The sequence below is a fragment of the Aegilops tauschii genome, chromosome 1, assembly GCF_002575655.3.
Source record: "Aegilops tauschii subsp. strangulata cultivar AL8/78 chromosome 1, Aet v6.0, whole genome shotgun sequence".
NCBI lineage: Eukaryota > Viridiplantae > Streptophyta > Magnoliopsida > Poales > Poaceae > Aegilops > Aegilops tauschii.
Window position 1 is genome coordinate 121,469,275 of NC_053035.3, and position 72,089 is coordinate 121,541,363.

Consider the following 72,089-nt stretch of genomic DNA (forward strand, 5'->3'; position numbering starts at 1 on the left):
CCCCCTCTCCGGAGCCCCAAACGGACTCTAGATCTGGCCTCCCGATGAAGAACAGGAGGTGACAGTGGCTCCGTCTTGTGGATCACAAGAAATCTTTCTCCCTGATTTTTTTCTGGAAAAATAGGATTTTATAGCATCGGTTTCAGGGTCTGCGGGGCCACCAGGTGGGGACAACCCACCTGGGCACGCCTGATGGGGGGGGGGGAGGCGCGCCCCGGTGGGTTGTGCCCACCCAGGTGCCCCTCTCAGGTGGCTCTTGGCTCCAGAAATTCTCTTGATTGATATAAAAAATCCTCGCAAAGTTTCATTCCATTCCGAGAACCTTTATTTCTGCACAAAAACAACACCATGGTAGTTCTGCTGAAAACAGCGTCAGTCCGGGGTTAGTTTCATTCAAATCATGCAAATTAGAGTCCAAAACAAGAGGAAAAGCGTTAGGAAAAGTAGATACGTTGGAGACGTATCAAATCCCCCAAGCTTAAACCTTTTCTTATCCTCAAGCAATTCAGTTGATAAACTGAAAGTGAAAAAGAAAAACTTTTACGAACTCTTTTGCTCTTGTTTGCATAAATAAGCTTAAACAGCACCCAGGTTTTCAGCCAACATTATGACTAAACATGTCCACAATAACTCTTAAAAATTATATTAACTCATATCAATGACATAATCAGCTAGCGAGCAATAATAAGATATCTCAAACAGCAACACGTTATCAAAACAACCATGATATTACATGACAATAGTGGTATCTCGCTAGCCCTTTCTGAGACCGCAAAACATAAATGCAGAGCACCTCCAAAGTTCAAGCAGCGACTAAACATTGTAATTGATGGTAGAAAAGATCCAGTCATGATGCACCCAACATTAGCTACACACAATGCATCAGCATGAGAGCAGTGCTCTCAGGTACTGGCGCTTATTTAGAGGGTGATGACACAACATAAAAGTAAATAGAGAGTCCCTTCGCAGAGGGAAGCAGTGATTTGCAAAGGTGCCAGAGCTCAAGTTTTTAAAACAGAGGTAAATGATGTTTTGAGACGTGCACCCTTGTTTACTTCACGACCATCAGTTATCAATATCTTCCATGCTAAGCACGCTAGTGGCGGTTCCCAAGCGGAAAAGTAAAGGTTTTGACACCATTGGGAGTTTTTGTTTGATTATTTGAGAGATCAATTCTTTTTGCAGTTTGGGACTGGGCATCCCCATTACCGCCCTTTTCTCGTGCGATAGCGAGTGAATAAACACTCGACCTGAGAATAACCCGCTTAGCATGGAAGATACCGACCACCTCCTGTCGTTCCATGAACGATCCAAGCACACAAAAAGGATATTTATTTGAAGTTTTTAGAGGTGGCACATGCAAATTTACTTAGGACGGCAGGGTAATACCGCATATAGGTAGGTATGGTGGACTCATTTGGAATAACTTGGGTTCAAGGTTTTTGATGTACAAGCAGAATTCCCACTTAGTAAAGGCGAACGCTAGCAAATAGGTTGAGAAGTGGCCAGCTAGAGAGCAACAACGGTCATATGCATCATGCACAAGTAACATTGGACACTAGCATGAGTAGGATATGAACACCATGAACATAAATATCATAGAGGCTATATGTTGGTTTTGATTCAACTACATGCATGAACATGTGCCAAGTCAAGCCACTCGAACATTCAGAGGAGGATACCATATCACCATACTACATCAAAATCATTTTAACGCAATGTTGATATCCAAGATAAATCATTATCCACTCCTAGCTACTTATGCATGGCATGAGAAACTATAATCTCTAATTGTCATTGTAAACATGTTTAATCATAATGGGCCGAATCAGGGATACTAGGTTAAACATATTTACAAAAACAGAACAAGTCGAGTTCATACCCGTTTCTCTCTGCCACGACCAGTTCATCGAATATTGTCATTATTGCCTTTCACTTGCACGACCGAACGATGTGAAAATAATAATAGTGCAAGAGTGCCATGGACTAAGCTGGAATCTGCAAACATTTTATTCAATAGGAGAAGACAAGCTAGTATGGGCTCTTTGTTAGATTAACAATTATGCATATGAGAGCCACTCAACATTTTCATCGTGGTCTTCTCCTCGGTATGACTGATGCGGCTTGAAGCTACGTCAGTATTTCCCCAAAGAGGAAGGGATGATGTAGCACAGCGGCGGTAGGTATTTCCCTCAGTTATGAGACAAAGGTTATTGAACCAGTAGGAGAACCAAGCAACAATACGTAAACAACACCTACACACAAATAACAAATACTTGCAACCCGACGTGTAAAAGGGGTTGTCAATCCCTTTCGGGTAGCGGCGCCAGAAATTGGCAAACGGACGTGAATAAATTGTAGTAGATTGATAGATCGAACGCCAAATAAAATAAAATAGGAATAAATTGCAGCAACGTATTTATGTATTTTTAGTTTAATAGATCTGAAAATAAAAGCAAAGGAAAATAGATCGCAAAGGCAAATAATATGAGAAAGAGACCCCGGGGACTAGTGTCTTCTCTCGAGAAAAATAGCAAACTGTGGGTAAACAAATTACTGTTGGGCAATTGATAGAACTTCAAATAATCATGATGATATCCAGGCAATGATCATTATATAGGCATCACGTCCAAGATTAGTAGACCGACTCCTACCTGCATCTACTACTATTACTCCACACATCGACCGCTATCCAGCATGCATCTAGTGTATTAGGTTCATGGAGAAATGGAGTAATGCAATAAGAACGATGACATGATGTAGACAAGATCTATTTATGTAGAAATAGACCCCATCGTTTTATCCTTAGTAGCAACGACACATACGTGTCGTTTCCCCTTCTGTCACTGGGATCAAGCACCGTAAGATCGAACCCACTACAAAGCACCTCTTCCCATTGCAAGATAAGTAGATCAAGTTGGCCAAACAAAACCCAAATATCGGAGAAGAAATACGAGACTATAAGCAATCATGCATATAAGAGATCAAAGAAACTCAAATAACTTTCATGGATAAAAAGATAGATCTGATCATAAACTCAAAGTTCATCCGATCCCAACAAACACACCGCAAAAAGAGTTACATCATATGGATCTCCAAGAGACCATTGTATTGAGAATCAAATGAGATAGAGGATCCATCTAGCTACTAACTACGGACCCGAAGGTCTACAAAGAACTACTCACGCATCATCGGAGAGGCACCAATGGAAGTGGTGAACCCCTCCGTGATGGTGTCTAGATTGGATTTGGTGGTTCTGGACTCTGCGGCGGCTAGAATTGATTTTCGTCGACTCCCCTAGGGTTTCTGGAATATTGGGGTATTTATAGAGCAAAGAGACGATTCAGGGGGCACCCGAGGTGGGCACAACCCACCAGGGCGTGCCTGGGCCTCCTGGCGCGCCCTGGTGGGTTTTGCTCCCCTCATAGCACCCCCATGTGCTTCTTCTGCCCATTGGTTGTCTTCTGGTCCAAAAAAATCTCCAAAAAGTTTTGCTGCGTTTGGACTCCGTTTGGTATTGATTTCCTGCGATGTAAAAAACATGCAGAAAACGGCAACTGGCACTTGGCACTATGTCAATAGGTTAGTACCAAAAAATGATATAAAATGACTATAAAATGATTATAAAACATCCAAGATTGATAATATAACAACATGGAACAATCAAAAATTATAGATGCATTGGAGACATATCAGCATCCCCAAGCTTAATTCCTGCTTGTCCTCGAGTAGGTAAATGATAAAAAATAGAATTTTTGATGTGGAATGTCGCCTAACATGTCATCTCATATTCTTTTCTTTATAGCATGGACATTTGGCTTCTATATTGTTCAAAGCAATAGTCTAGTTTTGACATGATACCTCAAATACTCAAGCATATCAACAAGCAACCAAGTCTTTCAAAATATCAATGCTAAAATAAGTTATCCCTAGCTCATCATGCTCAATCATTGATCCATTCATGAAACACACTCGCATATTAGCTACACCCAACGCTCAAGTAAGATCATAGTGCCCCCTAGTTGGTGCTTTATAAGAGAAGATGGAGACTCAAATTCAAAAATAAAAATTGCATAAAGTAAAAGAAAGGCCCTTCGCGGAGGGAAGTAGGGATTTGTAGAGGTGCTAGAGCTCAAAGCGAAAATTGAGAGATAAAAACATTTTGGGAGGTGTGCCTTTCCCACCAACGGAAATGACTTAGAGTTCCCAACACTTTCCATGCTAGATATATCATAGGCGGTTCCCAAACAGAAATTAAAGTTTATTCCTTTTTCCACCATACTTTCACTTTCTTATCTAACCGTATCCACGGGTGCCTTCCATACCAACACTTTCCAAGGAATTTATTATTTGACAACATAAATTAAATTCATTTTTCATTTCGGGACTGGGCATCCCTAGTACCCTTGCCTTACTCTCGTGCAATGACAAGTGAATAAACACTCATCGTGAGAATAACACATCTAGCATGGAAAATATTAGCCACCCCTCACCGCCTCGCGAGCGGTACGAGCACACAAAAAAGAAGTTTATTTTGAAAATTAGAGATGGCACATATAAATTTGCTTAGAACGGCAAAAGAATACCGCATATAGGTAGATATAGTGGACTCATGTGGCAAAACTGGTTTAAAGGTTTTTGGATGCACAAGTAGTGATCATACTTCGTGCAAAATGAAGGCTAGCAAAAGATTGAGAAGCGACCAACCAAGAACCGAATAATCTCATAAGCGAGCATTGAGCATAATTAACACCGAATAATGTACCACAAGCAGGATATAATTTCATTGCATAACTATTGACTTTCGTGCTTGCATAGGGAATCACAAACCTTAACACCAATATTCTTACTAAAGCTTAATTACTCATCAAGATGACTCACATATCACATCATCATATCTCAAAACTATTACTAAGAATCAAGTTTATTTTGTCCAATGATCTTCATGAAAGTTTTTATTATATCCTTCTTGGATATCTATCACTTTGGAACTAATTTTCATGTGTTGCTTTTGATAAGCTCATACAAATATAAGTGAAGATCATGAGCATAATATTTCTTTCTCTCAAATTAATTTAAGTGAAGCAAGAGAGGATTTCTTGAAAATTTTACTAACTCTCAAATAAATCTAAGTGAAGCAAGAGTGCATTTCTTCAAAAATACTAAAGCAGACCGTGCTAAAAAGATATAAGTGAAGCACTAGAGCAAATCCATAGCTCATAAAAATTGAAGTGTAGCATAGAGAGCAATTCTAACAAGTCATGGCATAATTTTGGCTCTCTAAAATAGGTGTGTCCAGCAAGGAATCAAGATTTAAAAAGCAAAACAAAACAGGCAGAGACTCATATCATACAAGACGCTCCAAGCAAAACACATAGTATGTGACGAATAAAAATATAGCTTCGAGTAAAGTACCGATGGTCGTTAGAAGAAAGAGGGGATGCCACTCGGGGCATCCCCAAGCTTAGTTGCTTGCTCTCTTTGGATAATAGCTTGGGATTCCAGGGCATCCCCAAGCTTAGGCTCTTCTTACTCCTCATTCCCTCATCCATCATAAGATAACCCAAAACTTGAAAACTTCAATCACACAAAACTCCAACAAAACCTTTGTAAGATCCGTTAGTATAAGAAAGCAAATCACTACTATAAGTACTGTATCAAACCAATTCATATTTTATTATTGCATTATATCTACTATATTCCAACTTTTCTATGGCAAAAACTCATCAAAGAAAACCATAGAATCATCAAAACAAGCACACAACGCAAAGAAAACAGAATCTGTCAAAAACAGAACAGTCTGTAGTAATCTGAATATTTCGAATACTTATGTAACTCCAAAAATTATGAAAAACTTAGGACCACGTGATAAATTTGTGTGTAAATCTTTTTCAAAAAGAATTGGTATTTTATCACGCTCTGGTTAAAAATAAGAATTGTTTTTGTGACAGCAAAATTTTCTGTTTTTCAGCAAGATCAAACAACTATCACCCAAGAAGATCCTAAAGGCTTTACTTGGCACAAACACTAATTAAAACACAAAAAACACAATCATAACAGTAGCATAATTGTGCAAACACTCAAGAACAGAAAGCAAAAAGCAAAAATAAATTTTATTCATTGGGTTGCCTCCCAACAAGCGCTATTGTTTCACGCCCTTAGCTAGGCATAAAGCAAGGATCTAAGTTTTGTCATCTTTGTTTCGAGATCATAAGATGCCCTCATGATTGATTCACATGGTGGCCTAATTATTGTTCTAGGGAAGTGTTCCATACTCTTCCTTAACGAAAATTGGAACTTAATATTGCCTTCTTTCATATCAATCACGACACCGATAGTGCGTAAAAATGGTCTACCAAGAATAATTGGGCAAGACGGATTGCAATCAATATCTAGAACAATAAAATCTATGGGCACATAATTCCTATATGCAAGAATAAGAACATCATTAATTCTTCCCATAGGCTTTTTAATAGTAGAGTCCGCCAAGTGCAAATTTAAAGAACAATTTTCAAGATCGGTAAGACCAAGCACATCACTAAAGATTTCAGAATTGTAAAAACACTAGCACCCAAGTCACACAAAGAAAAACACTCATAATTTTTAATCTTGACTTTGATATTAGGTTGCCATTCATGATGTAATTTTCTGGGAATTGAAACCTCTAATTCCAATTTTTCTTCCAAAGCTTTCATCATAGCATCAACAATATGTTTAATAAAAGCTTTATTTTGTTCATAAGCATGGGGTGAATTTATCATGCATTGCAACAAATAAATACAATCAATCAAAGAGAAACTATCATAGTTAAAGTCTTTATTATCCAAAAGAGTGGGCACATCACTAGTTAAAGTCTTGACCTCTTCAAACCCACTTTTTATCAATTTTCTCAACAAGATTTTCTCCCTCCGAATTATCGGGACGCCTTCTAGCTAAAGTTGACTCTTCTCCAGTCCCTTTTTCATCAATCTTAACTTTAATAAACAAGGAATAAATAGAATAAACACCAATCATTTTAAGATCTTCACCACTTTTATGAAAGCAATCACTAGAAACGCTTTTTCTAAAAATTCTCTTCTAGCTCTAAGCATAGCGGTTCTTTTCTTACTTTCATCCATAGAAACATAAAGAGCTTTAATTGATTCCTCAACCTTAGGCACAAAAAATTTCATCTTGAGATTTTCCACATCATGAGAAATTCTATCAACACTTCTAGACAAATCGTCAATCTTATTCAACTTTTATTTATGGTAGTGTTGAAAACTTTTTGTGTCTTGATTAATTCTTCAATATTATTCTCAAGATGAGAGGTGTTACTATTATTATTATAAGATTGATTTCCATAGGAATTACCATAATTATTAGAGGAATTACTAGGAAAAGGCCTAGGATTAAAATTACCTCTATAAGCATTGTTATTGAAATTATTTCAAGAGATAAAATTCACATCTACGGCATCACTATTTTGCTCAATCAAAGTAGACAAAGGCATATCATTGAAATAAATAGGAGCACTTTTACTAGCAACCATTTTCATAAGAGCATCAACTTTTTCACTCAAAGAAGAAATTTCTTCAATCAAATTAACTTTTTTACTAGTAGGGGCTCTTTCGGTATGCCATTGTGAATAATTTGCCATGATATTATCAAGCAATTTGGTGGCTTCACCCAAAGTAATTTCCATAAAAGTACCACCCGCGGAGGAATCTAAAAGATTACGAGAAACAAAAATCAATCCCGCATAAAAAAATTGTATGATCATCCAAAGATTTAACCCATGAGTTGGGCAATTCCTTAGCATCATTTTCATCCTTCCCCAAGATTGTGAAACATGCTCATGTTCAAGTTGCTTGAAATTCATGATCTGGGTTCTAAGGGAAATAATTTTTGCGGGCAGAAAATACTTTGTGATAAAAGCATCTTTGCACTTATTCCAAGAATCGATACTATTGCGAGGCAAAGAAGAGAACCATTTTTTTTGCAGAATCACGCAAAGAAAACGGAAATAATTTCATCTTCACAACATCATTGTCCACATCTCTTTTCTTTTGCATATCGCATAATTCCACGAAGGTATTAAGATGGGACGCGGCATCCTCATTAGGAGTACCGGAAAATTGATCTTTCATAATAAGATTCAGCAAAGCAGTATTAATATCACAAGACTCCGCACTAGTGGCGGGAGGAGCAATAGGAGTGCCAATAAAATCATTGTTCTTGGTATTTGAGAAATCACACAACTTGGTGTTTTCTTGAGTCATTGTGACTACGCAACAAGATTGCACTCAAAACAGATCCGGCAAGAAAACGGCGAACGGAAAAGAGGGCGAATAAAACGACAAATGTTTGTGAAGTGGGTGAGAGGAAGACGAGAGGCAAATGGCAAATAATGTAAATTGCGAGGAGATGAGATTTGTGATTAGGAACCTAGTAGATGTTGAAGATCCTCCCCGGCAACGGCGACAGAAATTCCTTTTGATGCGGCTTGAAGCTACGTCGGTATTTCCCCAAAGAGGAAGGGATGATGCAACACAACGACGGTAGGTATTTCCCTCAGTTATGAGACCAAGGTTATCGAACCAGTAGGAGAACCAAGCAACAATACCTAAACAACACAAGCACACAAATAACAAATACTGGCAGCCCGACGTGTAAAAGGGGTTGTCAATCCCTTTCGAGTAGCGGCGCCAGAAATTGGCAAACGGGCGGGAATAAATTGTAGTAGATTGATAGATTGAACGCAAAATAAAATAAAATAGGAATAAATTGCAGCAAGGCATTTTTGTATTTTTGGTTTAATAGATCTGAAAATAAAAGCAAAGGAAAATAGATTGCAAAGGCAAATAATATGAGAAAGAGACCCGGGGGCCATAGGTTTCACTAGTGGCTTCTCTCGAGAAAAATAGCAAATGGTGGGTAAACAAATTACTGTTGGGCAATTGATAGAACTTCAAATAATCATGATGATATCCAGGCAATGATCATTATATAGGCATCACGTCCAAGATTAGTAGACCGACTCCTGCCTTCATCTACTACTATTACTCCACACATCGACCGCTATCCAGCATGCATCTAGTGTATTAAGTTCATGGAGAAACGGAGTAATGCAATAAGAACGATGAAATGATGTAGACAAGATCTATTTATGTAGAAATAGACCCCATCGTTTTATCCTTAGTAGCAACAATACATACGTGTCGGTTCCCCTTCTCTCACTGGGGTCAAGCACCGTAAGATCGAACCCACTACAAAGCACCTCTTCCCATTGCAAGATAAATAGATCACGTTGGCCAAACAAAACCAAAATATCAGAGAAGAAATATAAGGCTATAAGCAATCATGCATATAAGAGATCAAAGAAACTCAAATAACTTTCATGGATAAAAATATAGATCTGATCATAAACTCAAAGTTCATCCGATCCCAACAAACACACCACAAAAAGATTTACATCATATGGACCTCCAAGATACCATTGTATTGATAATCAAATGAGAGAGAGGAAGCTATCTAGCTACTAACTACGGACCCGAAGGTCTACAAAGAACTACTCACGCATCATCGGAGAGGCACCAATGGAAGTGGTGAACCCCTCCGTGATGGTGTCTAGATTGGATCTGGCGGTTCTCGACTCTGCGGCGGCTGGAATTGATTTTCGTCGACTCCCCTAGGGTTTCTGGAATATTGGGGTATTTATATAGCAAAGAGTTGGTTCAGGGGGCACCCGAGGTGGGCACAACCCACCAGGGTGCGCCTGGGCCTCCTGGTGCGCCCTGGTGGGTTGTGCTCCCCTTGTAGCACCCCGAGGTGCTTCTTCGGCCCATTGGTTGTCTTCTGGTCCAAAAAAATCTCCAAAAAGTTTCGCTACGTTTGGTATTGATTTCCTGCGATGTAAAAAACATGTAGAAAACAACAACTGGCACTTAGCACTATGTCAATAGGTTAGTACCAAAAAAGGTATAAAATGACTATAAGATGATTATAAAACATCTGAGATTGATAATATAATAGCATGGAACAATCGAAAATTATATATACGTTGGAGACGTATCAATGACTCGAATAAAAAGAAAAGAAATTCAGAGAAACACGCTGAAATATTTTTGTAGTTTTTGGTTTTTTTGAACAAGCAAATAAAAGGGGAAAGCAAAAATGAGAAAACCTATTTACACGGGAAATCTCCCAACAAGCAAAAGAATAACTAGGAAATATTTTTGGGTTTTCTTTTTAGTGCTACAACAATTTACACTAGGAAGAAAAATCAAAAAGAAGCAGGAAATATTTCTGTATTTTTTCAAAGTTTTTCAAACACACAAGAAGAAAGCGAGAAAATAAATTTAACATGGATAATACAACGGAAAAGTGTGAACACCGACAACTAAAATGTGTGAACATGAATGTAAAGTCGGTGAGAAACACATACTCCCCCAAGCTTAGGCTTTTGGCCTAACTTGGTAATTAGTGAGTAGCCTGGATAATAGTCGGAGTGGTAGCTCACGGAGGCTCTTGGTGCAGATGTCTCAGCCTGCCGTGCAGCCACAACCACCGCGTTGTGGGCTCAGGCCTTGCTCTCAAAAACAAAATATCTCCCCCTGCTATGATAATCAAAGAGAGCAGGCGCAGGCAAATATGTGTATACAATGGACTCTTGATTAAACAACAATTTGTAGGTGGAATTATCAGGTTTACCCTTAAGGATCTTATGACGCTTCATAGCATCAAAGTCTAAATACGTGGGTAAAATAGGGTCATATGGTAAAGGTGGAACACCCAGCTCTCTTGCTAAACGTGTGGCATAAATTCCACCATAAAAATAACCACTATTAGCATTGGGTCACTGGTGAGAGCGGCGCGTATGAGGCTCAAGTCTGGAGCACAAAGTGTACTACAATCTTGTTTGCCTACAATACATTTCCCATTAAATAATGCAAAGTACTGAATTGCGGGAAAATGAATGCTCTTTATTCTACCTTGTGTCACTCCCCTATTCTCACCATAGCAAAGGCTAGACAAAAATGTTTCGAACTTAGCTCTTGGTGGTTAGTCAAGTGAACCCCAGAATGGAATTTTGCTGTGGTGAGCAAACCTTTCTAGTGATATGGTAAATGGATTTTCATACAGTTTAAATGACACCCTAGACTCACGGGGATGGAATTTAAATCCTTTGACAAATGATTCAGTGAGAGTGTGGTGTTGATTGCACTTATCTGAAATGTAGGGACCGAGATCGGCATTGTGAACATATTGTTCAAATTCCTCTTTAATGCCCACACTCACCGTATAGTCGTTGCATGGCCATAAGCATGTTTTGGTGGTAGCATCTCGTATGGAACACTCACTCGGTTCAACATAAGACCGACGAACGGAACTTTCACTAGAAGATGCCTCCGAAGATCTCCTCTTCAAAGACCTCCTTCCAAAGAGGTTCATCATGTTCGCGTACAATTTTCTGTAAATTTTTGGATGACAAAAATTTATCAACAAAACCTTGCAAAATTGGACTACTCATAGGAATGCCTAGAAGCCATAGCAAGCATTCAAACTACTTAGAACTCTAAGAATTCAACATGCAAGCTCATCTACAGCAGCACCAAGAGTAGATAATTATTCAAAATATAAACCACTAAAGCAAAAACTAATTGGACAAACGGAGGAGTCACATACCAAGCAACAATCCCCCGAAATAGTTTCGGAAACAGAGCTTTGAGCAAGGAGATCAAAATCCGCGGGTTTGAGGGCAAGAACACAAGAGAGAGAGAGAGCAATGGTGATTTTTTGGAGGTAGGTGATGATGTGGGATGAACAGATAAGTGAGGGGGGCCACGTGGGGACCACAATCCACAAGGGCGCGCCCGGGGGTCCTGGCGCGCCCAGGTGGGTTGTGCCCACCTGGTGCACCTCCTTTTGATATTATTTGCACCAAAAATTCTTAAATAATCAGTAAAAATCGTATTAAATTTTCAGAGCATTCTGAGAACTTTTATTTTTGGGTCAATTTTTATTGCACGGGAAATTTAGAGAACAGACAAAACATGTCATTTTATTTTATTTAACTAATAAAAACAGAAAACAAAAGGTAGGGACAAAAGGTAGTGCTCACTAAATTCATCAACTTCATACCTCTCAAAAATGATCCATTAATATGGCTGATCAAGTATTATTAACAACCACTTTCAATTAGTATGAAACCGAAGAACTTTCGTAAATCACTAAGTTACCTCAACGGGGATATGAATGTCCCCAACAATAAGTATTTCATATTTCTTTTTAACAGTATGTAGAGGTAGTTGAAAACTTCCAATAGTGATTGTCGGAGATTTTTCAATAACATTAATACCATTCACTTGGAATTGTTTGTTCGGAAAGTGCACCGTATGCTCATTACCAATGATATGAAAAGTGACCTTGCTTTTATTGCAATCAATAACAACCCCTGCAGTATTGAAGAAGGTTCTACCAAGGATAATCGACATTTGTCGTCCTCGGGCATCTCAAATATAACAAAGTCAGTGAAAATAATAATATTAGCAACAACAACGGGCACATCCTCACAGATACCGATAGGTATGGCAGTTGATTTGTCAGCCATTTACAAAGATATTTCAGTAGGTGTGAGTTTATTCAAGTCAAGTCTTTTATATAAAGAGAAAGGCATAACACTAACACCAGCTCCCAAATCACATAAAGCAGTTTTCACATAATTTCTTTTGATGGAGCAAGGTATAGTTGGTATTCCCGGATCTCCAAGTTTTTTAGGTACTCCATCTTTAAAAGTATAATTATCAAGCATGGTGGAGATTCCAGCTTCCGGTATTTTTCTCTTATTGGTGATGATGTCTTTCATGTACTTTGCACAAGGAGGCATTTTCAAGATATCAGTCAAGCGAGTACGCAAAAAGACTGGCCTCAGCATTTCAGCAAAGCGTTCAAATTCTTCATCATCTTTCTTTTTAGTTGACTTGGGTGGAAAAGGCATAGGTTTTTGAACCCACGGTTCTCTTTCTTTACCGTGTTTTCTAGCAACAAAATCTCTTTTATCATATCGTGTGTTCTTGGGTTGTGGGTTATCAAGATCAACTGCAGGTTCTATCTCAACATCATTTTCTGGTTCTTTACTATTTTTTTTGGGTATTTTCATGAACCTCATCATTATCTTTTTCATTATCAGAAGGTGAGTGTTCATTACCAGACTGAGTTTCAGCATCACAGATAGAAACTTCATTATCATTATCAGGAGTTTTTTCTACTTCAGGCTCACTAGAAGCATGCAAAGTCCTATCATTTTTCTTTTTCTTCTTCTTTTTAGAAGAACTAGGTGTAGTGGTGTTGTTCCTTCGTGAATCCTGTTCAATTCTTTTTGGGTGTCCCTCAGGATAAAGTGGTTCCTGAGTCATTTTACCTCCTCTAATTGCAACTCTAACAGCAAAGTCACTTATGTTATTATTCATTTCATCAGGCAACTCTCTTTGAGATTTAGCAACTTGTTCTAACTGGGTTTGTCCCACACCTCTAACATCATTTGAGATTCTATATAGCAAGTCACTCAAGCGAGCAATCATATCAGAATTATATTTCAATTGTTTCATAACATTTGCATTGAAGTGATCTTGCTTGCTAATATAGTTTTCAAACTCATAAAGGCATTGGCTAGGGTGCATATTGTGAGGATTTTCATTATCATTGAATTTCATTAGAGACTTCACCTCTACCACCTTAGGCAGTGGTGGTGTATCAAGCCCATGTATTTCTTTAATAGGAGCTAAATTTTTGACATCCTCAGCTTTAATACCTTTTTCCTTCATAGATTTCTTTGCATCTGGCATATCCTCAGGACTGAGATATAATATACCCCTCTTCTTCGGAGTGGGCTTAGGTGGTGGTTCGGGAAGAGTCAAATCATCATAATTTTTCAATATATTATTCAATAATTCTTCAGCTTGCCCAATAGTTCATTCCCTGAAAACACAACCAGCACAACTATCTAGGAAGTCCCTAGAAGCATCAGTTAGTCCATTATAGAAGATATCAAGTATTTCATTTTTCTTAAGAGGATGATCAGGCAAAGCATTAAGTAAATGGCAAAGCCTCCCCCAAGCTTGTGGGAGACTCTCTTCTTTAATTTGCACAAAGTTAAATATTTCTTATAAAGTAGCTTGTTTCCTATGAGCAGGAAAATATTTTTCCGAGAAGTAATAAATCATATCCTGGGGATGACAGACACAACCAGGAGCAAGAGTATTGTACCAAGCTTTAGCATCACCCTTTAATGAGAATAGAAATAATTTGAGAATATAGTAATAGCGAGTTTTCTCATCATGAGTAAAAAGGGTGGCTATGTCATTCAACTTAGTAAGATGTGCTACAACAGTTTCAGTTTCATAACCATGGAAAGGATCATATTCAACCAAAGTAATTAACTCTGGGTCGACAGAGAATTCATAATCCTTATCATCAATAAAGATAGGTGAGGTAGCAAACTTAGGATCATATTTCATTCTAGCATTCAAAAATTTTTCTTTATACTTGCATAATAATTTATCTAGATCATCTCTATCCTTACAAGCAAGAATATCTCTAGTTGTCTCCTCATTCATAACATAACCTTCTGGTACCTTAGGCAATTCATATCTAGGAGGGCTAGCTAGTTCTAGTAGGTGTTTCAAGATTTTCAGTTTCAAGCTCATCATCAGATTCAACAACATCATGTTGTCTTACTCTAGCAATTTGTTCATCAAGAAAGTCACCAAGTGGCACATCATCATCAAGCAAGGTACTAGCATCATCATAAGTGTCATTCATAGAAGAAGTAGCATCATCAATAACTTGCGACATATCAGGATTAATAGCATGTGGTGGTGTTGCAAGTTTACTTATAACAGAAGGTGAATCTAAAGCAGACCTGGATGGCAGCTCCTTACCTCCCCTTGTCTTAGAGGGATAAATCTTAGTCTTAGCATCCTTCAGATTCTTCATAGTGATCAATTGATAGTAATCCCAAGTGACTCAACAAATATAGCTATGCTCCCCGACAATGGCGCCAGAAAAAGGTCTTGATAACCCACAAGTACAGGGGATCGCAATAGTTTTCGAGCGTAGAGTATTCAACCCAAATTTATTGATTCGACACAAGGGGAGCCAAAGAATATTTGCAAGTATTAGCAGCTGAGTTGTCAATTCGACCACTCCTGGAGATTAATTATCTGCAGCAAAGTGATCAGTAGCACAGTAATATGATATTTTGGATAATAGTAGCAGCAACAATAGTAACGGTAACAGTGATAGCAGTAATTTTGTAGCAAGTGCAACAGTAACGATAGTAGTAGTAACTTAGCAAGAACAATATAAGATAAATTCGTAGGCATTGGATCGGTGATTTGTTGGATGATATTCATCATGAGACAGTTATAACCTAGGGCGATACGGCACTAGCTCCAGTTCATAAATATAATGTAGGCATGTATTCCTTAAATAGTCATACATTCTTATGGAAAGAACTTGCATGACATTTTTTGTCCTACCCTCCCGTGGCAGCGGGGTCCTATTGGAAACTAAGGGATATTAAGGCGTCCTTTTAATAGAGAACCGGAACAAAGCATTAACACACGATGAATACATGAACTTCTCAAACTACGGTCATCACCGGGAGTGGTCCCGACTATTGTCACTCCGGGGTTGCCAGATCATAACACGTAGTAGGTGACTATAACTTGCAAGATCGGATCTAGAACATGGATATAATGGTGATAACATAAATGGTTCAGATCTAAAATCATGGCACCCGGGGCCAAAGTGACAAGCATTAAGCATGGCAAAGTCATAGCAACATCAATCTCAGAACATAGTGGATACTAGGGATCAGCCCTAACAAAACTAACTCGATTACATGATGAATCTCATCCAACTCCTCACCGACCTACGAGCCTATGAAGGAATTACTCACTCCCGGTGGGGAGAATCATGGAATTGGCGATGGAGAAGGGTTGGTGATGACGCAGAACAAAGACCCCCCTCTCCGGAGCCCCAAACTGACTCCAGATCTGGCCTCTCGATGAAGAACATGAGGTGACGGTGGCTCCGTCTCATGGATCACGATAAATCTTTCTCCCTGATTTTTTTCTGGAAAAATAGGATTTTATAGCGTTGGTTTCAGGGTCTGCGGGGCCACCAGGCGGGGACAACCCACAAGGGCGCGCCTGGGGGGCAGACGCACCCTGGTGGGTTGTGACCACCCAGGTGCCCCCCTCAGGTGGCTCTTGGCTCTAGAAATTCTCTTTATTGATATAAAAATTCCTCGCAAAGTCTCGTTCCATTCCAAGAACCTTTATTTGTGCACAAAAACAACACCATGGTAGTTCTGCTGAAAACAGTGTCAGTCCGGTGTTAGTTTCATTCAAATCATGCAAATTAGAGTCCAAAACAAGAGGAAAAGCGTTAGGAAAAGTAGATACGTTGGAGACGTATCAGATTTCACCCAGTGACAAAGTGGGGGTAGCGAGATACGTATTGCATTGTTGCCATCGAGGAAAAAAAGACGGGGTTTTCATCATATTGCTTGAGTTCATCCCTCTACATCATGTCATCTTACTTAAGGCGTTACTCCATTCTTTATGAACTTAATACTCTAGATGCATGCTGGATAGCGGTCGATGTGTGGAGTAATAGTAGTAGATGCAGGCAGGAGTCAGTCTACTTGACACAGACGTGATGCCTATATTCATAATCACTGCCTTGGATATCGTCATAACTTTGTAGTTTTCTATCAATTTCTCGACGGTAATTTGTTCACCCACTATATTATTTGCCTTCAAGAGAGAAGCCTTTAGTGAAACCTATGGCCCCCAGGTCTATTTTCCATCATATTTGTTTCCGATCTACTATTTTCCTTCATATATTTTCAGATGTACATACCAAAAATACCGTGCTGCAATTTATTTACTTTTAAGTTTTAGTAATCTTTTATATCTATCTCTTTGAGATCTCACCTTTGCAAGTGACCATGAAGGGATTGACAACCCCTTTATCGCGTTGGGTGCAAGTGTTTGATTGTTTGTGTAAGTACATATATTGGGGACTTGCGCGTTTCTCCTACTGGATTGATACCTTGGTTCTCAACTGAGGGAAATACTTATCTCTACTTTGCTGCATCACCCTTTCCTCTTCAAGGAAAAAACCAATGCAAGCTCAAGAAGTAGCATGAAGAATTTCTGGCGCCGTTGCCGGGGAGATCTACGTCAAGCCTACCAAGCACCCATCATAAACACTCATTTCTTGCATTACATTATTTTCCATTTGCCTCTCGTTTTCCTCTCCCCCACTTCTAAAATGTTTTCAGAAAATTACAAAAAGATTTGCCTTCTTATTCGCCCTTCTTCCGTTCGTCTTTTCGTTCACTTTTTGTTTGCTCGTGTGTTGGATTAATTGCTTTGTCATGATGTCTCAAGAAAATACCAAGTTGTGTGACCTTTCTAATACTAATAATAATGATTTTATTAGTATTTCGATTGCTCCCACCACTAGTGCGGAATCTTATGAAATTAATGCCGCTTTGCTGAATCTTGTTATGAAAGATCAGTTTTCCGGCCTTCCTAGTGAAGATGCCGCATCCCATCTAAATAGTTTCATTGAGTTGTGTAATATGCAAAAGAAGAAAGATGTGGATAATGATATTGTTAAATTGAAGCTATTTCGTTCTCACTATGAGATTGTGCTAAAACTTGGTTTTCATCTTTGCCTAAAAATAGTATTGATTAATGGAATAAGTGTAAAGATGCTTTTATTTCCAAGTATTTTCCTCCCGCTAAGATCATCTCCCTTAGGAACGATATTATGAATTTTAAGCAATTTGATCATTAACATGTTGCACAATCTTGGGAGAGGATGAAATTGATGATACGAAATTGCCCTACTCATGGTTTAAATTTGTGGATGATCATACAATTTTTTTATGCCGGATTGAATTTTGCTTCTAGAAATCTTTTAGATTCGGCCGCGGGAGGTACTTTTATGTAAATTACTTTAGGAGAAGCTACTAAACTCCTAGATAATATTATGGTTAATTATTCTCAATGGCATACCGAAAGATCTTCTACTAGTAAAAAAGTGCATGCGATTGAAGGGATTAATGTTTTGAGTGGAAAGATGGATGAACTTATGAAATTGTTTGCTAGTAAGAGTGCTCCTATTTGTCGGGGGAACGACACCTGTGGGATCACATGGAATCCCAACTACGGTTCGCGGGGCACGGAGCTGCGCAAAGAGCGGGTTTAGAAGATCAACGCGGGAGAATTTTATCCAGGTTCCGGCCGCAAACGATGCATAATACCCTAGTCCCGCTTTGGTGTATATTTGGTGTTCTTGAGCTCTTGAACTAGCTGTGGTGCATGCCTAGTCCAAAAAGTCTGACCCCTTCCTTAGTACGCATCCGGCCTCCTTTTATACGTCAAAGGGGTTGCCAAAGTGGCACACAGGAGATGGAAAGTATGTACAGAGTACAAGTCTATCGCCTGTCATCATAGGACAAACGCATTTAATGGTCTTGCTTTATCGGGGACGGTAATGAAGCTTGTCCCGTCCGTCACCACCTCGCCTTGCTTCGACGCGCGTCCAAGCTGACGAGGCATGCAGCACCACGCTGGCTGGCTGGCTGCTGCGCTGGTGCGGTGGCAGGGTCTTCACGAAGATATGCATGCCACCACGTAGGTGCTTGACTGGTTGGCCTAGAAGTTGCTTGCTGCCACGTAAGTGCGTGCCTAGTTTGGTAGGCTAGTTGCTGCGTCAGAACGGCCATGGGACAGCGGAACCTTGGTAGGTGCGGGCCTGGTTGTGGCCCCGCAGATGTCCCTGGCAAGGGCCTTGCCGGGGTCCCCGCAAGGGTCTTGCCAGGGTCTTGTGGCCGTCCCGACAAGGATCTTGCCGGGGGCCTTCGTCTGTCCCCGGAAAGGATCTCGCCGGGGGTCTTCGTCTTCTGTTTTCCATCTAGATTTGCAGGCCTTTGGTCTTCACAAAGATCTGCATGCCACCACGCAGGCGCCCCCGAGCCTTGGTCTTGATGTTTGTCGATGGTGTCAAGACTCTCAGGCTCAAGGGTGGCGGCCTTGCTGGTGTTGGGCAAGTCGCCCCGGCAAGGCTCTTGCTAGTGCTGTGCAGGCTGCCCCGGCAAGGGTCTTGCCGGGGGGGAATCCACCTTGCCCCTTTGCTCTTTATGCTTCTGGCTTGAGTGCTGCCTCGGCAGCCTTGTACCTTTCCTCCCTCCGCCCCGCCAAGCCCGGCCGCAGGTGTGGCTTCAACTGCCCGTGCACAAGTAAAGGGGTACAGAAGTGCCCCTACTTTTGTACACCGATAGGAGCCCCCGAGCCTGGGCCACATATAAGCGCGAAGGGTTATTGGGCCGGGCCCGGAACAGTGCGCGGGCATGCGTGGCAGAGTTTTAATTGTGGTAACTCCCTCGCCAGTTGCGCTCCCCCACGATCCGCATTGAGTGCGTGACGTGGGGGTCGTGCGTGGAGTGGCCGCAACACGCTTGCGTCACCTCGCGGTGAATAGTAAAGAGGCGGCCCGCGTTTTCCCCATAAAAAGAGCAAACCGCAGGGGCGCTTCTCATTTACCCCCCGCGCCCTTTCCAATCTTGGAAGCGCTGTCCTCTTCTTCTTCCTCAAGCGCAAATCGAAGCTCCCGCCTCTGCTTCGCCGCCGCCGCGCCCCCATTGCCCTTGATCCTTCATCCCCTCCCAGTCGCAATGGCGCCCAAGACAAGCATGGGCAAGGGAGCGGCCAAAGACGACGGAGGGAAGGAGGCGCCGGAGAGCGAGTTGGTGGAGCTTCAGACATAGCGTGCCCTCTTTACCTCGACGGTCGATGCGCTCACCCTTAGGGACATGTTCAGGCCCCTGTGGGGAAGGGAGACGTCGGGGCATCCCACGCGCATCATCCCTGCCGCCTTCACCGAGGCCGGTCCAGACCGGTATCCCTTCTTTGTCAATTATTTCTCCTGCGGGCTCTGCCCCCTTTCTCAGATTTCTTCAATGACATCATGCACACCTACGGCTTCCACCTTCTGGATTTCACGCCAAATGCCGTGGCGTGTATGGCCTTCTTCGCCCATCTTTGCGAGGGCTTCGCCGGAGTGCTCCCCAGCACGACGCTCTTCCGCCATTACTTCACCCCTCGGATCCAGCCAGGGGGTGCCATCTCTGGCTGCATCACCTGGATCCCGAGGACCCAGAGCAGGGGCACGTACCCGGTGGGTGCCCAGAAGGAGAGGTGGGACGAATGGAGGGGCCGGTGGTGCTGGGTCGAGGAGGCAGATCCGCAGGAGTTTTGCCTGGTCCGTCGGAGGCCGCCGGTCCACGGCAAGGACTGGAGCGATCTCGACGCCAACGACAAGAAGCTCATGGTCGCCACCACCAGGATCCATCGCCTCACTTTGGCCAGGCTCACCCTCTAGATGATTGGGGCTGATTTTATCCGCCGCCGGATTGCCCCACAACACAACAAGGAGAGGCCGGCCTGGGACTTCAGGAACGCGGCCGACATCATGAGGCTCCGCCCCGGCCTAAAACATAATTTTACGGTGCTGCAGCATGCTCATCTTTGCCAGAGGCTTTTTCAGCTCAAGGTTGACGAGGCCGGCGGCTTCAAGAGGACTGGCAAGGCCGAGAAGGCCGGCAAGGCCGTCAAGGCCGGCAGGTCTCTGTTTGGGTTGCCAGCGGGAGTGGTCCCCTTGAGCAAAAACTCTTGCCAGACTGCCATCATCGCCATGATGCTGGACTTCAACGCGTATGGCCTTGATCCAACATGGGGCGAGCCAGGGGCGGAGCGGGTGCAGGCCTTCTTCGACAACATGTCAGAGAGGTATGTTCGTGATGAGCCACTGCTCGTCCTCGACACCACCAAGGAAGAACTGGCGTGCAGCGCTGCCAGGGCGGAGGAGGTGGCACTTGCCAAGGAGGCCGGCAGCGTTGGCACCATGGAGGATGAGGCCGACACGGCCGCAGAAGAGAAAGAGCTCGCCGAGTGGGCGGGGTCTCCAGGGAAGCCAGCGGCGGCGGCGCCGGGGCCCCCCTTGTCGAGGAAGCGGTCGAGGAGTCGGCCAAAGAGGAGACTGAGGCGGATGGCTCTTCGGCCCCGGGGAGGAAACGCGTCCTGCGGCAGGCTAGCTCTGGCGAGCCGGTCCGGCCCGGCAGGACCACGCAGCGCCAAAAGGCCTAGGCGCAGCCTGTGCGCCAGACGAGGGCCGCGGTAGCGAAGAAGGCAACGGCCGCTGCCTCTTCCTTGTCCAAGCGGCGCAGGACCCCCTCCCCTTCTCCTCCTCCTTTGGACGACACTTTGGAGGCCGATTTTGACCTCGGGTCCTTCAGCCCGAAGAGGAAGAGGAGGCCAGAGGAGGAGGACGAGTAAGCACTTCTCCCTTCATCATTTTTGACCCCCAGCCTGTGCCATCTTCCTTGACATGATCTTATCCTTGCAGTGACACGGAGACACTGGCCCAGAGTGCGGCAAAGAGGTCCAAGGCTTCAAAGGGCGACAAGCCCCCGACGAGCACCCCGCGCACGCCGGTGCTGGTGAGATCAGCCCGGACAACAGCCCTCGACACAGCCCCCGCTTCAGCCCCCAGCGTGAGTTCATTACTTACTCCTCATTGGTGTGCGTTGGGGCATGAATCCTTGGTGCTGACCTTGCCAGGTTTGTAGGAGGAGAGCGGCAACAGGAGGATCCGCTGAGGACCGCCCCCAACACGCCGCCCCATCGACCACACCGCCCGGAGGAGCGTCTCTGGCAAGGGAATCCACCGTCGAGCCCACGCGCACGGAGGAAGAGGAGTCGAGCTTGGGTGCTAGCAGCTCCGTCCTGGCCATGAACATTGGCGGGGAGGGAACCACTTCTTCTCAACTTGGCACGGGTAAGCGGCCTGCCTCCCGTCCCTATTTTTTTCTTTGAACCTTGATTTTGGTCTCGTTTCATCTTCCTTTCTGGTTTCCAGATCCTCCCTCGACGGACCAGGAAGATATCGACATCGTCATCGAAGAGGTCGCCAAGGATGCCAAAGCTGAGGCCGCCAAGATCACGGTTGGGGAAGCCGCCAAGTCTGTCGCCGAGGAGGCCGCCAAGGGGCTTGCCAGGGAGACCGATGAGCCTGCTGCTGGGGAGGCCGGCAAGTGGGCCTGCCGGGGAGCCCGAGGAGGCCGTTGCCGAGGAGGCCGCCAAGGAGTCCACCGATGAGGAGGTGGCCAACGACCAACCTTCCTTCCCCACAGCCCCCGCCCCGGGGAAGTACCTGAGGGTGGGCGACAACCTGTTCGTCCGCCTCCCAGGGATGGCAAGCACCAGAGCACCAGCCGAAGGGGAGGCGTTTGATGACGAGGCGCTCGCCACCGCCGGGCTCCAAGTTGTTGATGAACCAAGCACCGGCGGCGGCGGTTCCCAAGAGGAGCAGCTTCTCCGAGCCATGGGCGCCAACTTCCATGTAACATCCCAAATTTTCAATTTGGTATGTTATACATAGATCATCATTGCATATCATATTTTATTGCATTTTGACAAATCCTCGATAAATCCTAAGCAACTCAAGGACCCTCGGAGAGAGTTGGGGATTTTCTCGAATTTACATATTTGATTTTCATCAAATAATAAGACGAGGATTTTGGTTTTAATTATTTTCTCTCCGGAAAAATATTTCATTTTAAAAATAAACGAGAGGAGAAAATATGACTTCTCCAAAACAATTGAAATACTGGAGGAAAAATGTTAAAATCATTTATTGGAATTTATTCGGATTTTATTTGCAATTTTTATTGCATTAAAAATATTGCATGTTTTCAAAATATTTATTTTGTGTTAAAACAATGTTCACCCTATTCTAGATTTTCTAACTAGACGGGGAAAATTTATTATATATTTTTCTGACTTCTATTTATTTTTCTACGAATTTTTCCGCGGAACGTATTTAAAAAAAAAAATGCGCGCGCCCGCCGGGCCGGGCCCAGCCGCGCCAGGCCACCGGCCCACCCCGCGCCTCTCTCCTCTCCGCGCACGGGACGCCGCCGCGCCGTGTCCTCCATGGACACGGGACCGAGCCGCCGCCGGAGCTTGCCCCCTCCTCCAAGCCGAGCTCTCCCCCCTTTATATACCCCCGCCCCCCCTCTCTCTCTCACCCCGCCGCCGCCCGCCTTGCCCGCCGCCGCCGCCCGCACGGGAGCCGCCGCCGCCCCCTCGCCGCCCCTCGCCCTCCTCGAGCACCCCGCACCCCGCCGCCCTCGCCGTCCTCGCCGGAGCCCCGCCGGAGCCGCCCCCGACGAGGTACTACCTCGCCTCGTTCGTTGCCGGTTTTTGTTAAAAAAACCCTTCGTTTTAAAAAAAACCCTAGATCGTTTTTTTCGGTTTTATTATTTTGCGAGCGTTCACCGAACCGTTCGTTTTAACGAACGCGTTTGTCGGTTTTTCTCTGTTAACGAACGTCCGTTCTTTAACCGTTCGTCTGTTTTTCTTTTTCGTCGGATTTTTTCGTTATTTTCTTAGATTTGATTTCTGATCGAATCTTCGTTTCTGTTTAACTTCTCGCTCGTTTATCGGAATCAGGCGATTCAAGTGCCTAGAGTTTCGTCTCGAAATTCTCTTTCCATTTAACCTACTCAAATAAGTTTTTGCTACAGTAAAATTTGACCTAGATCCAGATTAGTAAACGAAGCATGTTTCTTTCGCAGTTTGACTTTCGTTGCTTCTTTCGAGTTGATTCTTTTTGCAAACCAGAGTTCTTAAGTTGAACTTTCTGGTTGGATCTTTCATTCGAGTTTTACCTGTGCATTAGATGAGTACTGGTTGTATGCTTGTTTGTTTGCGATAGAGTACCCGGAGTGTGCCGCTTGTTACTTCGAATCGCTAGGTTTTGCGGATCATCAGCAAGGCAAGTAACACTTTGATCATACCTTTCCATACCCAGTTTTATTGCATTAGATCTATTCCTCAAACAATTGCATGACTAGGATCTAATTAAATTGTGGGTATTGGGAAGTAGTTGAGGTAGTACCTATTACCTGTTTTACTTTCAAACCCTTGGGAGTTACTTCTACGTTTGCTTATATTGCCATGCTATGCTCGTAGACGTGGATTGGGTTTGAGAGATTTCCATGACAGATGTGAGATTGTTAATTAATGGTTTACTTAAGGTGGCAACTAAAACTCACATCTGGGTGGATTGAGGTACCTGGGTATTCCAGGATTGCCTGTTTTTCTTTTGGACCGCCACCCAGGTTAAAAGGGATCATGAGATTATTCATGCTAGAAACTTCCGTGTGCAGCCGCAAGCTATTATGGGCTCTAGCATAGTTGACTAAGTTGTGTGAACTCTTACAGTGGTAGACTAGCAGATGTAGGGGAAAGTAGGTGCAACTGTCTACCCATACGTAAGGTGCAAACACTTCTGAAAGACTGTGTCTCGGTCATCCGTTTCTCAAACACCATGTAGTGCGAGAAATCCAACGGAGGAGATCGAGTCTTGTGGGGAAAAGTGCACAAACCTCTGCAGAGTGTACAAACTAATCATGGTTAGCCGTGTCCCCGGTTATGGACAACTTGAGTATCTAGTACTTGGATTATCATGTGAATCTCATCACTATGTTACTTCTAATTAATTTTGTTGGGTTATTGATGACATTTAATTGGGATTGAGATGCTGTCAACCATCTCAATGTTTCACAACCACCATGATAGTTAAATAAAATTTATTCCTTTGAAGTAGGATAAAATTGGCTTTTCGCAAAATTGTAACCATAGAGCTTTCCACCAGCCATATATGCATGTAGTATAGCATTATTATTGTTCATTATTCTCTATGTGTTACATTGCCAGCATATTCTATGTGCTGACCCGTTTTCGGGCTGCAACGTTTCATGTTGCAGACTTTTCAGACGACGAGTAAGGTGCCTTAGGTCGTGGTCTTATACTCAGTGATGCCGCTGGAGTTGATGGACTCACTTATCTTCCAAGTCTTCCGCTGTTATCGTTATTAGATGGCCTTAAGCCATATTTATCATACTTATTCTCTTTGGAGATATTCGATGTAATAAGTGTGTGATTGCTACTCTGTTATAAATCCTCCATTTGTACTGTGCGTGTCAGCATTACTGATCCAGGGATGACACTGGTGCACAGCAGCACAGACCATTTGAGGTCTGGTCGCTACAACCCAGAAGCTCCAGGCGGTCCATAGTGCCCGCCAAGACAAAGTGAAATCCAGGATGGCGGCGGTGGACAAGGCGGAGGCGGAATTGAGGAGCGCATCGCTCAGACGCAGGTCTGGTTTGGCGAGGCTCGGGAGGAACTGAGGGCTGCCCAAGGTGAGCAGGATGAGCACAAGCGGGAGCTCATCCTGAAGCAGGCCGATATCGAGAAGGCCCAAGAGGCGGTGAAAGAGTAGGCCGGCCGCCAAGGACGAAGCTGCCCGGCTGCAGCAACAGGCTCTGCTAGACAGCCAGGAGGAAGACCTCATTGCTTGCAAGCAGGCGCTTGCTGCCACGCTCCGCGACAAGGACGAGGAAATCGAGAAGATCGTCACACAGCGGACCCAGGAGCTGGAGCAGAAGCACAAGGAGGCACTTGATGCTCTGGCTCTGGACCACGCCGGCAAGGTGGAGAAGCTGGAGCTGGAGCGGGATGGGCTGAAAAAGGAGATCTTGGAGCTGACGGAGGAGAGGGACACAACCAACCACACCCTGGCGGATTCGCAGGTCGCCATCTCTGACAAGGCCAAGCTACTCTCCGAGGCCAACGACTCCATCAACAATCTGAAGCTGAAACTGGACGGCTTGGAGGGGACGCTTTCGGAGGCCAGGGCCCGTGAGGAGACCCTGAACAAGGCCCTGGAGGACGAGAGGCAGCTGCGGAGTGATGACGCCACCGCCCATGAGGACTACGTGAAGAGCGTAAACCTCTGGATCGGCCGCCTCGTCGTCGTCGCGGGGAAACTCACCACCCAGCTTGCCGTCATGGGCACGCCAGACGTCAGGTTCTCCGAGGAGGTGAATGTAAGCCCCAACGCCAGGCTGACCTTGTTCTTCGAGCGCATGCTCGACGCCCTGGAGCAGCTCCGCTCCAATCAAGCAGCTTATCTGGCCAACGAGGCCCGAAGGCTCTGCCGGGGCGCCCTGACCAAGGTGCTCACCAAGGTGGCATTCTGGAACCCTAGCGTCGACTTCGCCAACGCGCTAGAGAGCTTACCGAAGGATGCGGACCTCACGGTGCTCGAAGAGCGTATCGAGCCCATCATCAGCTGCGTCGACGGAGTCAAGAGGGTGGAGGGCCAGCGCCGGGACTAGGCACCCCGTTTCTCATCGCCGCTGCGAGTTCATGACCAAGACAATTTTATCTTAAGTTAGAACCGGAGCAACTATTGATGTAATATAACTCTGTAGTACTTTGAAATGATGCATGCTATCTTCCTATTCGATCTTTCCTTGTATGTACACACCCTACGCCTAGTTGGATAGGTTTGCCGGCATGTAAACCCATGCTATGGTGCTTTGAGGAACGGATCCTTAGCAGCCTGCCGGGGGGGGGGGGGGGCGCTTGCTGTCGGGCAAGCCACCTTGCCGTTCTCAGCGCAGCCGCTTGAACTGTTGAGCGGACTCGAAACAAAACAAGGGCATTGCCAATAATGGAAGGGTTCCCTTGTGTGCAGGTTTTCCATACAAGGAGCAAGATCTTTCAAGGAGAATAACCTTATATATAAAAAGAAATTGCTCAAAGTTTTGCGTGACTTAGCTTTTCCATTGCCAGCGGATGGTTGTTGCAGCTGCGGATGGCACCAGAGTGTGGCTGATCGACGTCGCCTTCTTCTCTCGAGCTATCCCCTTGAGGGAGTCGATGTGTTGGCTTCAAAACCAGATTTCACAGCATGCGCCCCCTACCTGGCGCGCCAAAGATGTCGGGGGAACGACACCTATGGGATCACAGGGAAACCCTACTACGGTTGGCGGGGCACGGAGCTGCGCAAAGAGCGGGTTTAGAAGATCAACGCGGGGGAATTTTATCCAGGTTCAGGCCACAAACGATGCGTAATACCCTAGTCCTGCTTTGGTGTATATTTGGTGTTCTTGAGCTCTTGAACTAGCTGTGGTGCATGCCTGGTCCAAAAAGTCCGACCCCTTCCTCAGTACGCCTCGGGCCTCCTTCTATACGTCAAAGGGGTTGCCACAGTGGCACACAGGAGGTGGCAAGTATGTATAGAGTACAAGTCTATAGTCTGGCACCATAGGACAAACGCATTTAATGCGCCTCTTACGTTTCCTCTTGCTTTATCGGGGACGGCGACGAAGCTCGTCCCGTCCGTCGCCGCCTCGCCTTGCTTCGACGCGCGTCCAAGATGACGAGGAATGCAGCGCCACGTTGGTTGGCTGGCTGCTGCGCTGGTGCGGTGGCAGGGTCTTCACGAAGATCTGCATGCCACCACGCAGGTGCTTGACTGGTTGGCCTAGAGGTTGCTTGCTGCCACATAAGTGCGTGCCTAGTTTGGCAGGCTGGTTGCCGCGTCAGAACGGCCATGGGACAGCGGAACCTTGGTAGGTGCGGGCCTGGTTGTGGCCCCGTAGATGTCCCCGGCAAGGGCCTTGCCAGGGTCCCGGCAAGGGTCTTGCCGGGGTCTTGTGACCGTGCCGGCAAGGATCTTGCCGGGGGCCTTCGTCTGTCCCCGACAAGGATCTCGCCGGGGGTCTTCGTCTTCTAGTTCCCATCTAGATTTGCAGGCCTTTGGTCTTCACAAAGATCTGCATGCCACCACGCAGGCGCCCCCGTGCCTTGGTCTTGATGTTTGTCGATGGTGTCAGGACTCTCAGGCTCAAGGTTGGCAGCCTTGCTGGTGTTGGGCAAGTCGCCCCGGCAAGGCTCTTGCTGGTGCTGTGCAGACCACCCCGGCAAGGGTCTTGCCGGGGGGAATCCACCTTGCCCCTTTTCTCTTTATGCTTCTAGCTTGAGTGCTGCCTCGACAGCCTTGTACCTTTCCTCCCTCCGCCCCGCCAAGCCCGGCCGCAGGTGTGGCTTCAACTGCCCGTGCACAACTAAAGGGGTACAGAAGTGCCCCTACTTTTGTACACCGACACTATTGATCCTAATGATATGCCTTTGTCTACTTTTATTGAGAAAATAATGAATCTATGGATGTGAATTTTGTTGGTAGGAACAATTTTGGTAACAACGCGTATAGAGGTAATATTAATCCTAGGCCGTTTCCTAGTAATTCCTCTAATAATTATGGTAATTCCCACAACAATTCTTATGGAAATTATAATAATATGCCCTCTGATCTTGAGAACAATATTAAAGAATTTACTAGTTCTCAAAAGAATTTCAATGCTTTGGTTGAAGAAAAATTGCTTAAGGCTGATGATTTGGCTAGGAACATGGATAGAATTTCTCTTGAGATTGATTCTTCGAAAATTAGATCTATTCCACCCAAGCATGATATTAATGAATCTCTGAAAGCTATGAGAATTTCCATTGATGAGTGCAAAGAAAGAACCGCTAAGATGCGTGCTAAGCGAGGTTGGTTTGTAAAAGCATGTTCTTCTAGTTTTTGCGAAAATAATGATGAAGATCTTAAAGTGGTTGATGTGACTCATATTGAATCTTTGTTTTCTAATTTAAATCTTGATAATTATGGGACTAGAGATGAGTCAACTTTAGTTAAAAGGCATCCCAATAATTTGAAGTTTATAGATCTTGATGCAAAAATTGATAAAAGTGGGATTGGAGAGGTCAAAACTTTAAGTAGTGATGAACCCACTCTTTTGGATTTCAAGGATTTTAATTATGATAATTGTTCTTTTGTAGATTGTATTTCCTTGTTGCAATCCATGTAGAATTCTCCTCATGCTTATAATCAAACTAAAGCTTTTACTAAACATATTGTTGATGCTATGATGAAATCTTTTGAAGAAAAGCTTGAATTGGAAGTTTCACCCCTAGAAAACTTTATGACGAGTGGGAACCTACTATTAAGATTAAGATTAAAGATTATGAGTGCCATGCTTTGTGTGATTTGGGTGCTAGCGTTTCCACGATTTCAAAAACTTTATGTGATGTGTTAGGTTTCCATGAATTTGATTATTGTTCTTTAAATTTGCATCTTACGGATTCCACTATTAAGAAACCTATGGGAAGAATTAATGATGTTCTTATTGTTGCAAATAGGAATTATGTGCCCGCAGATTTCATTGTTCTTGATATAGATTGCAATCCTACATGTCCTATTATTCTTGGTAGACCTTTCCTTAGAACAATTGGTGCAATTATTGATATGAAAGAAGGAAACATTAGATTTCAGTTTCCATTAAGGAAGGGCATGGAACACTTTCCTAGAAATAAAATTAAGTTTACATATGAATCTATTATGAGAGCTACTTATGGACTGCATACCAAAGATGACAATACCTAGATTTATGTTTTTATGCCTAAAAAAGGGCGTTAAACAATAGCGCTTGTTGGGAGGCAACCCAATTTTATTTTTTTTCTTTCTTTTTTGGTTCTTGTTTTCAATAAAATTTTCATCTAGCCTCTAGTTAGATGTGTTTTAATGTTTTAATTAGTGTTTGAGCCAAGCAAGACCTTTGGGATGGCTTACGATGATAGTTGATTTGATCTTGCTTAAAAACAGAAACTTTTGCGCCCAGTAAAATAATTTTCATTTTTAACAGAAGCGAGATAAAATACTGATTCTTTTTGTACAAGATTTATATACAAATTGCCTATGTTTTCCTAATTTTTCAGAATTTTCGGAGTTACAGAAGTATTCGGAGTTTACAGATTGCTACAGACTATTCTGCTTTTGACAGATTCTGTTTTCGATGTGTTGTTTGCTTATTTTGATGAATCTATGGGTGGTATTGGGGGTTATGAACCATGGAGAAGTTGGAATACAGTAGATACTAGTAGAATGCTCGTGCGTTGCCACGGGCTTTTGAAATATTTTTCCGGAGTTATATATAAACTTAATGCATGTTAAAATTCACATGCATAGAACAGATAGGCAGTAACAATCCGGTAATAACTGAAATCCACTCCACTTGCAGTATAAGATGAAAAAAGGTAATTTGATGATGTATACATAATTACATAGACAACAATGATCCAACTAATATTTTGTTACGAATTAACATCTACTTGATGCGATTAAGATATTCTCACACAATATCAACACATTGTTGTTGCTGAACTTGTAACCATACAATTTTTATTGCCTGACAGACGAATATTTACCAGATAAACACGTATATTATTGTAGAGATAAGCAACCCTTCATGCCTATGAGCCCTTAAGTAGACCATCAGATCCTTCTTTTTGCACATGCTTGCCATATTATTGTAGAGATGGTGGGGGAAGCAAAGAAGTTCTACCTCTTTGTGCGTGCATTGCGTGGAACCCCCAACAAGTCTTGAACTCTTGATATGAATACTTGCCGGTAGGGGCAATCAAGTATGATAAATCCTCCATTTGGCCAATCTAGAATGGACGCACGAAAGTGAGTTTGGTGGAAAACATACATTGTTGTTCTGTATACATGAATTTTCACAGCTTCCTAGAGTTATCCAGTCGCCGACGTCAAACCTCGTAAGTCATAGCACAATATGTTTTTATATGTGTATCAGAAAGTAAGGATTATAAAATTGAAATACGGCACTAAGGATATATATCTTTGACAGAATTTGAGGGAAAACATAAACACAAGGTATAAAAAGTAGGATACATATATACTCACATCCATGCATGTTCAAAACGGAAACACAAGGTACTAATTCTTTAACTGTTTAATTGTTTTCTTCTCTTGATAAATAATTTATTATTCTATTAGTAATCTTCCCTTCATTAGACCGTGCTCTAGCATTGACATTAGCTATTACAAGGTTAGTATAAATATGTTGGTACAGAACAATAAACCAATGTAATCATTAATTACAAAATGTTTCATTTAACTGTCATCATCTATGTAACACACGTTATTCTCCATCCTCATATCATATATTAAGAATATACAGGGTGTAATTCTCAATGTTTGTCTGCTCATCGGATTCTCTGAAGTCAACATGTAATCATCACATTGTCATGTGCATAACTTTTACTATTCCCGTACAATTCCGCCATGATTCCTACCGCCTCAGCCACCATTTGACATCGTCTCATTTGGCTGCACCATTGTTTTGTTATTTTCTCACGCATTGTTTTTGCCATCATGTTCATGCCATTTCCTAATCCGCTAAATTTCTACAATGGCTCCCATCCCCTCCATATCCTCTTCCATTCCAGCTCGATGACTCCTCTTGCTCCGAGATTGTTGTGTCTTCGCTAGCTTCTGCCTTCCCCGTCACTTCACCATCATATACACACTTTTTCCTATTCCGTATTTGACGTGCCCATGCCTACCCCCACCATTGATGTGCCATCCACCTAATTGAGCATCATACCAAGTTGCATCACTCATCGTTACATCCTAATAGAGCATTTGTTTTCTAAGCATCATGTTCCTCATCCGCAAACATAATTCGATTACAAATCATGCAGTCAGGCAAAATAAATCTAATTAAAATAACCGCTGCAAATCGCACAACAGAAAATTTAGATTTATGGAAATCTGACAGCTGAAATCCTGCATCAAAGTACATTCTAACTTTTACCACGAGATGCAATACTATGCAACAAACAAATAATTATTTGTATATTTTTCCTAAATTAAGTTTCCCATGAAACTTGCCCAAATGAGCAAGAAGACAGAGTGCAAACTTACATGTAGCCTGAAAGTGACTTATATCTCGTCAGAATTTTTCGTAGTCACTGATCCCTTTCATCCATTTTAAATATATCATCTACAAAATCTTACTTGCTTTAGTCTCCGCCTGAGTTCACTAACATGTTGTCTTGAAGTGCCTCCAAAACGGTAGATTGTCTAGAAGTTCAATTAATTAATGAAGTTCTAAAATAAAATCATGTATTTTACATAAACTAATATCGTAGAGGCATAGATGAGATCTTGGTGTCTGATGATGGTACATATCATTAATTAAGAGTATTACATTGACCAATTTAATACAGTATATATTATATCAATATAAATAAAGAATGAGTTCACAACAGTACCAAAAGTGGTGATTTATTTTCTTATACTAACGGATCTCATGAGTTTTGTGTTGTGAAGTTTTCAAGTTTTGGGTAAAGATTTGATGGACTATCGAATAAGGAGTGGCAAGAGCCTAAGATTGGGGATGCCCAAGGCACCACAAGGTAATATTCAAGGACAACCAAGAGCCTAAGCTTAGGGATGCCCCAGATGGCATCCCCTCTTTCGTCTTCGTCTATCGGTAAATTTACTTGAGGCTATTTTTTATTCACCACATGATATGTGTTTTGCTTGGAGCGTCTTGTATGATATGAGTCTTTGCTTTTAGTTTGTCACAATCATCCTTGTTGTACACACCTTTTGAGAGGGACACACATGAATCATGGATTTATTAGAATACTCTATGTGCTTCACTTATATCTTTTGAGCTAGGCAATTTTGCTCTAGTGCTTCACTTATATCTTTTTAGAGCACGGCGGTGGTTTTATTTTATAGAAATTGTTGAACTCTCGTGCTTCACTTATATTATTTTGAGAGTCTCTCTAAACAACATGGTAATTTGCTTTGGTTTATGAATTTAGTCCTAATATGATGGGCATCGAAGAGGGACACAATAAAAACTTTCATATAAAGTGCATTGAATACTATGTGAAGTTTGATTCCTTATGATTGTTTTGAGATATAAAGATGGTAATATTAGAGTCATGCTAGTGAGTAATTGTGGATTGGTAGAAATATTTGTGTTAAAGTTTGTGATTCTAGTAGCATGCACGTATGGTGAAACATTATGTGATGAAGTCAGAGCATGATTTATTTATTGATTGTCTTCCTTATGAGTGGCGGTCGGGGACGAGCGATGGTCTTTTCCTACCAATCTATCCCCCTAGGAGCATGAGCGTAGTACTTTGTTTCAATGACTAATAGTTTTTTGCAATAAGTATGTGAGTTCTTTATGACTAATGTTGAGTCCATGGAATATACACACTCTCACCCTTCCACCATTGCTAGCCTCTCTAGTACCGTGCAACTTTCGCCGGTGCCTTGCACCCACCATATACCTTCCTCAAAACAGCCACCATACCTACCTATTATGGCATTTCCATAGCCATTCCGAGATATATTGCCATGCAACTTCCACAGTTCTGTTTTATTATGACACGCACCATCATTGTCATATTCCGTAGCATGATCGTAAGATAGCTAGCATGATGTTTACATGGCTTTCCGTTTTTTGATGTCATTTGCTACGCTAGATCATTGCACATCCCGGTACACCGCCGTAGGCATTCATATAGAGTCATATTTTGTTCTAAGTATCGAGTTGTAAGTCTTGAGTTGTAAGTAAATAGAAGTGTGATGATCATCATTATTAGAGCATTGTCCCATGTGAGGAAAGGATGATGGAAGATATGATTCCCTCACAAGTTGGGATGAGTCTCCGGACTGTACAAAAAATAAAAGAGGCCAAAGAAGCCCACCAAAAAAAAGAGAGAAGGGACAATGTTACTATCCTTTTCCGCACTTGTGCTTCAAAGTAGCACCATGATCTTCATGATTGAGAGTCTCCTATGTTGTCACTTTCACATACTAGTGGGAATTTTTCATTATAGAACTTGGCTTGTATATTCCAATGATGGCTTCCTCAAATTTCCCTAGGTCTTCATGAGCAAGCGAGTTGGATGCACACTCACTTAGTTTCTTTTTGAGCTTTCATAAACTTATAGCTCTTGTCCGTGTACAAAAGTAGGGGCACTCTTTTGTACCCCTTTACTTGTGCACGGGCAGTCGGAGCCGCGCGCCGCGGCCACACTAAGCAGGGCAGAGAAGGGGAGCCGGAGAGAAGCCAAAGGTGCAAGACAATCAGAGGCGACGCCAAGACCAGCAACAACAAAGAGCAAGAGGGCGAGGAGGACTCCCCCGGCAAGGCCCTTGCCGGGGGCAGCCTCCACGGCCCCGGCAAGAGCCTTGTCGGGGCAACTCGCCCAACACCAACAGAGCGAGCCGCCCTTGAGCCCACGAGTGCCAACCCAACCGACCACGGTTGGACCAGGGCTCGGGAGGCACCTCCGTGGTGGCATGCAGATCTTTGTCAAAGATCATAAGCATATAAGATCAGAAGAGGATTGGAAGACAACGATCCTCGGCAAGACTCTTGCCGAGGAAAGCCACAAGACCCCAGGCAAGACCCTTCTCGGGGACGACTGCACGCCACGGCAAGACCCTTGCCGGGCCCCCGGCAAGGCCCTTGCCAAGGACATCAGCGGGGTCACTGCCAGGCCCGCACCAGCCAAGTTTCCACCACCATTAGCATGCAGCTGCCAGCCCGACCAGCTGGGCAGGCACCTGCGTGGCGACGTGCGGCTCCCAAGCCAACTCAGCAAGCGCCTGCGTGGCGGCATGCAGATATTCGTGAAGACCCTACCACCGCGCCACCTCAGCTGCCTGCCTGCCTACATGGCACCGCATGCATCACCGGCCAGGGCGCGTGTCGAAGTGAGGAGGAGCGGCGACGGACGGGACGGGCCTCGTTCCTGTCCCCGATAAAGCTACGGGACACCTAAGCTACACATTAAATGCATCTTGCCCTGTAATACGGGCGATAAGATCGCAGCACTGTAGGCCTTTCCACCTCCTGTGTGCCATTGTGGCAGCCCCTTTCAACTATAAAAGGAGGCCCATGGCATACTGGAGAGGGATTCGGCTCTTTGGAACTACGCAGCCACCATAGCTAGTTCGAGAGCTCAAGAACTATCTCAAATATACACCAAAGCAGGACTAGGGTATTAGGCATCCTCGCAGCCCGAACCTGGGTAAACGACCCCTGTGTTGACTGCTAATCCTGCTCTTCTCACAACCCCGCGCCCCGGCAACCGTAGTAGGGATTCTTGTGATCCCATAGGTGTCATTTCCCACCGACATCTTTGGCGCGCCAGGTAGGGGGCGCAATTGTGAGAATCTGGTCTAGTAGTTAGCCTAGCAGTTCCTCATCGCCATGGCTCCCAAGAAGAAGACGATCACGGCGATCGGCTCGTCGGGAGCCGAACGGCCCGTGCCAGTGCGGGTGAGCAGCGGGCCGGTCGCGGACAGGACCCGGGCCGCAGTCCGCGAGCACTAGCATCGCTCTGGCAGTTAGAGCATGGCGAGCGGCGTCGTTCGTGCACCAGGCGACAGGCGGCACACCGCCAAATCCAAAGACGGAGCCGGGCCCCCCGCAGGCGGCGCAGGGCCCTCCAGGAGTGTCGTTGTGCCACCCACGGGCGGCGCTGCAACCTCCAAGACGCCCACACCGGCGCCCACAGCGCACTCTTCCCAGGGTGCGCGCGACAAGCAGCGCCAGCACGCAGGAGAGACCAAGAAGGTGTCCATCAGGGAGGATGGCACAGGAGGGGCTTTCACCATAAGCTCCACCCTTGACAGCAAATAGGAAAGCACGCTCGTCACTTTCTTGCAGGCGAATGTTGATGTGTTTGCATGGAAAGCATCTGACATCCCCGGCGTTCCCAGGGAAGTGATTGAGAACCATCTTGCTGTCTGTCCCCATGCGCGACCCGTCAAGCAGAAGGTCAGGAAGCAAGCTTTGGAACGGCAGGAGTTCATCATAGAGGAGATCAGGAAGTTGGAAGCAGCGGGCTTGGTGAGGGGAGTGCTCCATCCGACATGGTTGGCTAATCCGGTAGTGGTGCGCAAGGCAAACAGGAAGTGGAGGTTGTGTATTGATTACACAGATATCAATAAGGCTTGTCCTAAGGACCCCTTCCCATTGCCGCGCATCGACCAGATTGTTGACTCCACGGCCGGGTGTGATCTGTTATCATTCCTCGATGCCTACTCGGGCTACCACCAGATCTTCATGACAAGATAAGACGAAGAGAAGACGACATTCTTCACCCCATGTGGTACGTACTGCTTTTTACGGATGCCTTTCGGGTTGAAGAGTGCTGGCTCAACATTTGCAAGGGCAGTCCAAATTGGTTTTGAACCCCAACTACATAGAAATATGGAAGCCTATATGGATGACATAGTGGTCAAAACCAAGGACAGGGCAACTCTTGTACAAGACTTGGAAGATACGTTTGCCAACCTGCACAAGATCAACCTCAAGCTGAACCCAGAGAAGTGTGTCTTCGGCATTCCGTCCGGCAAACTTCTCGGGTTCTTCGTGTCGCAGTGTGGAATCAAGGCAAACCCAGACAAGACTAAGGCTATGAGCAGATCGAGGCGCCCAAGCGGATCAAGGATGTGCGCCGGCTCACTGGCTGCGTTGCCGCCATGAGCCGATTCATCTCCAAGTCTGCCGAGCGCGCCCTTCCGTTTTTCAAGATCCTAAAGAAGGTGGGCCCAATGGAGTGGACCCCAGAGGCCGAAGCGGCGTTGCAAGACCTGAAGAGATACCTTTCCTCTACGCCGATACTAGTTGCGCCTAAACCATAAGAGCCGTTGCAGCTGTATCTAGCGGCGACGAATCAAGTGGTTAGCGCCGCGCTAGTGGCGCAGAGGGAGGTTGACGAACAGACAGTGGTAACGGCAGGACCGCCAGATGGCAAGTCAGAGACCCCCCCCGGCAGGGCCCGTCACCGGCAAGGCAAAGCTCCCGGCAGGGTCTGAAGCCGTTGGGACGGGGCCCGCGTGGTGAAATGAGGTGGTGCAGAAGAAGAAGATGATGCAGCACCTGGTTTACTTTGTCAGCTCCCTCTTGGAGGGGGCTAGGTCAAGGTACTCCGGTGTGCAGAAATTGCTCTTCGGCCTCCTTATGGCCTCGAGGAAGCTGCGTCACTACTTCCAAGCCCACGAGATCACTGTCGTCACCCGTCTCCCGTTGCAACGGATACTGCACAACCCAGACGCGACCGGAAGGATTGTGGAGTGGGCCTTGGAATTGTCAAGCTTTCGGTTGAAGTTTGAAAGTACTTCAACAATCCAGAGAAGAGTCCTGGCGGAGTTTATTGCAGAATGGACCTCAACCCCTGATGAAGAGATCCAGGAGACCACTCTCCCCGGCAAGGAAACAGCTCGTGACTGGATTATGTACTTTGACGGGGCTTTCTCGCTGCAAGGCGCCGATGCTGGTGTGCTGCTCGTTGCACCCATCGGAGAGCACCTCAAGTATCTAATCCAGATGCACTTTCCCAGGGAGATGTCCACCAACAACACTGCTGAATACGATGGGTTGCTTGCCGGTCTCAGGATCGCGGTAGACCTCAGAGTTAAAAAGCTCATCGTCCGGGGTGATTCACAGCTTGTCGTCAGACAAGTAACAAGGATTATCAGAGCCCGTTAATGGAGGCCTACGTAGATGAGGTGAGGAAGCTGGAGGAGCACTTTGACGGTATACAAGCGGAGCACGTTCCTCGAGCGGAGACCGACATTGCTGACTACCTGTCAAAGCGCGCTGCATTCAAGCTACCTGTGGAACCAGGTACCTTTTTTTGCTTCGGTTGACTCAACCATCCGTCGAACCATCAACGGAGCAGAACAAGCGGAGGAAATCAGGCCCCGGTAAGTACTTTCCCGCTGAGCCCCTAGGGGCCGCCGGCAAGAGTGTTGCCGTGGACCCTGAGCCTGCCGAGGAGCGACCGACTCCGGCAGGCCGTCAAGCCCTGGCTGTAGAGACGGCCGCTCCCATGGCAGAAGAAATGCCTTTGGTCCTTGCCGTCGAGCCCCAGGCTCTGGCATGGGCACAACATACCGTCCGATTCCTCCAAACAGGGGAGCTTCCTGAGGAGCAGGAAGAAGCGGAGAAAGTAGCCCGTCGGTCTGCTATGTATCAGTTCGTCGATGACGTCCTATACAGGAAGAGACCGAACGGTGTGGAATTGAAGTGTATTCCCCGGGAGGAAGGACTGGAGCTGTTGGCGGAGATACACGGAGGCATATGTGGCTCCCACATAGGGTCGAGGGCCCTTTCCGGCAAGGCGTTCCGGCTGGGTTTCTTCTGGCCCACTGCCCTCCAGGATGCAACGGCACTAGTAACCAAGTGTGAAGCGTGTCAGTTCCATTCAAAGAAGCTTCATCAACCAGCTCAAGCCCTTCAAACAATCCCTCTCTCTTGGTCATTTTCGGTCTGGGGCCTCGACATACTGGGCCCCTTCCCCCGTGCCATCGGGGGCTTTGAGTACTTGTACGTTGCAATCGACAAGTTCACAAAGTGGCCGGAGGTGGAAGCAGTGAGGAAGGTGACAGCAACAGTCAGCCGTCAAGTTCTTCAAAGGACTAGTCTGCCATTTTGGTGTACCAAACAGGGTCATCACCGACAACGGCACGCAGTTCACAAGCGACACCTTCATGCAGTACATTCAAGACCTTGGCAGCAAGGTCTGTTTTGCTTCCGTAGCACACCCCCGGAGCAACTGCCAAGCGGAGAGGGCAAATGCTGAAGTGTTGCGAGGCTTGAGAACGAAGACTTTTGACAGGCTGCACAAGTGTGGAAGGCGCTGGATTGATGAGTTGCCGGCGGTTCTTTGGTCGATCAGGACGATGCCAAGTCGAGCCACCGGCCAGACACCCTTTGCCCTGGTATACGGGGCAGAGGTAGTTCTCCCCACGGAACTCACATACGGGTCACCTCGAGTGCTCGCTTACGACGAGCTTGAGCAAGAGCAATTACGGCAAGATGACGCAACGCTCCTTGAGGAAGATTGTCTTCGGGCAGCTGTGAGAGCAGCACGCTACCAGCAAGCCTTGCGCCGCTACCATAGCCGCAAGGTTCATGCCCGAAACTTTGAGGAAGGCGACCTTGTTCTTCGGCGTGTTCAGTCGGCCAAGAATTCCACCAAGTTGATACCGAAGTGGGAAGGCCCTTATCGGGTAATAAGAGTCACCAGGCCTGGCGCAGTCCGCCTGGAGACCGAAGATGCTGTCCCAGTGAGCAACTCCTGGAACATCGAGCATCTTCGCAAGTTTTACCCATAAGGCGTGGCTTCCCGGGCCTCCCAGCAAGCCACCTTTTGTAAAAGCTTTGCTAGCAAGGCATGTAACCCTCTGTACAAAGCCAGGCGCAGACCCTGAGCATAAATAAACGAAGCGCTGGTGCCCTAAGTTATAGCATGCATGCTAGGTTAAGTCTCTCCCTCGGTTAGGGTTGATTGTGCTTAGCGGCGACTAACCCCTAGCCTAGAGGTTGAGTGTGCGTCTTTCTGTCCTCTTTGGTTCGCATGGCACGTGGACATATCTCCTGAGCCACTTGGGAGAAAGAGGATGGACCGGCGCTCCGGCCCCGGCAAGCCAGGATTGCCGGGGGCTGAAGACACAAGGATCCAACCACGGCAAACCAAGGTTGCCGGGGGCTGCGGATTCAGATAAGTCTTTTATCCCCTGTTATGCACTTCCGTATAGAACTGGGACATATGAAACCTCATTTATATTCTTAAAACCACCGTGCTCCCCTTTTCCCGTACCCAAGAGCTATCCCCTGGGTCGGAACTTGGTCGTAGTCGCGGTGGCAAGAGAAATGAACGAGGGGCCTAACCCTACTTTGCCCCTGCCTCCGCCAAGAGCGTGAGAATGGTCGACCAAAGTGGGGGAACGGCAAAGCCTGTTACCGGGCGACAATGTTTATCATAGAAATAACAAGGATTCGTCCTTGGCATGGGCCTCGCTCACGCACAAAGAACCCGGCATACACCCTTTTTCATTAAAAACGTCCCATACAGGTACAGTTCGTACGGAATAAAAAACATGAGCAAGGGGATTACAAGTCCAAAAATTAACAAGTGCCCACAGGCTTACAAACTAAAAAGAGATAAGGTGCCCATAATCCCTTTCTTGTCCCTCTCCTCAGAAGGTGAAACAGGACAGCGGGAGGGCGAAAGGAGCGCCTAGGCGAGGCATGAGCAGCAGAAGGCACCAGGAGAACATCCCGGTGGCCATCCCGGAGAGAGGCTGGTGATGATGATGACGGGAGAAGAGCTGGAAGACGAGGCGGCAGGGCCGGCAATACGCGACAAAGGCGTCGGTGCCCGCGTACTTCGACTTGATGGCCCGCCACCCGCCTTATTCGCCTTCTCCGGGCCTCCTACGCCAGCCGCCCAAGGAGGCGACCCCGAGAAGTTCAAGGGGGCTGGTGCAGATGCTGCTGCTGCCGACACCGCCTCGGGACGGCGGGTCCGACACCTAGTCGGACCCGTCATCCTCCCGCCTACTACCCCCGTCGTCGCTGTCGCTGTCCTCCTCGTCGCTCTCGCTCAAGGAGGAATCTTCATCGTCGGAGGAGCTCTCCACGCAGCACTTCAGGCGAGTTCCAAGATCTCCGAAGACCTTGACGGAGAGCAGGCCGCCCTCCATTAACTTGAAGTAGAGGACGAGCCCCACCGTCAGGCTATGGATGCGGGCGAACGTCTTCCATACGCAACGGAGATACATAACATGCGGAGCGGCGAAGTCGATGTCGACCCGCGTGCCGCTGGTTCCGCAGCCCCTCATGTGCAATCTGAGGGTCTGGGGCGGATCGAGCTCCATCTCCTGAGCAAAGGGGGTGGGAAGACGGAGATGACGACGCGGTGGCCGGCGCAGCTTGATGAAGAACTCGAGGGGCTGGTCCCCGACGTGACCCTCCATCGTGGGAGGCACCGCTGGCGGAGGCACGACCGCTGCGCCACCTCGTCCCCCTCTCCCCCGACCGCTGCGGCAACCTCGGCCACGCCCCCTACCCCTTCCTCTCGTGGCTGGCTCCGCCACCGCAGGCTCGTGGGAAGGAGGGACGCGATGACGAGCAGCGACCCTCGCCGCCACCGTCGAAGGCCCAACACCTCCTCTCGCCATGGTAGGTGGAAGGATGGAGCAAAGGTGAAGGAGGATGGATACGGAAGGAATGCAGGATAACGCCCCCTCCCCCCTCCTTATAAAGAGGCGGGGTCGAGGCTCGGCCGCCCCACTCCGCCAATCCAGCCATCGGGGGTGCAGGGAATCAGGACCGACCCGCTGCCCCAATCAGCGACGGCCCGGTTTCCCGCCTCCACCGCCTACCACTTGCATGGAGGACGCATGGCGAGCGGGCAGGATCGAAAGGACGGGTGAGGCGACCGTTCCCCGCCCCGTGATCGTGGGGTGTAGGCACCTTGAAGACCGCGACCCGAGTCCACCCAGTAAATGAGCCGCGCCTCCACGCCTCCCTCTTTTTTTGGGGAAGGCGCGAGCCGCCTCTTTACCATGATGTGACGCATGCGTGCGAGAACCGCCCCACGCATGCCGCCCACGTCACACCCGAGCCCCCCCATGTCGCGTGTTCAACGCGGGTCGTGGGGAAGCGTAGCGGACGAAACAGTTACTGCGGTGGAATCCGCCCCACCTGCCCGCACACCGTTTTGGGCCTGGCCCAACAACATGTCGCGCTTATGTGTGGCCCAGGCCCGGGGGCTCCTGTCGGTGTACAAAAGTAGGGGCACTCTTTTGTACCCCTTTACTTGTGCACGGGCAGTCGGAGCCGCGCGCCGCGGCCACACTAAGAAGGGCAGAGAAGGGGAGCCGGAGAGAAGCCAAAGGCGCAAGACGATCAGAGGCGACGCCAAGACCAGCAACACCAAAGAGCAAGAGGGCGAGGTTGACTCCCCTGACAAGGCCCTTGCCGGGGGTAGCCTCCACGGCCCCGGCAAGAGCCTTGCCGGGGCAACTCGCCCAACACCAACAGAGCGAGCCGCCCTTGAGCCCACGGGTGCCAACCCAACCGACCACGGTTGGACCAGGGCTCGGGAGGCACCTCCGTGGTGGAATGCAGATCTTTGTCAAAGATCATAAGCATATAAGATCAGAAGAGGATTGGAAGACAATGATCCTCGGCAAGACCCTTGCCGAGGAAAGCCACAAGACCCCCGGCAAGACCCTTGCCGGGGACGACTGCGCGCCACGGCAAGACCCTTGCCGAGGACATCAGCGGGGCCACTGCTAGGCCCGCACCAGCCAAGTTTCCACCACCATTAGTATGCAGCTGCCAGCCCGACCAGCTGGGCAGGCACCTGCGTGGCGACGTGCGACTCCCAAGCCAACTCAGCAAGCGCCTGCGTGGCGGCATGCATATCTTCGTGAAGACCCTACCATCGTGCCACCTCAGCCACCTACCTGCCTACATGGCACCGCATGCATCATCGGCCAGGGGCGTGTCGAAGCGAGGAGGAGCGGCGACGGACGGGACGGGCCTCGTTCCCGTCCTCGATAAAGCTACGGGACACCTAAGCTATGCATTAAATGCGTCTTGTCCTGTAATACGGGCGATAAGCTCGCAACACTGTAGGCCTTTCCACCTCCTGTGTGCCACTGTGGCAGCCCCTTTCGACTATAAAAGGAGGCCCATGGCATACTGGAGAGGGATTCGACTCTTTGGAACTACGCAGCCACCATAGCTAGTTCGAGATCTCAAGAACTCTCTCAAATATACACCAAAGCAGGACTAGGGTATTACGCATCCTCGCAGCCCGAACCTGGGTAAACGACCCCTGTGTTGACTGCTAATCCTGCTCTTCTCACAACCCCGCGCCTCGGCAACTGTAGTAGGGATTCTTGTGATCCCATAGGTGTCATTTCCCACCGACAGCTCTAGTCCCTACTCACTCACATTGATATCTATTGATGGGCATCTCCATAGCCCGTTGATACGCCTAGTTGATGTGAGAATATCTCCTTCTTTTTGTCTTCTCCACAACCACCATATTCTATTCCACCTATAGTGCTATATCCATGGCTCACACGCTCATGTATTGCGTGAAAGTTGAAAAAGTTTGAGAACATCAAAGTATGAAACAATTGCTTGGCTTGTCATCGGGGTTGTGCATGATTTAATACTTTGTGTGATGAAGATCGAGCATAGGCAGACTATATGATTTTGTAGGGATAACTTTCTTTGGCCATGTTATTTTGAGAAGACATGATTGCTTTATTAGTATGTTTGAAGTATTATTGTTTTTATTTCAATATTAAACTTTTGTTTTGAATCTTATGGATCTGAACATTCATGCCACAATAAAGAAAATTACATGTATAAATATGTTAGGTAGCATTCCGCATCAAAAAATTATGTTTTTATCATTTACCTACTCGAGGACGAGCAGTAATTAAGCTTGGGGATGCTTGATAAGTCTCCAACGTATCTATAATTTTTTATTGTTCCATGCTATTATATTATCTGTTTTGGATGTTTTGAAGGAAATATGCCCTAGAGGCAATAATAAAGTTGTTGTTTTATGTTTCCTTATTCATGATAAATGTTTATTATTCATGCTAGAATTGTATTGATCGGAAACCCAAATACATGTGTGAATACATCGACAAACACTGTGTCCCTTGTGAGCCTCTACTTGACTAGCTCCTTGATCAAATATGGTTAAGGTTTCCTAACCATGGACATGAGTTCTCATTTGATAACGGGATCACATCATTAGGAGAATGATGTGATGGACATGACCCATCCGTTAGCTTAGCATATTGAACGTTCAGTTTTATTGCTATAGCTTTCTTCATGTCAAATACATATTCCTTCAACTATGAGATTATGCAACTCTCGAATACCGGAGGAATACCTTGTGTGCTATCAAACGTCACAACGTAACTGGGTGATTATAAAGATGCTCTACAAGTATCTCTCAAGGTGTTTGTTGGGTTGGCATAGATCAAGATTAGGATTTGTCACTATGAGTATCGGAGAGGTATCTCTGGGCCCTCTCGGTAATGCACATCATAAGAAGCCTTGCAAGCAAAGTGAATAATGAGTTAGTTACAAGATGATGTATTACAGAATGAGTAAAGAGACTTGCCGGTAACGAGATTGAACTAGGTATGTGGATACCGACGATCGAATCTCGGGCAGTAACATACCGATGACAAAGGGAATAACGTATGTTGTCATAATGGTTCGACCGATAAAGATCTTCGTAGAATATGTAGGAGCCAATATGAGCATCCAGGTTCCACTATTGGTTATAGACTGGAGAGGTGTCTCGGTCATGTCTACATAGTTCTCGACCGCGTAGGGTCCGCATGCTTAATGTTCGATGATGATTTAGTATTATATGAGTTATGTGATTTGGTGACCGAATGTTATTCGGAGTCCCGGATGAGATTACGGACATGACGAGGAGTCTCGGAATGGTCGAGAGGCAAAGACTGATATATAGGATGATAGTATTCAGACACCGGGAGTGTTCCAAAGTCTATCGGGTATTTATCGGAGTACCGGGGGGGGGGGGGGTTACCGCAACCCCGGGGAAAGATATGGGCCATTTGGGCCATAGGAGGGGAGCACACCAGCCCAAAAGGGGTGCCCCCCAAGGAAGGAGGCCAAGTGGGAGAAGGGAAAGAGGGGGTTCGGCCCCCCTTTCCTTCTCTCCTTCCTCTTCCCTTTTCCCCCTCCAGCAAATAAGGAAGGGGGGAGCTCGAATTGGGGAGGACCCCAAGTAGGATTCCTCCTACTTGGGGCACACCCTTGCTGCTCCCCTCCCCCTCCCACCTATATATATGTGGGGAGGGGGCACCTAGAACACACAACATTAAATGTTAGCCGTGTGCGGCGCCCCCCTCCAGCGTTTACACCCCGGGTCATATTCTCGCGGTGCTTAGGCGAAGCCCTGCACGGATCACTTCACCATCACCACCACCACGCCGTCGTGTTGACGGAACTCATCTACTTCCTCGACACCTTGCTGGATCAAGAAGGCAAGGGACGTCATTGATGCGGCTTGAAGCTACGTCGGTATTTCCCCAAAGAGGAAGGGATGATGCAGCACATCAGCGGTAGGTATTTCCCTCACTTATGAGACCAAGGTTATCGAACCGGTAGGAGAACCAAGCAACAATACGTAAAAAACACATGCACACGAATAACAAATACTCGCAACCCGATGTGTAAAAGGGGTTGTCAATCGCTTTCGGGTAGCGGCGCCAGAAATTGGCAAACAGACGTGAATAAATTGTAGTAGATTGATAGATCGAACACCAAATAAAATAAAATAGAAATAAATTGCAGCAAGGGTTATTGGTTTAATAGATCTGAAAATAAAACCAAAGGAAAATAGATCACAAAGGCAAATAATATGAGAAAGAGACCCGGGGCCGTAGGTTTCACTAGTGGCTTCTCTCGAGAAAAATAGCAAACGGTGGGTAAACAAATTACTGTTGGGCAATTGATAGAACTTCAAATAATCATGACAATATCCAGGCAATGATCATTATATAGGCATCACGTCCAAGATTAGTAGACTGACTCCTGCCTGCATCTACTACTATTACTCCACACATCGACCGCTATCCAGCATGCATCTAGTGTATTATGTTCATGGAGAAACGGAGTAATGCAATAAGAACGATGACATGATGTAGAAAAGATCTATTTATGTAGAAATAGACCACATCGTTTTATCCTTAGTAGCAATGATACATACGTGTCGGTTCCCCTTCGTTCACTGGGATCAAGCACCGTAAGATCGAACCCACTACAAAGCACCTCTTCCCATTGCAAGATAAATAGATCAAGTTGGCCAAACAAAACCCAAATATCGGAGAAAAGATACGAGGCTATAAGCAATCATACATATAAGAGATCAAAGAAACTCAAATAACTTTCATGGATATAAAAAGATAGATCTGATCATAAACTCAAAGTTCATCCGATCCCAACAAACACACCGCAAAAAGAGTTACATCATATGGATCTCCAAGAGACCATTGTATTGAGAATCAAACAAGAGAGGGGAAGCGATCTAGCTACTAACTACAGACCCGAAGGTCTACAAAAGAATACTCACGCATCATTAGAGAGGCACCAATGGAAGTGGTGAACCGCTTCGTGATGGTGTCTAGATTGGATCTGGTGGTTCTGGACTCTGCAGCGGCTGGATGAATATTTCGTCGACTCCCTTAGGGTTTCTGGAATATTGGGGTATTTATAGAGTAAAGAGGCGGTCCAGGGGGCACCCGAGGTGGGCACAACCCACCAGGGCGCGCCTGGGCCTCCTGGTGCGCCCTGGTGGGTTGCGCTCCCCTCGAAGCACCCCCAGGTGCTTCTTCGGCCTATTGGTTGTCTTATGGTCCAAAAAATATCCAAAAAGTTTCGCTGCGTTTGGACTACGTTTGGTTGATTTCCTGCGATGTATAAAACATGCAAAAAATAGCAACTGGCACTATGTCAATAGGTTAGTACCAAAAAATGATATAAAATGATTATAAAACATCCAAGGTTGATAATATAACAGCATGGAACAATCAAAAATTATAGATACGTTGGAGACGTATGAACATCCCTAAGCTTAATGCTACCCCTTGAGCACTGCGTTGGTTTTCCCTTGAAGAGGAAAGGGTGATGCAGTAAATTAGCGTAAGCATTTCCCTCAGTTTTTGAGAACCAAGGTATCAATCCAGTAGGAGACCACGCTCGAGTCCCACGCACCTACACAAACAAATAAGAACCTCGCAACCAACGCGATAAAGGGGTTGTCAATCCCTTCACGGTCACTTACGAGAGTGAGATCTGATAGATATGATAAGACAATATTTTTGGTATTTTTATGATAGAGAAATAAAGATGCAAAGTAAAATAAACGGCAATAGAAATAGCAAGTGTTGGAATATTAATATGATGGAAAATAGACCCGGGGGCCATAGGTTTCACTAGTGGCTTCTCTCAAGAGCATAAGTATTACTGTGGGTAAACGAATTACTGTCGAGCAATTGATAGAATTGAGCATAGTTATGAGAATATCTAGGTATGATCATGTATATAGGCATCACGTCCGTGACAAGTAGACTGAAACGATTATGCATCTACTACTATTACTCCACACATCGACCGCTATCCAGCATGCATCTAGAGTATTAAGTTCATAAGAACAGAGTAACGCTTTAAGCAAGATGACATGATGTAGAGGGATAAACTCATGCAATATGATATAAACCCCATTTTTTTATCCTCGATGGCAACAATACATACGTGCCTTGCTGCCCTGCTGTCATTGGGAAAGGACAACGCAAGATTGAACCCAAAGCTAAGCACTTCTCCCATTGCAAGAAAGATCAATCTAGTAGGCCAAACCAAACTGATAATTCGAAGAGACTTGCAAAGATAACCAATCATACATAAAAGAATTCAGAGAAGATTCAAATATTGTTCATAGATAATCTTGATCATAAATCCACAATTCATCGGATCTCGACAAACACACCACAAAAGAAGAGTTACATCAAATAGATCTCCAAGAGAATCGAGGAGAACTTTGTATTGAGATCCAAAGAGAGAGAAGAAGCCATCTAGCTAAGAAATATGGACCCGAAGGTCTGAGGTAAACTACTCACACATCATCGGAGAGGCTATGGTGTTGATGTAGAAGCCCTCCGTGATCAATGCCCCCTCCTGCAGGACGCTGGAAAAGGCCCCAAGATGGGATCTCACGGGTACAGAAGGTTGCGGCGGTGGTATTAGGTTTTCGTGGATGCCTCTGATGGTTTGGGGGTACGTAGGTATATATAGGAGGAAGAAGTAGGTCGGTGGAGCCACGAGGGGCCCACGAGGGTGGAGGGCGCGCCTGGTGGGGGTGGGCGCGCCCCCTACCTCTTGCTCTCCTCGTCTGTTGCTTGACGTCCACTCCAAGTCCTCTGGATCACGTTTGTTCCGAAAATCACGTTCCCGAAGGTTTCATTCTGTTTGGACTCCGTTTGATATTCTTTTTCTGCGAAACACTGAAATAGGCAAAAAAACAGTAATTTGGGCTGGGCCTTCGGTTAATAGGTTAGTCCCAAAAATAATGTAAAAGTGTATAATAAAGCCCATTAAACATCCAAAACAGAATATAATATAGCATGGAACAATAAAAAATTATAGATATGTTGGAGACGTATCAAGCATCCCCAAGCTTAATTCCTGCTCGTCCTCGAGTAGATAAATGATAAAAACAAAATTTTTGATGTGGAATGCTACCTAGCATATTCCTTAATGTAATTCTCTTATTTGTGGTATGAATATTCAGATCCGAAAGATTCAAGATAAAATTTTAATATTGACATAAAAATAATAATACTTCAAGCATACTAACTAAGCAATCATGTCTTCTCAAAATAACATGGCCAAAGAAAGTTATCCCTACAAAATCATATAGTCTGGCTATGCTCTATCTTCATCACACAAAGTATTTAATCATGCACAACCCCGATGACAAGCCAAGCAATTGTTTCATACTTTTGATGTTCTCAAACTTTTTCAATCTTCACGCAATACATGAGCGTGAGCCACGGACATAGCACTATATGTGGAATAGAATGGTGGTTGTGGAGAAGACAAAAAAGGAGAAGATAGTCTCACATCAACTAGGCGTATCAACGGGATATGGAGATGCCCATCAATAGATATCAATGTGAGTGAGTAGGGATTGCCATGCAACGGATGCACTAGAGCTATAAGTGTATGAAAGCTCAACAAAAGAAACTAAGGGGGTGTGCATCCAACTCGCTTGCTCACGAAGACCTAGGGAATTTTGAGGAAGCCCATCATTAGAATATACAAGCCAAGTTCTATAATGTAAAATTCCCACTAGTATATGAAAATGACAACATAGGAGACTCTCTATCATGAAGATCATGGTGCTACTTTTGAAGCACAAGTGTGGTAAAAGGATAGTAACATTGTCCCTTCTCTCTTTTTCTCTCATTTTTTTTATTTGGGCCTTTTCCCTTTTTTTATGGCCTCTTTTTTTTCTCCAGAGCCTCATCCCGACTTGGGTGGGAATCATAGTCTCCATCATCCTTTCCTCACTTGGGACAATGCTCTAATAATCATGATCATCACACTTTTATTTACTTACAACTCAAGAATTACAACTCGATCCTTAGAACAAAAATATGACTCTATGTGAATGCCTCCGGCGGAGTACCGGGATATGCAATGAATCAAGAGTGACATGTATAAAAATTATGAACGGTGGCTTTGCCACAAATACGATGTCAACTACATGATCATGCAAAGCAATATGACAATGATGGAGCGTGTCATAGTAAATGGAACGGTGGTAAGTTGCATGGCAATATATCTCGGAATGGCGATGCAAATGCCATGATAGGTAGGTATGGTGGCTGTTTTGAGGAAGGTATATGGTGGGTGTATGATACCGGTGAAAAGTGTGCGGTATTAGAGAGGCTAGCAATGGTGGAAGGATAAGAGTGCATATAATCCATGGACTCAACATTAGTCATAAAGAACTCATATACTTGTTGCAAAAATCTATTAGTTATCGAAACAAAGTATTACGCGCATGCTCCTAGGGGGATAGATTGGTAGGAAAATACCATCGCTCGTCCCCGACCGCCACTCATAAGGAAGACAATCAATAAATAAATCATGCTCCGACTTCATCACATAACGGTTCACCATACGTGCATGCTACGGGAATCACAAACTTTAACACAGGTATTTCTCAAATTCACAACTACTCAACTAGCATGACTCTAATATCACCATCTTCCTATCTCAAAACAATTATCAAGCATCAAACTTCTCATAGTATTCAACGCACTTATAAGAAAGTTTTTACTAATCTTGGATGCCTATCACTTTAGGACTAATTTCTCAATTTAAGAAAATTACCATGCTGTTTTGTAGGACTCTCAAAATAATATAAGTGAATCATGAGAGAACAATAGTTTCTATAAAACAAAACCATCGCCGTGCTCCAAAAGATATAAGTGAAGCACTAGAGCTAAAACTATATAGCTCAAAAGATATAAGTGAAGCACATAGAGTATTCTAATAAATTCCGAATCATGTGTGTCTCTATCAAAAGGTGTGTACAGCAAGGATGATTGTGGTAAACTAAAAAGCAAAGAATCAAATCATACAAGGTGCTCCAAGCAAAACACATATCATGTGGTGAATAAAAATATAGCTCCAAGTAAAGTTACTAATGGACGAGGACAAAAGAGGGGATGCCTTCCGGGGCATCCCCAAGCTTTGGCTTTTTGGTGTCCTTAGATTACCTTGGGGTGCTATGGGCATCCCCAAGCTTAGGATCTTGCTACTCCTTGTTCCATAATCCATCAAATCTTTTACCCAAAACTTGAAAACTTCACAACACAAAACTCAACAGAAAATCTCATGAGCTCCATTAGCGAAAGAAAACAAAACACCACTTCAAGGTACTGTAATGAACTCATTCTTTATTTATATTGGTGTTAAACCTACTGTATTCCAACTTCTCTATGGTTTATAAACTATTTTACTAGTCATAGAATCATCAAAATAAGCAAACAATACACGAAAAACAGAATCTGTCAAAAAACAGATCAGTCCGTAGTAATCTGTAACTAACGCAAACTTGTGGAACTCAGAAAAATCTACCAAAATAGGACGACCTAGATAATTTGTTTATTGATCTTCTGAAATTGGAATCAGTATTTTATTACGTTCTGGTGATTTTTCACAATTGTTTTCGTGAACAGAAAGTTTCTGGAATTTTCAGCAAGATCAAATAACTATCATCCAAGAAGATCCTATAGGTTTCACTTGGCACAAACACTAATTAAAACATAAAAACAAATCTAACCAGAGGCTAGATGGATTATTTATTCCTAAACATAACCAAAAAGCAAAAACTAAAAATAAAACTGGGTTGCCTCCCAACAAGCGCTATCGTTTAACGCCCCTAGCTAGGCATTAATAATTTTGATGATGCTCACATGAAAGACAAGAATTGAAGCGCAAAGAGAGCATCATGAAACACGTGACAAACACATCTAAGTCTAACATACTTCCTATGCATAGGCATCTTATAGGCAAACAAATTATCATAGCAAGCAAAAACTAGCATATGCAAGGAAGAGGAAAGAAACAATAGCAATCTCAACATAACGAGAGGTAATTTAGCAACATGAAAATTTCTACAATCATATTTTCCTCTCTCATAATAATTACGTGTGGGATCATAAGCAAATTCAAAAAAATAGCTATCACATAAAATATTCTCAACACGATCCACATGCATGCAAAGTAGTCACTCTTCCAAAATAGTGGGATTAACATTAACTAAAGTCATGACCTCTCCAAACCCACTTTTATCAAAAATTTCATAAGATTGAATATTCTCCAAATATGTGGGATCTAAAGTTGACACTCTTCCAAACCCACTTTCAATAATATTGCAAACACTATTATCAATGTCATATTCATCATGGGGCTTAAATACATTTTCAAGATCATAAGAAGAATCACCCCAATCATGATCATTGCAACAAGTAGTAGACATAGCAAAACTAGCATCCCCAAGCTTAGGGTTTTGCATATTATTAGCACAATTGACATCAAGAGAATTTATAGTAAAATCATTGCAATCATGATTTTTATTCAAACATCTACCATGAATCACTTCATAAAGTACTTCATCACAATTTTCAGATTCACGGATTTCAAGCAAAACCTCATAAATATAATCTAGTGCACACAACTCACTAGCAATTGGTTCATCATAATTGGATATCTTAAAAAGATTAGCAAGTGGATGAGGATCCATAAACTTTTAGCAAGCGAAGATGCAAGCAAGAAGAAGGCACATGGTAACACAAGATCGAACGGAAGGAGGGCGAATAAAACGGCAAGGGTGAAGTGGGGGAGAGGAAAATGAGAGGCAAATGGCAAATAATGTAATGCGAGGGAAAAGAGTTTGTGATGGGTACTTGGTATTTCTTGACTTGTGCGTAGACTCCCCGGCAACGACGCCAGAAATGGCTCGTTGACGGGAAATCAAATCTTGACTTGACTTTGCGTAAGCCTCCCCGGCAACGGCGCTAGAAATCCTTCTTGCTACCTCTTGAGCACTGTGTTGGTTTTCCCTTGAAGAGGAAAGGGTGATGCAGTAAAGTAGCATAAGTATTTCCCTCAGTTTTTGAGAACCAAGGTATCAATCCAGTAGGAGACCACGCTCGAGTCCCACGCACCTACACAAACAAATAAGAACCTCGCAACCAACGCGATAAAGGGGTTGTCAATCCCTTCACGGTCACTTACGAGAGTGAGATCTGATAGATATGATAAGATAATATTTTTGGTATTTTATGATAAAGAGAAATAAAGATGCAAAGCAAAATAAGCGGCAATAGAAATAGGTAAGTGTTGGAAGATTAATATGATGGAAAATAGACCCCGGGGCCATAGGTTTCACTAGTGGTTTCTCTCAAGAGCATAAGTATTACAGTGGGTAAACGAATTACTGTCGAGCAATTGATAGAATTGAGCATAGTTATGAGAATATCTAGGTATGATCATGTATATAGGCATCACGTCCGTGACAAGTAGACCGAAACGATTCTGCATCTACTACTATTACTCCACACATCGACCGCTATCCAGCATGCATCTAGAGTATTAAGTTCATAAGAACAGATTAACGCTTTAAGCAAGATGACATGATGTAGAGGGATAAACTCATGCAATATGATATAAACCCCATCTTTTTATCCTCGATGGCAACAATACAATACGTGCCTTGCTGCCCCTGCTGTCACTGGGAAAGGACACCGCAAGATTGAACCCAAAGCTAAGCACTTCTCCCATTGCAAGAAAGATCAATCTAGTAGGCCAAACCAAACTGATAATTCAAAGAGACTTGCAAAGATAACCAATCATACATAAAAGAATTCAGAGAAGATTCAAATATTGTTCATAGATAATCTTGATCATAAACCCACAATTCATCGGATCTCGACAAACACACCGCAAAAGAAGAGTTACATCAAATAGATCTCCAAGAGAATCGAGGAGAACTTTGTATTGAGATCAAAAGAGAGAGAAGAAGCCATCTAGCTAATAACTATGGACCTGAAGGTCTGAGGTAAACTACTCACACATCATCGGCGAGGCTATGGTGTTGATGTAGAAGCCCACCGTGATCAATGCCCCCTCCGGCAAGACGCCGAAAAAGGCCCCAAGATGGGATCTCACGGGTACAGAAGGCTGCGGCGGTGGAATTAGGTTTTCGTGGATGCCTCTGATGGTTTGGGGGCATGTAGGTATATATAGGAGCAAGAAGTAGGTCGGTGGAGCCACGAGGGGCCCACGAGGGTGGAGTGCACGCCCGGTGGGGGTGGGCGCGCCCCCTATCTCGTGGCCTCCTCGTCTGTTGCTTGACGTCCACTCCAAGTCCACTGGATCACGTTTGTTCCGAAAATCACGTTCCCGAAGGTTTCGTTCCGTTTGGACTCCGTTTGATATTCTTTTTCTGCGAAACACTGAAATAAGCAAAAAACAACAATTTGGGCTGGGCCTCCGGTTAATAGGTTAGTCCCAAAAATAATATAAAAGTGTATAATAAAGCCCATTAAACATCCAAAACAGAATATAATATAGCATGGAACAATCAAAAATTATAGATACGTTGGAGACGTATCACTTAACACTTGCTCGTCGTCGAGTAGGTAAATGATAAAAACAGAATTTTTTGATGTGGAATGCTGCCTAACATGTCATCTCATATTCTTTTCTTTATAGCATGGACGTTTGGACTTTTATATTGTTCAAAGCAATAGTCTAGTTTTGACATGATAATTTAAATACTCAAGCATATCAACAAGCAATCAAGTCTTTCAAAATATCAACACTAAAATAAGTTATCCCTAGCTCATCATGCTCAATCATTGATCCATTCATGAAACACACTCGCATATTAGCTACACCCAATGCTCAAGTACGATCATAGTGCCCCCTAGTTGGTGCTTTATAAGAGAAGATGGAGACTCACATTCAAAAATAAAAATTGCATAAACTAAAAGAAAGGCCCTTGACGGAGGGAAGTAGGGATTTGTAGAGGTGCCAGAGCTCAAAGCGAAAATTGAGAGATAAAAACATTTTTGGAGGTGTGCCTTTCCCACCTACGAAAATGACTTAGAGTTCCCAACAGATTCCATGCTAGATATATCATAGGCGGTTCCCAAACAAAAATTAAAGTTTATTCCTTTTTCCACCATACTTTCACTTTCCATGGCTAACCGTATCCGCGAGTGCCTTCCATACCAACACTTTCTAAGGAATTAATTTATTTGACAGCATAAAGTAAATTCATTTCGGGACTGGGCATCCCTAATACCTTTGCCTTACTCTCGTGCAATGACAAGTGAATAAACACTCGTCGTGAGAATAACACATCTAGCATGGAAAATATTAGCCACCCCTCACCGCCTCACGAGCGGTACGAGCACACAAAAGAGAAGTTTATTTTGAAAATTAGAGATGGCACATACAAATTTGCTTAGAACGGCAAAAGAATACCACATATAGGTAGATATAGTGGACTCATGTGGCAAAACTGGTTTAAAGGTTTTTGGATGCACAAGTAGTGATCATACTTGGTGCAAATTGAAGGCTAGCAAAAGATTGAGAAGCGACCAACCAAGAAACGGATAATCTCATAAGCGAGCATTGAGCATAATTAACACCGAATAATGCACCACAAGTAGGATATAATTTCATTGCATAACTATTGACTTTCGTGCTTGCATAGGGAATCACAAACCTTAACACCAATATTCTTACTAAAGCATAATTACTCATCAAGATGACTCACATATCACATCATCATATCTCAAAACTATTACTAAGAATCAAGTTTATTTGGTCCAATGATCTTCATGAAAGTTTTTATTATATCCTTCTTGGAGATCTATCACTTTGGAACTAATTTTCATGTCTTGCTTTTGATAAGCTCATACAAATATAAGTGAAGATCATGAGCATAATATTTCTTTCTCTCAAATTAATTTAAGTGAAGCAAGAGAGAATTTCTTGAAAATTTTACTAACTCTGAAATAAATCTAAGTGAAGCAAGAGAGCATTTCTTCAAAAATACTAAAGCACACCATGCTAAAAAGATATAAGTGAAGCACTAGAGCAAATCCATAGCTCATAAAAATTTAAGTGAAGCATAGAGAGCAATTCTAACAAGTCATGGCATAATTTTGGCTTTCTCAAATAGGTGTGTCCAGCAAGGAATCAAGATTTAAAAAGCAAAACAAAACAAGCAAAGACTCATATCATACAAGACGCTCCAAGCAAAACACATAGTATGTGACGAATAAAAATATAGCTTCGAGTAAAGTACCGATGGTCGTTAGAAGAAAGAGGGGATGCCACTCGGGGCATCCCCAAGCTTAGTTGTTTGCTCTCTTTGGATAATAGCTTGGGATTCTAGGGCATCCCCAAGCTTAGGCACTTCTTACTCCTCATTCCTTCATCCATTGTAAGATAACCCAAAACTTGAAAACTTCAATCACACAAAACTCCAACAAAACCTTCGTGAGATCCGTTAGTATAAGAAAGCAAATCACCACTATAAGTACTGTATCAAACCAATTCATATTTTATTCTTGCATTATATCTACTGTATTCCAACTTTTCTATTGCAAAAACTCATCAAAGAAACCATAGAATCATCAAAACAAGCACACAACAGAATCTATCAAAAACAGAACAGTCTGTATTATCTGAATATTTTGAATACTTCTGTAACTCCAAAAATTCTGAAAAAATTAGGACCACGTGAGCAATTTGTATATTAATATTTTGCAAAAAGAATTGTATTTTATCACGCTCTGGTTAAAAATAAGAATTGTTTCCGTGAGCGCAAAATTTTTTGTTTTTCAGCGAGATCAAACAACTATCACCCAAGATCCTAAAGGCTTTACTTGGCACAAACACTAATTAAAACACAAAAAACACAATCATAACAGTAGCATAATTGTGCAAACACTCAAGAATAGAAAGCAAAAAGCAAAAATAAATTTTACTCATTGGGTTGCCTCCCAACAAGCGCTATTGTTTCACGCCCTTAGCTAGGCATAATGCAAAGGATTAAAGTTTTGTCATATTTCTCCAACTCCTCAATCAAACACTTAGAGTTCTTCAGAGATTTAGCATAAATATTTTAAATGATAATACTCCTAGGGACAACTTTAAAGAATCCATTTTGCCAAAGGGATCTCTTATAACTTCAACAAAATCCGGGTGAATACTAATCATCTGAAGATCCTCTTTACTATTTTTACTAGAAGTTGAACCCTTGCTCTTAGTAACTTGAGTAGTCTTGCCAATCTTTACGGGAGTTTTTTCAATAGTTTTAGCGGAAGCAAAAGCCTTGCTTAAATTACTAAAGATTTCTTCCAGTTTATCAATCCGAGACGGGCTTTCTTCAATTCTTTCATGAATTACGGTCCCCTTTCCTTTTAACAACTTAAAGACTTCTCCCGCTTTTGACCCAATCTTAGTAGCAGAATTATGCATATTTTTATCCAAGTTTTCAATATGCTCTTCAGTAAGCATTTTCTTTTCAATAGCAACTAATCTTTCCATGACATGCTGAAGAGTCAAAGTTGTTTCATTAATCATAAGAGGTGGCGAGCCTAATAATCTTTCCATGACATGCTCAAGAGTCAAAGTTGTTTCATTAATCATAAGAGGTGGTGAGCCTACTAAATTTCCCATAGCATCAAAAGCATGAAGAGAGGGACACATCAAGAAATTTCCACTGGTAATCGTATCAAGGATGAATCTATACCAAGTGGTGATGCCCACATAAAAACAACGAAGAAGAACCACGGTAGATTGCTTACGGATAGATCTATTATGAGCATTGCAAATTCTATAAGAAGCATCTTTTAAATTTTCTCCTCCCCTTTGTTTAAAGTTGAGAACTTTGTTCTCAGGAGTGCACACAATAGAGGAAGAACTATCCATGATGATAACAACGGCAAATAAGATTGCACAACAAAAATAGATCCGGCAAGAAAACAACGAACGAAAAAAAGAAGGCGAATAAAACGACAAATTTTTGTGAAGTGGGGGAGAAGAAAACGAAAGTCAAATGGCAAATAATGTAAATTGCGAGGAGATGAGATTTGTGATTAGGAACCTGGTATATGTTGAAGATCCTCCCCGACAACGGTGCTAGAAATTCCTTTTGATGCGGCTTGAAGCTACGTCGGTATTTCCCCAAAGAGGAAGGGATGATGCAGCACAGCGGCGGTAGGTATTTCCCTCAGTTATGAGACCAAGGTTATCGAACCAGTAGGAGAACCAAGCAACAATACGTAAACAACACCTGCACACAAATAACAAATACTCGCAACTCGACATGTAAAAGGGGTTGTCAATCCCTTTCGGGTAGCGGCGCCAGAAATTGGTAAACGGACGTGAATAAATTGTAGTAGATTGATAGATCGAACGCCAAATAAAATAAAATAGGAATAAATTGTAGCAAGGTATTTTTGTATTTTTGGTTTAATAGATCTGAAAATAAGAGCAAAGGAAAATAGATCGCAAAGGCAAATAATATGAGAAAGAGACCCGGGGGCCGTAGGTTTCACTAGTGGCTTCTCTCGAGAAAAATAGCAAACGGTGGGCAAACAAATTACTGTTGGGCAATTGATAGAACTTCAAATAATCATGACGATATCCAGGCAATGATCATTATATAGGCATCACGTCCAAGATTAGTAGACCGACTCCTGCCTGCATCTACTAGTATTACTCCACACACGACCGCTATCTAGCATGCATCTAGTGTATTAAGTTCATGGAGAAACGGAGTAATGCAATAAGAACGATGACATGAAGTAGACAAGATCTATTCATGTAGAAATAGACCCCGTCGTTTTATCCTTAGTAGCAATGATACATACGTGTCGGTTCCCCTTCTGTCACTGGGATCAAGCACCGTAAGATCGAACCCACTACAGAGCACCTCTTCCCATTGCAAGATAAATAGATCAAGTTGGCCAAACAAAACCCAAATATCGGAGAAGAAATACAGGGCTATAAGCAATCAGGCATATAAGAGATCAAAGAAACTCAAATAACTTTCATGGATATAAAAAGATAGATCTGATCATAAACTCAAAGTTCATCCGATCCCAACAAACACACCGCAAAAAGAGTTACATCATAGGGATCTCCAAGAAACCATTGTGTTGAGAATCAAACGAGAGAGAGGAAGCCATCTAGATACTAACTACAGACCCGAAGGTCTAAAAAAGACTACTCACGCATCATCGGAGACGCACCAATGGAAGTGGTGAACCCCTCCGTGATGGTGTCTAGATTGGATCTGGTGGTTCTGGACTCTGCGGCGGCTGGAATTGATTCTCGTCGACTCCCTTAGGGTTTCTGCAATATTGGGGTATTTATAGAGTAAAGAGGCGGTCCATGGGGCACCCGAGGTGGGCACAACCCACTAGGGCGCGCTTGGGCCTCCTGGCGCGCCCTGGTGGGTTGTGCTCCCCTCGGAGCACCCCCGGGTGCTTCTTCGGCCCATTGGTTGTCTTCTAGTCCAAAAAAATCTCCGAAAAGTTTCGCTGCATTTGGACTCCGTTTGGTATTGATTTCCTGTGATGTAAAAAACATGCAAAAAACAGCAACTGGCACTTGGCACTATGTCAATAGTTTAGTACCAAAAAATGATATAAAATGACTATAAAATGATTATAAAACATCCAAGATTGATAATATAACAGCATGGAACAATAAAAAATATAGATATGTTGGAGACGTATTAGTCATCGCGTTGAACGTGTGCAGAACTCAGAGGTGCCGTACGTTCAGTGCTTGATCGGTCGGAGCTAGAAGAAGTTCGACTACATCAACTGCGTTGTCAAACGCTTCCGCTTTCGGTCTATGAGGGTACGTAGACACACTCTCCCCCTTGTTGCTATGCATCTCCTAGATAGATCTTGCATGAGCATTGGAATTTTTTTGAAATTGCATGCTACGTTTCCCAGCAGTGGCATCAGAGCCAGGTCTATGCGTAGATGATATGCACGAGTAGAACACAAAGAGTTGTGGACGGTGATCGTCATACTTCTTACCACCAATGTCTTATTTTTATTCGACGGTATTGTTGGATGAAGCGGCCCGGACCAACCTTACTTGACCACCTTCATAAGACCAGTTCCACCGACACACATACAACTAGTTTTGCATAAAGGTGGCTGGCGGGTGTCTGTTTCTCCTACTTTAGTTGAATCGAATTTGACTACGGCCGGTCCTTGTTGAAGGTTAAAATAGCAAACTTGGTAAATCACCATTGTGGTTTTGATGCGTAGGTAAGTGATACGTCTCCAACGTATCTATAATTTATGAAGTATTCATGTTGTTATATTATCATTCTTGGATGTTTTACAATCATTTTATAGCAAATTTATATCATTTTTTGGGACTAACCTATTGACCCAGTGCCCAGTGTCAGTTGCTGTTTTTTGCTTGTTTTTTACATCGCAGGAAATCAATATCAAACGGAGTCCAAACACCGCGAAACTTTTTGTGGATTTTTATGGACCAGAAGACATCCGGTGGGACAGAGAAGCACCTGGAGGGTTCCCCGAGGGGGCACAACCCACCAGGGTGCGCCTGGGGGCCCAGGCACGCCCATGTGGGTTGTGCCCACCTCGGTGGCCTCCCATACCCCTTCTTCGCCCTATAGATAGTCAAATATTCAAAAAAACCTAGGGGTAAACCTAGATCAGAAGTTCTGCCGTCGCAAGGCTCTGTAGCCATGAGAAACCAATCTAGACCCTATTTCGGCACCCTGCCGGAGAGGGGAATCATCTCCGGTGGCCATCTTCATCATCCCGGCAGCCACCATGATGAGGAGGGGGTAGTCCACCCTCGGGGCTGAGGGCTTGTACCAGTAGCTATGTGTTTAATATATCTCTCGTGTTCTTGAGATGTCATGATCTTGATGTATCGCGGGCTTTGCTAATATAGTGGGATCATATGGTGTTTTCCCCTCTCTATCTTATTGTGATGAATTGAGTTCTTCCCTTTGAGATTTTGTTGTTATCGGATTAAACACTTTTATGGATTTGAGAGCACTTGATATATGTCTTGCATATGAATACTCGTGGTGACAATGGGGTATCATATTGATTCACTTGATATGTGTTTTGGCACTCAACTCTCGGATTCCCGCGGTGACATTGGGGTAATCTATGCATAGGGGTTGATGCACGTTCTCGTCTTTTGTTTCTCCGATAGAAATCTTGGGGCACTCTTTGAGGTTCTTTGTATTGGATTGAGTATTATGAATCTGAATTTGCTTTGGTGTTATTTTAGTATGAACTCTTGATAGATCGATCGGAAAGAATAACTTAGTGTTATTTTAGTACGAACTCTTGATAGATCGATCGGAAAGAATAAATTGGTTTTATTTTAGTACGAACTCTTGGATAGATCGATCAGAAAGAATAGCTACAAAAAATTTCTTCTTATGTTCTCCGCTAGATAGGAACTTTGGAGTGATTATTCATCGCATGTTGAGGGATGGTTATATGATCCAATTATATTAGCATTGTTGAGAGATTGCACTAGCGAAAGTACGGACCCTAGGCCTCATTTTCAAGCATTGCAATACAGTTTGTGCTCCGTTTTATCAAATGCTACCTTGCTGATTTTTATTGTTCTTATTACAAAAATCAGTATCTACTATCCATATTACACTTGTATCACCATCTCGCCGAACTAGTGCACCTATACAAATTACCATTGTATTTGGTGTGTTGGGGACACAAGAGACTTTTTATTATTTGGTTGCTGGGTTGTTTGAGAGAGACCATCTTCATCCTACGCCTCCCACGGATTGATAAAGCTTAGGTCATCCACTTGAGGGAAAATTGCTACTGTCCTACAAAACTCTACGCTTGGAGGCCCAACACATGTCTACAATAAAAAAGTTGCGTAGTAGACATCAAGATCTTTTCTGGCGCCGTTGCCGGGGAGGTTTGGTAAAAGGCACTCACATCCTGTCAACAAAGCTCTTTTCTGGCACCGTTGCCGGGGAGGTGAGTGCTTGAAGGTATATCTTTAGATCTTGCAATTGAATATTTTAGTTTCTTGTTTATCACTAGTTTGGTTTATAAAAGAAAACTACAAAAAATGAAGAATGGGTTACCTCAAGTTGTTCTTTGTCTCTATAATGTTTACCTTGAGAATAAGGATTCCGATAATTGTTCTCAATTGATGGAAGAAGAATTCAATAGAATGTTTGGTATAAATGATGAGCATCATTGCAATGTTGTTAGTATGAATTCTTTGAATATCCATGATGCTAATGACATGCAAGGCCATAAGCTTGGGGATGCTATATTTGATGGGGATGATATTTTTAGTCCCCAAAGATTTGATGTGCAATTTTGTTATAATGATTGCATGCCTCCTATTTATGATGGTTATAATGATGAAAGTGGATTCAGAGAGGTCATGACTTAATTTAATGATGAATCCACCATTTTGGATGAGGCTTCAATTGACTACGAGAACAAGGTTGCTATCTATGATGATTATGGTCATGAAATGTATGCTATATTGAATAATGATAACCATGAAACTTGTCATCATGATTTTAATTTTCAATCCCATGATAGTTATTTTGTTGAGTTTGCTTCCACTACTATTCATGAGAATAAATTTGCTTATGTGGAGAGTAATAAAATTTCAATGCTTATGTATCATGAAAAGAATGCTTTATGTGATAGTTATTTTGTTGAATTCATTCTGGATGCTACTGAAAATTATTATGAGAGAGGAACTTATGCTTTTACATATCTCAGTAATATCAAGTTTCCTCTATATGTGTTGAAAATCTTGAAGTTATGTTTGTTTTGCCTTCCTATGCTAGGTGATTCTTGTTCACATCAGTTGTTTGCTCACAAAATCCCTATGCATAGGAAGTGGGTTAGGGTTAAATGTGCTTGCCATGTGTTTCATGATGCTCTTGTTATGTTTCAGTTCTTATCTTTTATGCGAGCATCATTGAAATCATCATGCCTAGCTAAAAGGAATTAAAGAAAAGCGCTTATTGGGAGACAACCCAACATTTACCCCTACTGTTTTTGTGTGTTCACATGATTAGGCTACTGTAGTAATCATGTTTTATAGCTTTTGTATCAATAAAGTGCCAAGTAAAGCCTTTGGGATTGTGTGGATGATAGTTGACTTGATTTTGTGCAAAAACAGAAACTTTTGCGTCCAGTGCAGAAATTCTTATATTTTACTGGAACGTGAAAAAATTCTGAATTTTTTACAGGTGATATATATACAAATTCTCTACGTTGTCCTAATTTTTCAGAATTTTTGGAGTAGCAAAAATATAGTTGGAGTACAGATTACTACAGACTGTTCTGTTTTTGACAGATTCTGTTTTCAATGCATAGTTTGCTTGTTTTCTAGTTTCCATGGCTTATATTTCTCAATATAAATTGTGGAAATGATATGCTACATTAGTCATTGTGTGGAAACAATTATGAATCTTGTCTTTGACAGTACCAAAGTGAAATGGTTTGCTCTTTATCATACAAACCTATCTCACGAAGTTCCGTTGAGTTTTGTGTGATTGAAGTTTTTCAAGTTTTGGGTGAGATATCGATATGAGGAGAATAAGGAGTGACAATACCCTAAACTTGGGGATGCCCAAGGCACCCCAAGGTAATATTCAAGGAAGATCCAAGCAACTAAGCCTGGGGATGCCCCGGAAGGCATCCCCTCTTTCATCTCCAACATTATCGGTAACCTCACTTGGAGTTATGTTTTCATTCTTCACATGATATTAGTTTTACTTGGAGCGTCATTTTTTTAGTATTTGCTTGTTGTTATTTAGAATAATATTTTGCATCTTTCTTTTCAATAAAAATGTCAAGTATACCCTTTGCCATGCTTATTTTGCAAGTCTATGAGTTGCTTTTTCAAAACAGAAAGTTTGTCGCTGTTGCAAAAATTCCCTAGAAAAGTCAGAATGTGATAAAATGTTGACAATTTTTGCACAGTAAGCTATGATAAATTTTCTACAGTGTGGTAAATTTTCATAATTTTTGGAGTTAAAGAAGTATTGATACTCTTGCATTCTTTACAGACTGTACTGTTTTGGAAGATTGCTGTTATGTTTGCATTGTTTGCATATATTTGCTTGTTTAATGATTCTATTTGAGTGCTTCTTCACATGAGTTTTTCTATCCTTGAAATGTCATTTTATTTTCATTTTTCTTGCTGTTTTAATAAAATACTTAGATATGTAGGTATTAAATAAGAGAGAGTCCTCACATAGCTATCTATTTACTTAACTACTCGCTTGATCTTCACTTATATCTTTTTGAAGTAGCTTGTCATTTACTCTTGTGCTTCACATATATCCTATGAGTAAATTGTTGAATAAATTGAATGTCATGAAGTTGAAATCATATCATGCCTAGTGGTAGCTTCACATTGGGTTTAGAAAGTGAAATCTTTTGAGGCTTGACAATCACAATATTGGTCGTACAAGCAATTCACGAATGATTAGTAGAAGGAAGAGAACTTTCACATGCAAATACACTATCTTGGAAATATTTTGTGATTGTGAGCCCCCATCAAAATATTATATGCAAAAGTTGTTGACGTTGGACAAGGAAGACAACATAATGATTTATGGTTGTTCATATTCACACAGAAGTTATATTGTCATAGATCCTTCAACATGTGGTGCTTGCCCCCATCTTTGCTAGCCAAAAATTCCGCACCAAGTAGAGATACTACTTGTGCATCCAAAAAGCCTTAAACCCAAATCTTATTTTCAAGAGTCCACCATACCTACCTAAGGATTGAGTAAGATCCTTCAAGTAAGTTGTCATCGGTGCAATAAGGCAATAAAAATTGCTTCTAAAAGTGTTAGATCAATTAGTGTAAGGGAAAATTGAGCGTTGTACGAACTTGTGATGGCAAAGAATAAAAGCGACATACTGCATAATAAAGGTTGCTATCACAAGGGGCAATATAAGGTGACGTTCTTTTGCACTAAGGGATTGAGCATACAAACAAAAAGCGCATGGCAACCTCTGCTTCCCTCTGCGAAGGGCCTACCTTTTACTTTTATGTATTTACTTTCGTGCAAGAGTCAAAGTTTTTCTATCTATTCCTTTTTATTTTTCTCTTTTGGGAAGCATCATGTGGTGAGGAAATATCTAGGCAGATATATCCAGTTGGATATGGGTAGCATGAGTTTTTGTTGTTGACATCACCCTTGAGGTGAATACGTTGGGAGGCGAAATTATAAGCCCCTATCTTTCTGTGTCCGGTTCAAACATTTTGCTCATGTGTATGCGGTGAGTGTTAGCAATCACAGAAGACTATATGATGGTTGAGTATGTGGAGCTCTTACTTAGACTCTGTCGAATAAGTTGAATTGCAATTGCTTGGTGACTGATAACATAGGTTGTTGGGTTTCAAGAGAATTCGTTGTTTGAACGTTAACATGTGAATTGGTTGCTACTTTAACATGAGAAGTTTTAAAAGAAAGAATTGTTGTTATGATGCTAGGAAAAGTGATTTAAATTGTCATTGATCAAACTTATGCACTTTTCTAGCATTCACACTTCATAAATCATTTCTTTTATCATTTACCTACTCGAGGACGAGTAGGAATTAAGCTTGGGGATGTTAATACGTCTCCAACGTATCTATAATTTATGAAGTATTCATGTTGTTATATTATCATTCTTGGATGTTTTACAATCATTTTAAAGCAACTTTATATCATTTTTGCGATTAATCTATTGACCCGGTGCCCAGTGTCAGTTGCTGTTTTTTGCTTGTTTGTTACATCGCAGGAAATCAATATCAAACAGAGTCCAAACACCGCGAAACTTTTTGTGGATTTTTATGGACCAGAAGACATACAATGGGCTAGAGAAGCACCTGGGGGTGCCCCGAGGGGGGCACAACCCACCAGGGTGCGCCTGGGGGCCCACGCGTGCCTAGGTGGGTTGTGCCCACCTCGGTGGCCTCCCATACCCCCTCTTTGCCCTATAAATAGTCAAATATTCCAAAAAACCCCGGGGTAAACCTAGATCAGAAGTTCCACCGCCGCAAGGCTCTGTAGCCACGAGAAACCAATCTAGACCCCGTTCCGGCACCCCGCCGGAGGGGGGAATCATCTCTGATGGCCATCTTCATCATCCCGGCAGCCACCATGATGAGGAGGGAGTAGTCCACCCTCGGGGCTGAGGGTTTGTACCACTAGCTATGTGTTTAATATCTCTCTCTCTCATGTTCTTAAGATGTCACAATCTTGATGTATCGCGGGCTTTCTTAATATAGTCGGATCATATGCTGTTTTCCCCTCTCTATCTTATTATGATGAATTGAGTTTTTCCCTTTGAGATTTTGTTGTTATCGGATTGAATACTTTTATGGATTTGAGAGCACTTGATATATGTCTTGCATATGAATACTCGTGGTGACAATGGGGTATCGTATTGATTCACTTGATATGTGTTTTGGCACTCAACTCGTGGATTCCCGTGGTGACATTGGGGTAATCTATGCATAGGGGTTGATGCACGTTCTCGTCTTTTGTTTCTCCGATAGAAATCGTGGGGCACTCTTTGAGGTTCTTTGTGTTGGATTGAGTATTATGAATCTGAATTTGCTTTGGTGTTATTTTAGTACGAACTCTTGATAGATCGATCAGAAAGAATAACTTAGTGTTATTTTAGTACGTACTCTTGATAGATCGATCGGAAATAATAACTTGGTCTTATTTTAGTATGAACTCTTGGATAGATCGATCGAAAAGAATAGCTACAAAAAATTTCTTCTTATGTTCTCCACTAGATAGGAACTTTGGAGTGAATCTTCATCGCATGTTGAGGGATGGTTATATGATCCAATTATATTAGCATTGTTGAGAGATTGCACTAGCGAAAGTACGGACCGTATGCCTCATTTTCAAGCATTGCAATACCATTTGTGCTCCGTTTTATCAAATGCTACCTTGCTGTTTTTTATTGTTCTTATCACAAAAATCAATATCTACTATCCATATTACACTCGTATCACCATCTCTTCGCCGAACTAGTGCAGCTATACAAATTACCATTGTATTTTGTGTGTTGGGGACATAAGAGACTTTTTATTATTTGGTTGCAGGGTTGTTTGAGAGAGACCATCTTCATCCTACGCCTCCCTCGGATTGATAAACCTTAGGCCATCCACTTGAGGGAAAATTGCTATTGTCCTACAAAACTCTGCGCTTGGAGGCCCAACACGTGTCTACAAGAATAAAGTTCCACTACAAAAAAAATACACTTCTGTGATGATACGTGTTTGTCACAGTAGGTCATATTTTTTGTCATGCATGTACATCCATGACGATTTTATGACAGAATCAAGACAGTCGTACCTGTGCTGTCGTAGAAGTGTTCCATGACATTACCAAAATTATCATCATGGAAGTGTCCACTTCCATGACGATAAATCGCGCGTCACAGAAGTGCTTTCGTCAAGGGTGACTGACACGTGGCATCCACCGTAACGGAACGCCGTTAAGCTACCGGGTCCGGTTTTGGATCCGATAACACGTTAACAGCCCCGACCAATGGGGATTTTCCACGTGTAAAATCATCGTTGGCTGGAGGAAACACGTGTCGGCTCACCGTTGGGGCAGATGTCATCCACTCATTAGACCCAAGGCGCCTATGATACGTCGACATGTGGCACAGCCCAAGAGAGGCCCATTCCTGTGAAAAGGCCGGCCCGTTTGACTTGGTCAAAAAGTGGCGGGCCGGCCCACGGAAAGCCTGTTAACGGCCTATTCGCATATAGCCCATTTACAACCCGCTAACCCAGGGCCCATTACGACCTCTCCGAATTAGGCCCAGTACCGTCATTTAGGCCGTCCAATATGATTCCAGCCCATTTTAACTTCCGGCCCATGTATGGCCCATGACGTCTTTCGGCCCATATGAGGCCCTTTGTAACTCTTGGCCCATTAACGGCCCGTGGTGAAACTGGCCCGTAATGAACAGTGTATCACTTCATACCCATTAACGGCTCATTATTCCATTGGGCCATTTCCAACCCATGTCATCTTTCGGCCTTCTCAAGGCCCATTTATTCTTGGGCTCATTTCCAGCATTCGGTTACTTACAGCCCGTTACTGTCATTTTTTGCTTGTGGGCCAAATTCAGCCCGTGGTTACAGTCGGCCCGTTTGTGGCCCGTTAATACGTTGGTCCGTTTTCATGTAACAAAACCGTTGGGCTGTTTTCATAGAGTTATCAAATACGGCCAATAAACGGCCCGTTATGGTCCATGAATAGTACGACCCATGATTGGCGAAATGATGATACGCCCCGTAGAAGGCCCATGGATCGTACGGCCCGTAAAAGGCCCATGGATAGTACGGCCCGTAGAAGGCCCATGGATCCTACGGCCCGTATAGAAGGCCAATGGATCCTACGGCCCGTAGAAAGCCCATGGATCATACGGCCCGCAGGAGGCCCATGGTTACAATAGTCCGTGTGTTGCCATGATTATTTTGGCCTAGTTTCCAAAAATAGGTTATTGTGGCCACTAGAAAAACACAGAAAAAGAACTACAGTGACTACAAGCAAACAACTAAACAAGACAATAAGTAAATAAATAAGCAAGCAATTAACGCTAGCCTATTACCACTATTACACATATTACATCCACTGGGCATCAAAGTTCGCCACCAGTGCAAATATAGGGAACAAAGCAGCATATTACATACACTGGCCATCAAAATTGGCCACCAGTGCAAATAAACGCGACAAAAAAACAAGATCATAACTGAAACAACTTCAGAAGAGTTCAAGAAACGTTATCCTGGGTATACACCATGCTGGCAATAAGCTTAGCAAGCTTATTAGCTTTGTCCTATTTGGCGCTAAAATCCTCCAACGCTTGCTGTTGCACCAGAAAGTATGCATCTGAATGCTCCAGGGACTTCCGCAGTCCTTCCGCTTCTTGTCGCAGCACAGCTGATCGATGTCTTTCAGCTTGTGGTTGAGACTCAAGAAACTGAATTGATTCAGACAGTGAGTTTGAATAGCTTATGCAAGCGGTAGTGGACAGTAACTCGAACACTAAACCAAGACAGGACTTTGGGGTTGTCTCACTGTCTTCAAGATTGTCTTCCTTAGCTGTTTTATCAGCTTTGTTGGAGACCAACAAGGATGTGTCACTATCCTGAACCTTATCTGCATTACTTCCTTTACCATTGCTTAATAAGGCACTCTTCCCCAATATTCTGTCAGCATTCTAAAAGAAGAAACAAGCAGACACATAACAGGTTTAGCATGTACTAGTATATGAAACTCATTTCAGTGAACCAGTTCATTAGTAAGGTGGACAGGATTAAACTACCAAGTCTTCTATTGCCAAGTACTAGTACATAATAAAATCATCAAACAAACATATATCTATGTACTATGGTCACTGCATTGTCTTGCCAAATCAAAATAGAGACACGGTTCAAATCATATCAGTTCAAGACAAAGCAGCAGTGAAAGAATACAAAGCGTGGGAAACTACACGGCACAACAAGATTTCATATGGGTAGCACGGGTCTACATGTACAACAACACTATTGGCTCTGTTGTGATGCTAGTAATGTGCATGATATGAGAAGTCAACTGTATACACAATTGAAATTGAAATCAACAGAGCTATTGATAAGAGCAAACCTGTTAAAGAAACATGCGTGAACATACCTGCTATGCCATTGGAGTTTCGATTGGATCCTTCAATTTAAAAATAAGTTTGTATGAGTAAATACAGTGATACAAGAGCAAAGCAGTATGCATGATAGCAATCATAGTTAAAAAAAAGGCGCGCCTAAGCGAGCGCTTAAGCGTGCCTAGGCTCTAGGCGTTGGCAAAACGCATTGCACATAACTACGCTTAATCTGTGCATAACTGCACATAAGCATGCACTTTGGTCAGTAAAGCGCAAGGCGGTGGCAAAACGCACAATTAACGCCTAGCGCTTTTTTGAACTATGATAGCAATGGAATCTTAAATTAGAACAGTTGTTCTTCAGGTTTAGGCACTTGTTCTACATGAACAGAGTACAGTAAGACGCAAGAATATAGTACTTAAAAGTAGAAAATGAGCTCATAGACCTTACCACATTCTTGGTTCGGGACCAGTAAAGAACAAGGCATTCCCGGTCATCATCCAGTAAATGTGTCTCAGGAGAACGTAAGGGAATTTGATGAGTTTCTTTGCCGGTGAAGTACGTTTTGTTCAGGTAATTCTGATACTGCCACCAAGCATTCTTGAAGATAGCAGAGGTATTAGCACAGGTTACCTCATTCTGAGTTTCCAAATCGGTCCTTCTCTATAGAGAAAAATGGGAAAATTGTTGTATTATAACCATCATGGAGGTAGGATGTATGGGACAAAGCAAAGTAATTGCCATGAATAACATTACATACACATAACTCCTGGACAAACACCTAAAACTGGCATTTTCCTTCATGTTCAGTATAGTATTTCCAAGATGGGAAGATACGCACATACGATTTAACAACATCAAATGCGATAGATGCTAAACTACGACTAGCTGGTTGTGCTTCCTCCACAGGAATAGGCGTACTAACTGGTGGAGTTGGGGTTCGCCGTGGTAGTACTGGCCCTTTGGGCATTGGAGCTGCCTTACTAACTGCTCTTGTTTGGGAGCTCTGTAGTGGAGATGGTGTTGTGTCAACAGGAACTGGGTTACTATCTGCTGGGGTTGGGGTTAGATTGGGTGAAGCTGGTTCTTTGTCCATCGCAGTAGGGGTACAATCTATGAGAGTTTGGGTTATGTGTGGTAGGGCTGGTTCTCGTGCATGTACAACCGGGGTGCTATCTCCACCAAGAGGTAGCACTGTTTTATTTGAAGACCGTGTTTTTAGTCCGCTAGATACTGGCATCACCCGCTCCAATTCAAATGGCTGATAAACAGGAAACATAGTTGAATGTACAGACATTGTATGAGAGACAGATGCAATAGATAGTGTGGAAAAAAGAGGGCATGAAATAGTTGACATGTATATTGTTTAACTAAAACGGATAGCATGACATAATTTCACATATATGATGTCTATCTAAACTGGATAGCATAGCATAACATAATTCAAAGATATGATGAATAACTAAACAGGATCACATGACATAATTCACATACATGTTATCTAAGTAATCAGGATTGCATCATTTAATTCACATATGTGATTTATATGCTAAACAGAGGGCATTCGATATGATGTCTGAACTAAGAACATGGTGTTGAATATTGTGTATATGATGTCTAAACTATGCAAGGCAAGACACCATATGCATGATATGAGCAGTATAACCATGCCAAGTTAGAGCATACACCTCGGTGTGGGAATAGGACTGGTCATCTGTCTCTGAATCCATCTCTAAGGAGCTATCGGGACCCAACAAGAGATCTGCTTCGACAGGTAGCACTGTCTGCTCTGAAGGCCTTGTTTTCACTCCAGATTTTTCCATCTCCCACCCAAATGGCTGATTCACAGGAAGAGTAGTTTAATGTACAAACATTGTCGACAAATGGAAATGTAATGAAGAAAAGGATGGGCAAGATATCATTCAAATATATCATGCCTGGTTAAACAGGATGGCATTGCACATTTCACATATATTATGGCTGGCTAAAAGACATGAGGCTACATAATTCCCATATATGATATAGAAACTAAACAGGTGGCATTACAGAACATGTCAAAACTAAGCAGATGACATATATGATGTCAAAAGTAGGCACTGCAAGGCAACATATGCATGATATGACTAACATCATCATGCCAAGGTAGAGAAAACACCTTGGGGGTAAATAGGAGTGGTCAGCGGCGTCTGAATCCACCTCAGAACAGATATCTTCCTCTGGATTACAATCTGGAGAGGGGTGGGGAGGGTTTTCCATTGAACCCACCATGCAGCGATGTCTGCATGACATTGTATTGCCGCGCAAAACTCTTCTCTTTTTCTCTACATGTTCAGCATGACTGTGTACAATATCTGACATGCATACGAAAAAAATATGGTGAGATTATGTAAGGAGAGCATGCAGAAATTTAGAGTGATGGTAACAACCAGTGGATGGATCCAAAAATAATGATAGCAGGCTGATGATTGCTTTAATTTAATAAAAAGACAAATGATGATTGCTTTACTATTTGTTTCCCACCAAAGATGAACAACATAGGCATACCCTAGGTGAACCAGATATTAGACAGAGATATTATTCATTGCTTCCTCGATATGTGCCCCACAACTAATTTAGAACTCAAGTTTGAACATTAATTTGGACCTGACTTGGAGTCCAAGAGGTGAACAGGACGATAAAGTAGCAGGTAATTTTAAGCAATGCATAACATAAGCAGAAACAAAAGAGTGTGATCTCTCTTGTGGACCCGTGTACTCCTCAAGTTCATCTGCTGAGTCGATGATGGTGATGCCGTTGTGGTGGGTGCCGGCGGCAGGGAAGGAGATATGAGGCGGCGAAAGATGGTCAGGAGTCGTGATGTCTGGTTTGGTGGATGTTTCTGTCGATGGAGCCGCTCAGGTGTGGTGGACGACGTCGCAACAGGAGCAGGACAAACCACACAAAGTTCCCTTCGACACCTACCTGTCACTGAAGTAATTCTGTAAGGGCTCATTTGGCTTGCATGATTCTAAAAATGCAGGGATAGGGAAAACACCGGAATAGGATAGGAATGCACATGCTAAACAGAGCATTTGTAAACACATGATTTCTGTCAACTTGGGTGTTTGGTTTACAGGAATTGGAAGAGCAGAGGAATGCAAAGAAACATGGCCAAAATAAAGTGAAACCATATGAAAGCGTGTACAGTTAGAATGTTATTCTGCCACTAATGCACTTGGTCTTGTTTTCATGCATAGGATTTTGAAAAGTAGGTCCAGGTGGATGTTTTGCTTCATTCCTTTCAACAAAATGCATGAATAATTGAATAGTAGAGTGCCATTGGAAAATTCCCTATTGCTATGTTTTTCCGTTGAACCAAAATAGCCCTAATGGATCAACATGAATGTATAGTAATAAGTGATGCAACAAGTGTACAACCTCTTTGCCGTAGCCATGTCGACCTCAACATCATTGGGTTGGTCGCTGAAGCAGTTGAGGCAGAGGTGGCTGTCGGAGGTGTGGAGGAAGATCTGAGGAATCTGTAGACGGTGTCCAGGGCACTGCTCTGTTGT